We start from the raw sequence: 72,089 nt of genomic DNA, 5'->3' as shown, positions 1-72,089 counted from the left end.
GTATCTTAGCCTATAACCAATGATTATTTAGCTCATTATGCACGTTCTATTTGCTGAATTCGATGTCAAATGCGCATGAGCCCGTAATTACTTTTCGTATTCAGTTTTCGTTGATTGTGAGAGTTTTAATCATTAAACGTACAAATCGTATCGTGAAAACTGGGGTGTGCATGTACTTATACTTTCTTTTACCATATTTTAAAATGACACGTAACACAGCATTCATAAAAATCCATTTAAAAAAAAATACTAAAATACAAGTAAATGCAAAAAAATGATACAATAAATATAAAAAAAAAATTAAAAAAAAAACTCTTCGACTACAATCAACTACAAACGATTTCGCGTGCATAGGAACGTTAATATCCGATGAGCCTCAAAAAATAACAAATTTCAATTTTCCGAAAATTTACAAATTGCTGCAACTTTTTTTCGGTTCAACTACAAACGATAATTCTTCGACTACTATCAACTAAAACGATTCCGCGTTCATAGGAACGTTAATATCCGATGCACCTCAAAAAATAACTAATTCCAATTTTCCGAAAATTTACAAAGTGCTGCAACTTTTTTCCGGTTCAACTACAAACGAAAATGCTTCCAATACAATCAACTACAAACGATTCTGCGTCGAGATCCACCCTCAGGTCGAACGCACCTCAAAAAACGAAAGAGTTGGCATTTTCAAAAATTGATAAATGGCTGTAACTTTTTTTCGGTTCAACTACAAACGAAAATTCTTCCACTACAATCAACTACAAACGATTCTGCGTCGATATCAACACTCAGGTCAAACGCACCTCAAAAAACGAAAAAGTTAGTATTTTCAAAAATCAATTAATGGCTGTAACTTTTTTTCGGTTCAACTACAAACGAAAATTCTTCCACTACAATCAACTACAAACGATTCTGCGTCGATATCAACACTCAGGTCAAACGCACCTCAAAAAACGAAAAAGTTAGTATTTTCAAAAATCAATAAATGGCTGTAACTTTTTTTCGGTTCAACTACAAACGAAAATTCTTCCACTACAATCAACTACAAACGATTCTGCGTCGAGATCCACCCTCAGGTCGAACGCACCTCAAAAAACGAAACAGTTGGCATTTTCAAAAATTGTTAAATGGTTGTAACTTTTTTTCGCTCTAACTACAAACGAAAATTCTTTCACTACAATCAACTACAAACTATTCTACGTCGATAGGAACTTTAATATCCGATGCACCTCAAATATTACCAAATTTCAATTTTTTGAAAATTTAAAATAGCTGTAACTTTTTTTCGGGACTACTACAAACGAAAATTCTTTTACTACAAATAACTACAAACGATTCTACTCCTGCATCTTATCACGATTTTTGAAAATTTCAAAGTGGGGTGATCCCCATTTTTGGAAACGCTGTATCTTTTTTGGTTTTTTACTACAAACGAAAATTTTTCCGCTACAAACAACTACAAACGATTTAGAATCCATAGAAATTTTGAAAATTGATTTTTGAAAATGTCGGGTGCCAGGTTCAATAGGTATCCTTTGCAGCTTCCTCAACAGCCAAGCCGACAACTATTTCGTAACGCTTGTAAGCTTCATTGGAAAGACATGGAATGTCCATGCAGGCCAATATTTTTTGGAGCGCTGTATGACTAATGTCGCTATGTATAGAGCCTATAATACATACATACACATAATTATGCACATATACACAATATTATCTCTACATATTATTCTGTTTTATGATAAATCTTACCCAATACTGCCGTAACATTGCTTTCCGCATATTGTTCACCGTTCCCAGATTTGTTTATTTTTCCTGTGTGTACTGCATTTGTTACGTCACATTCTCTGCATACAATTGACAACACGGAATGAAGGCCTACATGTTTTTCAGCCACTATATTTTCCAAATCGAGCACATTCTTGCATTTTTTGCATTTTAGGTTTCTCCCTAACTCGCATAAATCGACGATACGTTGTCCTTTACACACACTGTTGTTTTGTACGTCGTTGTCCACACATTCTTCTTTTGCCTGTACCATAGCTTTGACACATATCGACTCTTTTCTCCATTTTTTTTTCCTCTCGAATCTACCATTTGACCTACGAACTCTGCTAGAGACGCTTGCTCCTACCACGTTGTTACTCGGCATGATGGCGTCTTCCTACTGACAAGCTGAAACACGAGGCAGGCAAGCACGAGGCAGGCAAACAGCGCTGCCAGCTCTCCGCGTCACTCTAGGGGTACTTGTGTTAGTGTATATGTATAGGGCGCGCCACAGCCTTATTTGTATTGGTGCGTAGAGTCCGTGCTAAGAGTTTTGGACTACGGGGAGAGCGGCGCGCTATACACAGCGCAGTTGAACCAAACCGAGCGCATGCCGAACTTTTGTCTCCGATTGTCACCTGTGAACGTCCTTGATAGACCGGGAGCCCACAACAAAAAGCACGTATGATCGGCTCATGGCTAAAACTTTTTGAGAAGCTAGCCAGTGTTATAAGTAACAGGGAAACGCAAGTATGGCGGCCTGTCAGTGTCATCGTTGCGGTGCGCAATTCTCTGAATATGTCGGAAAAAACCATGCCCTTGGTTCTTCACTTGCCCATGTATCTATGATATAGATATAGATCTAGATCTATGATATAGATACATGGGCAAGTGAAGAACTTGACATCTTTGAACCGGTATGGCGGGTACTTAATAACACCGGATCAGGCTGGCATGGTCATATTCGTTGATGAAACATCATTTTCTATCACTGTTCCAAAAATTAGCTCTGAGCAAGTATTTCCAAAAGGCCAAAAAAAACGACACGTTTAATGAGGTATGGTGGCTAGTTTATGACGCCGTATCGGTATGGCATACAACTCCTTCAGACTTTGGCTATCTAATGAACAATATAAAACAAGAATTGACTGTGACCTCATCACCCAAGAGCATGGTTTTTTCCGACATATTCAGAAAATTGCGCACCGCAACGATAACACTGACAGGTCGCCATACTTGCGTTTCCCTGTTACTTATAATACTGGCTAGCTTCTCAAAAAGTTTTAGCCATGAGCCGATCATACGTGCATTTTGTTGCGGGCTCCCGGTCTACAAGGTAAACTATACCGGGACCATCTCTAGAAACTAAACAGGAACCGCGCATGCGCCAAACGATTCAATTTCATTGGTCAGCAAAATTGCCCCGCGGAGTAATTTTCGTCAGCTAACCAAGGCGACCAACGTACACGAAATGTGACAATGCTCTGAATATCTCGCGCGTAAAGTAGCGTATTGAGGTTATGTTGATATTTATTCCTACTTATCGTGAATTTTCTAAGAAAAGTGTCATTCAGCAATACCGTAGTTGATATTAGCAGATATTTAATCGACACAATAAAGGCGTCAATGGAGAAACAAATATCAAAAGCTACAGAAATTGGATCAGTTATTTATTGAAAGAAGAAAACTGAAATTAAATGTGGAACGTCATCAACGAGTGGGGGTCTAGACAAACTGAGGCAGGTAAGTAAAAATATTGTTTATTTCAAACAGATTCTTTATTTACATAAAATTAAAAATAAATGGATTGTTGAAACCCAGTAGAAGGTTGCTCCAGAGTAGATTTGTTACAGTGCAGTGCTCCGGAAGCCAGTAATCAGTGCCAATGAACATGAAATATTAAAATAAAATCAGTAACAAGGAATAAAAGAAATAGTGTATCTTGAAACACAAAGCTTAGGAGTACAAAAAGTAGCAATTCGTTTTTCTGTCGCAATTCATTGAAAATTAGTGGTATTCAAAACAATTAGAAGCTCTTGTCTGATGATAATATCTTTTAATATTTTCAGGTGGGAAACAAACATCATCGAAGCGAGACTAAAGTTGTCAGGCGTTGAAGCGTGTAAGTAAATTTCTGATACTATGATATTTGCATATTACAATATTTTCACATGTATTCAATGATAAAATTCGTTTGTTCTGACAGACTTGAAGTTTCAAGTTTGGATAATAGGATGAAAATCATACCTTACCTGATGGTCAAAACGTTTTGGTGGCTAGGACCCTAGTTTCTCGATTGGTGCCACCGTTCCAACCATCGAACCTGGTTGTTCCGTTGTTCCATTAGACAACAGGTATCCGAAGAAATTTCTTCTGGTCATCGCCACCTTCTGAACATCAGTCGTGGCAAAATTGAAGAGCACGACACACTACAGATCATGGTGTTTGAATATTCCATCATTTTAGATCTATCGAGCCAATAGTAATAAGTTTGTTATTCAACAATTGCTGCTAACTAATTTTACAGAGCAATCATTCCGTGCACCATTGTAATCCAAGCAGTATTATTGGCCCGCATTATTTTTCAAATTTTATTTTCGGCAGTTTTGATATTTTATTTTTCACTCTCTTGGTATTCAATTCAGATGAATAGTGTTTCAAGTGTTGAATCAGATTCCAAGGATGAATTTTGATGTGTAAACTGAACCAATCTCAATCTAAAAATGTTGGATAACTTCAGTTGAAAATGTCTTTAAAATCAATATTAATCGACAGTATCATCTGACTAGCTAGTTGCAGCTATCATCCGTGCTTGAGCCTCTTTCAACCCCAGCAAGGTCTAAGGAATGCATTCACTTACTAGTACACGTTACAAATGATCACTTTGTCTACAATAGGACTTACTTGCTGGCTAACTTTTTTATGATGAATCTTTATCAGGGAGTCATCCGGTAACTTATTGAAAGCTTGAAACCAGATTCAATTTTATACTCTTACAATGGTCCTTCATTGAAACTGAGAGTTTGTGAATCTCCATTTATTACAATTAATTCTGCATCCCATGTTAACACTGTTCGAAACAAAAAATCTCATCCTAAGATTGGAAATGGAATCTGCAATGCAAAAGTTATCTAGTGGCACAAATTAAAAACAAAGAACCTTATAACGGTTTCTGCGACAGAGGGATTCCTTCCGGATATTCATGTTACTGGATGATGTTCGGAGCACTATGAACAAGATATTGTATTGGATTTAGGTTTAAGTAAATATTTTCATGAACTTCAGTGAAAATTAGATATTCATTTGTTTCAAAGGAACAAGGGGTACAATGTTGAATCCGATAAGTCAATATTTTCATATGAATGTTCTGAACATTACTCTAAAACATGATTATCCTTAAAGTTAATTACTGAGGCACATTTTGAAAATGTTGATTTTTAACTTGTGTCACAGAATGTTTCTGAGTTTTACTCTTCGGATTAGATTTCTTGAGATTAGATTTGAAATTGAAAGAAACCGTAAGATCTACAACTTCCTTTTCCAACCAACAAAAGTGGCCGATGATCTCTGCATGTGTCACGAATTGAATGGGAAGAGAAGACATCAGCTAACAGCAGAGATGCTATTATTTTGGCTGTATTTTCTGTTGAAAGAAAAAAATTTCATTGTTATTCTTAATGTATGAAGTAATGAAAATGATTGAATAAATTGTCCCCACCTACCTGCTTCGTTTCTTCCAAGCACCCAACATTTGAACAGATTTCTTGTTTCAATCGAATAGGACGAATTTTCAAAGAGCATCAGCATTAAATTCCGACCGTTCTTTGAACAATCAATTTTCAATAACAAATGCTTCCCAAGCCTTTCCGAGTGACTATCTCAATGACTTGAGATTCTAACCTCAAAAATGCATGTGAACTACACCGCCGACAGAAACAGAGTTTGACAGCAGGGTCTCGGGGTGGCCAGACTGCACGGACGGCGGATTTAAATTCGCGCATGCGCAGTTCCTGTTTAGTTTCTAGAGATGGTCCCGGTATATTTGGGTATAACACAGGTGTGTTCAAGACTACGCGTATACGGAGAGTGGTCGCCGTAGGCTCACAACTTGCGACGGACAGCCGCCTTACACATACACACTCACACGCTTCACACACTTCCTCACACATACTCACTCCCACTTATAACGCGCATACACGACATCTCCTCCCCTTTTTTTTAGCATGTTTTCTACATCGCTCCACATACCGACATTCATACATCGCTTGTTACATGTTATCGCTCAATTTATAACTTTGGCTGACGGTTTATTATTCGCGCTGAACGACGTACTTTAACAATTTGATCGGTATGGCGCTTCGTGACGTTAACCGATTCGGTTCTTACTCTGAACGTGGACGGTGACAAATCTTTAATAATTTTGGCCGGGATACGCTTCCCGCCGGATGTACCGTGATTGTCAACCATGACTGGGTCACCTACGTTCAGTTGCACATTGCGTGAATGCGGACTATTGTTGACCTGTGACTGCTGCTTCTCGTGTATCTTATTACGTACATTCGGTCTCAGTAAGTCAAACCGTGTTCTGAGCTCTCGCTTGTGGAATAACCACGCAGGTGACTTCCCGGTTATGCAGTGCGGCGTGCTGCGGTAGTCAAACATAAATTTATTTATCGCTTTATCTACCCTTTCTCCCCCTTTTTCGATTTTTATTACCTCATCTTTAAATATACCCACGAAATTTTCGGCAGCCCCGTTGGTCGCCGGGTGGTAAGGTGGAGAAAACTGTGCTGAACACCGTTACTATTAAAAAATTGCCCTAACTCATCGCTTCTAAACTGCGGGCCGTTGTCTGTAACCACCAGATTCGGTAGTCCGTATTTAGCGAATAACTCATCGAACACCTCGACTACTCCGTACGCCTTCGTGTTGTTTCGGAAATTAATAACCTCTGGCCACTTCGAATATGCATACACTACGACTAGATACATATCCCCGAACAATGGGCCCAAAAAATCTGCGTGTTTCCTATCCCACACCTTCTCTGGCGAAGGCCATGGCGTCAATGGTGCGTGTGGTGGTGCCTTCTGTTCTTTAATGCAAATTCCGCATGACTTTACTGTATTTTCGATGTCTTGATCAATATTAGGCCACCACACGTACGATCGCGCCAAGGCTTTGATCTTCACAATCCCTAGGTGCGATGCATGAAGGTCAGCTAATAGCCGGTCCCGTAACGATTCTGGTATAATTACCCTACATCCCCAAAACAAACAATTCCCTTCTATTGCGATTTCGTTCTTTTTAACAAAATATTTTTGCTCCTCGCTGGACAAGTCTTTGTTGTTGCTTGGCCATCCTGAGATGTAAAATTTTACAATTCTGCTCAAGACTTCATCGCGTTTTGTTTCAAGGACTACCTCCTACCAATCTACTATATTCATCTTCTCATTGACATAATAAACCGGTGTGAACTCTGCGTCGAAAATATTTGTTTCATCATCAACCGGTAAACGCGACAACGCGTCGCAGTTTCCATTGCACTCCGATTTGATGTACTCGATCTTGTACCGAAACCCTGACAAAAAGTATGCCCACCTTTGCAAACGGCTCGCCGCTGTGAGCGGTATACCTTTTGTTGGACCGAATATGTGCTCTAAACGAAATCATAAAACTTCATCTACCCGAATACAATCGCGCTCGCCTCCTTATTTATAATTGCTCTGTTTCATCTCCGGTATTTTCTTTGATGCATACGCGATCGGTCTTTCCGTTCCGTCTTTATACCTGTGCGATAAGATCGCCGACAGTCCGTACATTGACGCATCACAAGCCAAAACCAATGCTTCGTCTTGATCGTAATGGGCCAGTACCCTTGGAGAGATTAACTCCTTTTTTACCCAGCAAAAAGCCTCGTCACATTCCTTGGTCCATACAAAATTCCTTCTGTGCGCACCGTCAAAAAGAGGCTTTAATTTTTCAGATCTATCCATCAAAAATCTCGCGTAAAAATTAATTAGTCCCAGAAATGAGGCAAGCTGTTTGCTGTTTGTTGGTCTTGGTGCTTCGACCATTGCTTTCACCTTTGATCTCGCCTTGTGTAGACCGGCCGCATCAATCACATAACCTAAGACTTCAATACGCTCTTTCATGAAATCGCATTTTCCTCTATTCAATCTCAGCCTGCGCTCCTCCAATTGTTTACATACTTTGCGCAAATTTTCAAGGTGTTCTTTATCCGTGCGGCCGGTTACAAAAATATTGTCTAGGTGAGCAATGGTGTTTAGAATACCCTGCAAACACTCATCCATTATTTGCTGAAATTCGCCTGGGGCCGGCGCCGTGCCCTCTGTCATTTTCGTGTACCGGAATAAACCGACGTGGGTCGTAATCGTTAATAATTCTTGTGATTTTTCGTCAACCGGAATCTGCATGTAGGCGTGCGGTAGGTCAAGTTGCGAGAAAGATGACCCTTTTTGTAATACTTGGAAAATGTCGTGAATACGCGGAAACGGTCGTTTGGTCATGTGCAAATTCGGGTTTACCGTCATTTTAAAATCACCGCAGATTCTTACTTCGCCATTACTTTTTAGCACGGGGACTATTGGCGTGGCCCACTCGCTTGATTCCACTTTTTTTAAACGACCCAACCTTTCCAAACGTTCGATCTCGTTCTCTACTTTAATTTTGAGCGCGTATGGCACGTGTCGTACCCTCAACGTGACCGGTTTCGTATTTTCTTTTACGTGTAATTTAATTTCCCTTTTATTATACAGGCGTGCCTCCGAACAAAACATTAAATTTCGATAACATTTTTTCTCTTAAATCGTTCACATTCAGGTTGAACATTTTATTGGTATCGCTCAATGCAGCAATGTCTGACAAATTAGGCCATACACCGAACTCTGCCAGCCACTGTCCACCAATCAGTGGCAGGCCATTTCCTCTAAGCACTAGGCAACTCAATGTTTTTGTTTGATTATTTAAGTTTACTTTCAGATTCTTTAATTACCCAATCGGCGTCATCGCGTCTTGTACGTAACCGTATAAATTCGTGCAACATTTATCGATTTTCCAATTTCTGAAATTTTCAATTTTGAACCCTTCTGACATTACTGCATAGTACGTACCTCAGTCTACCTCCATTGACACTGTTTTACTATTTAGTTTGACCTTAATGTACTGTGACGAGGTTTTTCGCCGCTCTTGTTCACCCGGAGAAGTTCCCAAGAGTTAACCTGGTGCACAATGATTCGGCAACCCGCGATACACTCTGCAGCTTACCAAAGCTATCGCGAAATTTTGTTGGGCGCCTGGCGCGATAAACACGCCTCGAATCTTTACCTTCGCAATTCCTCGGCTATCCTTCTCTATGCCAGGTAGCTCAGTACCGCGGAGAGGGGGGTGGGTAGTTTTGCGGAGAGAAAGAACGGACACTCGACACGATACAGAATTTAACAAAATAGAATAAAATAATATATTCAAAAAAAATTCGAAGCGATACAAAACAAAAGGAAAAAGAAACAGATACTCAATTCGCCTCCCGCGATTCCACAAACAAAATAGAAAGAAAATCAAATCTTAACTAAACCTTAAATCTACGTGCGCTAGTCGCGTTCCTCGTCTCAACGGGATCAACAAAACAAAAATCAAAATACAGAAAATCGACAACGATACGAACACGCTACTCGTGATCGTCCTTCCCTTAATTATAAATATCGGCGCTATTCGCCAAACCCTAACAGAATTATCGCGCTAATCGCAAAACATACCCTACAAGTACTCGACAGTCATTCTTACTTAACAACTTAAATCGAAGCGATTAATCGCGACGCATCCGAAACTTCACTATCTTCCGAAACAAATCAAACAAGGAAACTAGAAATAATAACCCAGCCAAACAGAGCGCTCACACTTAGCGATACGCGACCTACACGAGAGGTGACACTTTCTGAACACGCAAACGCGACTTGACCCTGTGCAGCGGAATTTGGGCTGCTCGCAATTAACGAAACGAATGACTCTACTCAACATGTACAATAGCCAAAATTGACTCGATACGTTATCGCAAAAAAACAAAATCAAGCTCCGGCCACCAACCAAGGAAATCGGCAAACGAATTTCGAGTATTGTTTGACGCAACTCAACATGGCCAACCGTTACCCGGTGCGCCGACCTAAGCCGTTCTCGAAATTTGTCCGCAAAGAAGCGATAGCGCTTACCGCAATGAATCCAGACCAGAAAAATCTCCGTCACGATAATTGGACAATGGTTCCGTCTTCCGCGAATCCCAAAATTTTAACACCAATCGCTCAACTCTCTCAATAACCCAAAAAAACTATCTTTACAAAATTTTCGCAGCCTTCGCTAGATTCAGCACCAGGACGCAAGTGTCCTGCTCCGTCACACCGAGCCAAGAATTCAAACCGAGGCGTTGTCGTTTCCGAAATTTGACAAATCTTATTGGGTATCGATTTACGCGTCTCTTAAATTCTAGCTTATCGCTAACGTCGGTTTCCGCTGTCACGGCTCGCAGATTGGTCGTTGGACTCTCCGGTGTTCAGTCCTCGTCAGTGGCGTAGAGGCAGCACGATCGTTGGCATGATGGTGTATCGCGAGGAAGGCAGGCTACGGTTCGCTGGCCAACAGCGGGAATTTCGTCCGCCTTGGTTTCCCTCGCGGCAGAGCTCGGCGTTGGCGCTCCCTCCGTAGCCTCGTGTGAGACCCTTCGCTCGCGGTGTATCCTCCGTTGAGGTCTCTCTTTACGGCCGGTTCCACACTCTCGAATTCGTCGTCTATCTCCCTGGTTGGTGTCGCAAATACTCAAAACAAAATTAAACAAAAAGACCCTGTAATACTCTATTCGCTAGCCTGTAAAGGGTCCCCTCTCAGTGTTTCGGATGCGTGACCCTTGTCCTGGCGCTCTTTACGAATTAGATAATCATTCTTGTCGCGAAATCCCTTGTTAGAGTCCCTCCTAAGGTTCGGGGAGCCCCTTGTAACGAGCATCAAAAAAAATGCCACGTTACAGTACAGTGGATCCGCCTTTATATTATTTACAAAGTTACAAGCGTTTTCGTTATCTTTCGCCCGTAGTGAGTAAAAGTCGTAGATGTGTTCGTGCGTTGTACTGCTGCTGCCTTCCCCCGCGTCCTCCGATTCTTGCAAAAATATGTTTTTGGCTCTTTTCTTCTTCAAGCAGGCACTCTCCAGATGCCCCTTTAAGTGGAAGAAACTGCAAGTCGCTCCGTCTCGGTGTTTGCATGTCCGGGAAATGTGGCTCGGCTTGCCACAGCAGAAGCAGCTCCGCTCAGTGCTCGTACCTGGATTGTTGGGTTTTTTATATCAAGTTTGGGGTTGCCCTTTGTCAGTTTTTTCCGTATAACTCATAGCAAATACCTCCTCTCTTTGATTTTTGCTCGCCCACGTTTTCACTACTCCCGCAGCATTTTTCGTTGCACTTTCTCGAGCCGTTGCTTCTTTGAGCGCTTTGTCCAAGGTGAGATCCGTCAATTTCAATAACTCGACCCTTGAAGACTCGTCGTGCACGCCACACACTAATTGGTCACGCAGAGCTACCTTCAAGTCCAGAAAATTACAATTCAGTGATAATTTTTGTAGCCGTGCTGCAAATTCGGCGACTGACTCGTTCGTCCCTTGTTTGGCGCTGTTAAACGTGCATCTCTCCATTCCCTCCGAGGGTTTAGGGTTAAGGTGTTCTGTCATTATTTTTACTATGTCGACGAATTTCTTTGTAGCTGGCTTTTCAGGCGCACACAAACTTCTAGTGAGTATATACGCCTCTTCATCAAAATGCGTCAGTAACGTGGCCACTTGCATTTTATCATCGTGATACTGGGTGAGAGTGGGTATCAGTAGAGTGGGGGGGGGGGGGGGGGGGGAAGAAGCAAAGTATAGGGGGAGAAGAAGAAAAAAGGGAGTAGGGAAAAAGATTAGTGTAGACGATGTTGACGATAAGGAATGGGGATGATGATGACTCACGGTCGGGGAGGAGGAGGAGGACGGAGGTTCGGTAGGAGAGGACGGGGAATGATGGGTGTGGGGATGCGTGTCGGCCAGCGTGGCCCGATCTGGTGTGTCACCGGCCGTGGCGCCCCCACGTACTGGTCCCGGGGTATAGGTCGGGTGGCCACCCGGATGACGGCCGCTGAGTCCAGTGGCGCGTTCTCCTTGTCAGTGGAGGGTGTGGGGTCCGGGAAGGACCAATCCGAGAGGATGGGTTCGCGGAATCGGACCCGGAGGCAAGATCGGGGATCCTGTCGAGGCCAGGCCAGTGGTTCGTCTGGGAGGTCGATCCGGAAGAGCCTGGCCTGCCAAGTTACCTGGGCAGCGTACGCCCGTGCCCAGCAGAGGGCCTTCCTTTGTTCAGGGTGGAGGGGGCGAGGGCCTCGCGCCCCGTAGATGGTGATGGTGGTGGTGGTGAAATGGTGAAGGAATGAGTGTGAAGAGTGATAGAGAGAAAGGAAGAGAAGTAGAGAAAGAAAGAAAAAAAAGAGAGATGGAAATAAGTATATATATATGTAGGAAAAGATAGGGAGAAAGGATAGAGATAGGTGAATAGGTATAGAAGAAAGACGAAAACAAATCCTGAAAAGGACGGGTGGTTTGCTTTTACGGCTTGGTTTATTTTGGTGTGTAGTAGCTGGGCGAGGTATGAGCTGCGCTGTTGGTTGTAAAGTGTGGGTCGCTGACGGATGCCGAATGACGAGTGTGTCGATCCCGGCCGGCGGCCGGGATCTTGTAGGCAAGCGCGGACCATGGAGAGAGGCCGGCCGGCTGGATGATCGGCGCGGGCGGATGCGCGGGCGTTTACGCCGTGTATAAGGTTTTGCTGGTTTTACATAAGGAACCGTGTTAATTTGCCCGCGCGCGACCTTTTCCCAGCCGGCGCAGAGCCGGGCCGCTGCCGATTTCTTTGCAGGGCCGGCTCTTTAGCATGTGAGCGTCGGGCCAGGGGGTTGCGGGTAACAATCGTCAAGTCTTTTTACGACAAAATAAAGCTCCATTCTCTCTATTCATGCTTCCCAGTCATCTGTCTTTGAATGGACAAGTAATTTCGTGTTTTCCGTCATGATGTCGATCGTGTTCACCCCGTGTTATTATCCACCACGTGACTGGTTCTTGCCTTGTTTACTTCGTACTGCTTTGCCCATGTAGAAAGTCGCTCTGTTATTATTCTTTCCTCGTTCTCTGCACGTACTAGATCGACCAGTTGCTTTCGCAATATATCCCAGCTCGTATTCTCATCTACTTCGAAAGTGGATAATATATGAGAGTTTGGGAATCTGGTTCCAATTTCCGCCACCAGCCCCCCAATTCCTACAGGCCAGGGCGACTGCAGCGCCGCTGGGGGGGGGGGGGGGGGGGGGGAATTCCTGTCGGGTCTTGTTCGACGGCGAGAGGCTCTAGGTTAGATAACGCTAGACCACTTGAAAAAATTCCTGGAAATGCTGCCTCTCAGCTCATGCCGATAATAAACGCAGTGGGGTAGGGACACAAGGAGGAAATTAAAACCATGCCAGAATATTTGGTAATGTGCTTATGCATCATTATAAACCATCGCAAAAACCTTATGCAGAAATTTACCAAGCGGTTCACTCTTGGCTAATCGTCGCAGAGTCGGATTCTCACCACCTGGGTTCAATAATTACTGACTGCTGCTACGTTTTCTCGAAAGGCTTTTCCCGAACAAACCTTTTCGTCAGGTTCCATGAACATCAATCACCCGGTCAAGAGTATAGGGATGAGAATTCATCTCTATGCCGCTCGAAGCCACTCTTCGCCAGCCGATTCTCTCACTGTGTATCTTCAAAGTTTTTTTTCACTGACAGGGGAGGGATGGGCGTGTGCAGACTCAGACATGGTTGACCACAATTTTTATCTTGGAAGCTGTTGCTGCTGCAGAACGCGAAGATCCCCCCCCCCCTCTCTCTCCCTCCGTCCCACCCTCCCTCACGATCCTTTGACATAAGGGCAACACATCCATTGCAGACTCATCAGTCTTACACAACACGTAAAAAGAAAAGGTTCAGAATATCATCGTCACCAACGTCAAAGTCATGGCCGCCGAAGCATACATGGGACTCGTCGAGCAGATGGGGGAGGCGTACAATTTGCTGCGCGAGCAAACTCCCGGAGAAAGAAGTCACGATGTCTTTAATCATTGGATTGGTATTGGAGTGGCAAATACACAAGTTTTGCAAGATATTCTTCAACAGCCGAGAATGAGTGTGGGGGTGAAACAGCGAATCCAACATAAGATCTCCCTCATACAATCCCGGGTCGCAAAGATCCAGCAGCAACAGCGGCAGCACGGCCTCGTGATAGGCGGCAATATCAGCAGTCCAGCGGGTGTACAGTGGGACGATGTTGACAGCGCTTTTGCTGACCGGATTCGCACCGGCATTGTGACCAATCTTGGCCGTAAGGATTTGAAGGTCTTTCTGAGCGACGCGCGGCGGATCATCGTAGGAAAATTGAAACTGGCACAGCGTAATGAGGGGAATGTGAAGGTCAACATGATATTGACATGCAAATTTGAACACGTCAAGCATGACGAGGTCGCTGCGGAAGTTAAAAGCTTCAATACATCCAACGTGACGATCCTCCCATCGAGTGATATAGACGGCTGGTTCGCGGACGCAAAGAACAAACTGCTCGTAAAGGTCGAAGATTTCGAACAACGTGATTCCGGCTGGAGTATGATCGAGATTTTAAATATTGCCGTAAATGTCAACCGATACCAGCCTCTCGCTGCAGCAGCTTCAACATTCGTCACGCTACCCATGGACATTCAACGCAAGAAGGCTGTGGTCAACGTCAAAAACGAGGATAAAAGATGTCTTCTGTGGGCTCGTTACCGCAGCTCTCCACCCAGTCGACATCAGTATTAGCCAGATGCATAGCTATCGCCGATATATTCGAGAGTTGGACTGCACAGGCAACAAATTCCCCGCTACTCTGCATGATGTGGAAAAGTTTGAGAAATTAAATAATTTGCGAATCAATGTATATGCAATAGAATCCGAAACTTTTTCGCATCATGCAAAATCCGAGAAAAGCATCATCATGCCGATTTATTTGAGTAAAAATCAGCGTAGCGCAAACGTTGACACGATTCATCTTCTAATGGTTGAAAGTAACAATTGTCCCAAACATGATGTGAACCGCGAATTCACACCAAGATTCCACTTTGCTTGGATCAAAGATCTCTCGCGATTGGTTAGCAAACAATTGTCTCAACATAATGGCCAACTGTTTTTATGCGACAGATGCCTATGCCACTTCGCCGTAAAACACGCCTACGACCACCATCGGCAGGATTGTATTATGTTGAATAAAGTGCGCATGGAATTTCCAAGATCTGAAGATTCAAATTTAAAGTTTAAAAATTTCAAAAACTAAGGCACTGTCCCGTTTGTTGTTTACGCCGGTCTCGAATGTATATTAAAATCCGAACCTGTAGACGAATTTCAAAACCGTAAAACATATGAAATTCAAAAGCATATCCCGCACAGTGTAGCATACTACGTACATTGCGCGTACGATGAGACCTTATCGGAGTTTCATGGTAAACGCGGCACCGATTGCATCGATTGGTTCATGCAAGAGGTTAAAGATTTATCGGTTGAAGTAGAGTCACGAATCAAAAATATAATTCCGATGGAGTCTCTCACCCAAGTGCAACGCGATCTTCACATGCGCGCAAAAAATTTTTATATTTGTGAAAAGCCGTTTACTCCCGAGGAGAAAAAGTGCCACGATCATTGTCACTTCACGGGTAAATATCGCGGTCCTGCGCATAATCGGTGTAATTTGAATTTCAGAGAGTCGCATACAATTCCGATAGTTTTCCACAATTTGTCCGGTTACGATTCACATTTTTTGATTGAATCCCTGGCTTTGACTTTCCCGGAGCGGTTACACTGCTACCCATAAATGAGGAAAAATATATATCCTTCACGGAGCAGGTTGATGGAACGATGATGCATTTGAGATTCATCGATTCGTTTCGATTTATGGCTAGCAGTATTGATAAACTTTCTTCGTATTTAGGCGATGTCGATAAACGCATAACACGTGAATTTTACAATAATCCCGCGCATTTCAGCTTGATTACCCGCAAAGGCGTTTTCCCTTACGAATACGTCGATTGTTGGGAGAAACTTGACGAAACTGAATTACCTGCAAAGAATCATTTCTACTCACACCTCTGCAATTCGAATATCACAGACACCGATGTTGAGCACGCTAAAAATGTTTGGGAAGAATTCCGTTTAGAGTCTTTGGGGGTCTATTCCGATTTATATTTAAAGACGGATGTTTTGTTACTTGCTAATATTTTCCAAAAATTCCGGGCTAGCTGTTTTAAAACATACGATTTAGATCCGTTGCACTACTACACGGCGCCGGGGCTTGCTTTTGACGCGATGCTTAAACACACAAAGGTGAATTTACAACTTTTCGATGATCCCGAAACGGTTTTATTCATTGAAAGAGGCATTCGAGGTGGCGTAGCGCAGTGCTCTAATCGACACGCTCACGCCAATAACAGATTTATGGGCAAAGATTTTGATCCGGATAATGTGGAATCGTATCTTATGTATTTCGATGTGAACAATCTTTACGGTGCGGCTATGAGTGCACATTTACCAACCGACTCGTTCGAGTGGGAGCATGATCCTATCGATATAACAACCCATCCGGACGATTCACCGATCGGCTACATCCTGGAGGTGGATTTGGACTATCCTACAGAGCTCCACGAGGAACACAAAGACCTACCTCTCTGTCCGGAGCATTTCACACCGCCAGGTAGTGAAATCCCTAAACTCGCCACCACCCTTCACCCCAAAACGAAGTATATACTACACTATAGAAATTTGAAGCAATGTTTGAGTTTAGGTTTAAAATTAGTCAAGGTGTATAGAGTTTTAAAATTCGCACAATCTCCATGGCTCGAGCCTTACATCACGCTCAACACCAACATGCGCAAGCAGTCCAGAAACGAATTTGAGAAAAACTTTTACAAATTGATGAATAACGCTGTGTTTGGTGAGACTATGGAGAATGTACGAAATCACACAAATGTCAAATTAGTTACAAAATGGGAGGGAAGAGGTGGTGCGCGAGCGCTTATCGCTAGGGCAAACTTTCATAGCTGCACCGGATCCGAGAGTGATATGGTTATTATAGAAATACTTGGCAAATACTTGGGATGAAAAACTTAGTTTTACGTCCTTGTTATAAGCGATGATATAAAAATAAATGATATCATTCGGCTATCACGTTAGCTATGCGGCTCGGGAAACGTGCTTGAGTCTGAACGCTCCTATCAATCGCTTCAGCAGATGACGTCATGGATGCTGGTTTGGATCTTCCCGCTTCCATTGTTTGAATATGCATCAATTGTTCGATGCATAGAATTTGAAATCGTATATTTGAAACTTCGATCCATTCAATACGACCTTGGAGGGGCGGCGTCTGGGTCTGAAGAAGGACTTTCCGAGGCGCCAAACGGGTATATCTACACATTTTATAGCAGGTCGGCCACCTGACTCGGAGTTAGATCTTTCAGCCTAGCGAACCCCCTAATATTGTGGGTTAAAATAAACGGCTTAGCTGATTGTCTTGGTTGATCTGCATTTTGAATTTTTTTCTATTTTCCAGCATTTTCTTATTTAACTAGTACGCAGAATGATTTTTTTCGAGCCCTTTTCAATGTTCTTGCTTATTTATTTAGATATTTATATTTTTTCACGTACTCAAAATTTCACCGCAGACCGACTGGTTGAGATGATAAAGCGGAAGTAACAAGGCAGGGAAGGAGGAAGGGTGAAGGGAAGGAGGATGGGGAGAGGGGGGGGCGAGGACGAGGCGGCTGGATATGATAAGCGTTGGCGAGGGTTTGTACTTTAAGTAGCATCGCATTAAGTGAAATGATTCGATGTCATGCAATTAATGTATACGCCCACGTGGATAACGGAAATATTCACCGTAAACGACTTGAAAAATACCAATCGACTGACGTACAAACTTACCGATTATCAAGATCATCCTATCGAAGGAGGCTTCTATAAGGAGGAACTCAGTAACGTTAAATACCCCCATGGCTACCTAGTGGGAAAAGTATTACGCAAGCGTAGAGATCAGCTCCATGTGACGTGGTTGGGATTTGACAGTTCACACAACAGTTGGATAAATAAAACAGACGTGTAGCATAATTTGTATTTATTCTCCAGAATAACAATAAAACATACAGTTATACAAAATATTCCGTCAATTCTTTTTCATGTATACATATAGATCATATCCGTGATAACAGTAATAATAATGATGCAAGGAATTTTTTTCCATCCGGCACATGTTTATTTTTGGAAACTTTTTTTTTCATTTCTGGAAAACCTTTTTTTATAGTGGGAAAACTTTTCTTTTACGTGTTAATCAAATGGGGATATTGTTTTCTGAAAACTTTTTTTCATATTTGGAAATGTAACAGATTTTTTTTGTTTCTATTACAACACTAATGAAATATGATAAAAGAAATAAGAAAAGTATAAATAACATGTATACCATATATAATTTTATTTTAATTTTTCCATTTATGATTACTCTTTCTTTATTTTTTTTATGTTTGGTTTCAAGATGAAAAAAGCTCAATAAATCAGAAAAGAAAACACAGTATTAATAATATTAATAAATAAGTCGGTTTTATATTGTGTTAAATATGGTGTAAATTGGCGAAAATATGTATAGAGATATGTGTATATGAGTGTAAATAAGACAGGTTTATGTATATAGATGTGTGTATAAGTGTAAATTAACAAGGTTGTATATAGAAACGTGTATATGAATGTATATAAGCTAGGTTTGTATGTAGATTGGTGTATGTGGGTGTAAATGTTTTGAAAATGTATAATAAAGAATAAATGTCGGTGAAAATATAGTATATAAATGTAGAAATAAAACTTATCGTTAATATGCCTAGCAGATTTGCGCCTCGTTATCGTCCATTAACATTCGTTTAATTTCCATTATGTTCTCTCGTTTTCGTTTTCGTAAATCGTTCAATTTTGCGTCGTTTTATTATCCTCGTTCGTTTTGATATATTTATATAGCACTTTTATAAAAGGTTTTGAATATTTTTCGTTAACTTTCAAATAAATTATTAAGATATGTTATGTACTTTTCGTTTTCGACGAGCTCACTTAATATCGATGGTTTCACATGTTATTATATCAGGCGTCGACGAGAGAGTGGGGGCGAGGAACGGTCACGACGGAACTCGTGAACACCTGACGACAGTGATCAAATTTGGCTTAAAATCTACTATACTAGTCATTTATATTAGGCGGGCTTATTCAAACCGTTACAGAAAACTTTTTTTACTTGTTAATCAAATGGGGATTTTGTTTTCTGAAAACTTTTCCTCGTTTCCGGAAAACTTTTTTTCATTATCTGAAAACTTTTTTTCATTTTTGAATAAATGATTTGACAAAGGATCGTCCAAGGTGTCGAACGTAAGTATTCGTGGCAGTTTCATACATACAGCTAATCCTATAATTACTTTTATGGGGCAGCGGCAAACCCCCAAGGTAAGGTGTCGGTCTGCCCAGGTATCAATTGCCGCTTGTCATCTTGCCGACTCAGAGCCAATTTCTTCTGTACGATAGTGTTTAGTTGATGTTTTTTGCTACGAATTAGACATTGCGATCGAGCCGATTCCTTGTAAGCCAACAGGTAGCGCTTATAATCGTCAAACGTGATGGTGTTCAGCGTTGAATTCTTGACACCCTTTGCGCGTTTGCTTACTTTCGTACCATTGACGTGTTTTTTCTCATCTCCGCCCATCGTTGTGAATGTGTACAGCTTCGCTCGCAACCCAATGAACTCTGTCATAATTTTCCCGTTGTTCTCGTCCTTCATTATGCCCAGACGTTTCTTGTTCTTGAGCGGAATACCGTACACATCGTCGGGAGGGTAGTCCGAGGTGTCACACATTGGATCAACATCATGTTTGACGATATCGTAGATGTTAAGTACATTAAATTGGTAAATAAGGCTGTCCGTGGCTTTTTTGTCGGGAAAATTCGGTTTTATATAATTGTGATGAAAATCGTACAGAATAATTTTCAAAAGGTCTAACATCGCCGCACCGATATAAATTGGTTTCTTAGAGTAAACTTTGACACGATTCATTTCTATAATAACCATATCAGTCTCGGATCCGGTGCAGCTATGAAAGTTTGCCCTAGCGATAAGCGCTCGCGCACCACCTCTTCCCTCCCATTTTGTAACTAATTTGACATTTGTGTGATTTCGTACATTCTCCATAGTCTCACCAAACACAGCGTTATTCATCAATTTGTAAAAGTTTTTCTCAAATTCGTTTCTGGACTGCTTGCGCATGTTGGTGTTGAGCGTGATGTAAGGCTCGAGCCATGGAGATTGTGCGAATTTTAAAACTCTATACACCTTGACTAATTTTAAACCTAAACTCAAACATTGCTTCAAATTTCTATAGTGTAGTATATACTTCGTTTTGGGGTGAAGGGTGGTGGCGAGTTTAGGGATTTCACTACCTGGCGGTGTGAAATGCTCCGGACAGAGAGGTAGGTCTTTGTGTTCCTCGTGGAGCTCTGTAGGATAGTCCAAATCCACCTCCAGGATGTAGCCGATCGGTGAATCGTCCGGATGGGTTGTTATATCGATAGGATCATGCTCCCACTCGAACGAGTCGGTTGGTAAATGTGCACTCATAGCCGCACCGTAAAGATTGTTCACATCGAAATACATAAGATACGATTCCACATTATCCGGATCAAAATCTTTGCCCATAAATCTGTTATTGGCGTGAGCGTGTCGATTAGAGCACTGCGCTACGCCACCTCGAATGCCTCTTTCAATGAATAAAACCGTTTCGGGATCATCGAAAAGTTGTAAATTCACCTTTGTGTGTTTAAGCATCGCGTCAAAAGCAAGCCCCGGCGCCGTGTAGTAGTGCAACGGATCTAAATCGTATGTTTTAAAACAGCTAGCCCGGAATTTTTGGAAAATATTAGCAAGTAACAAAACATCCGTCTTTAAATATAAATCGGAATAGACCCCCAAAGACTCTAAACGGAATTCTTCCCAAACATTTTTAGCGTGCTCAACATCGGTGTCTGTGATATTCGAATTGCAGAGGTGTGAGTAGAAATGATTCTTTGCAGGTAATTCAGTTTCGTCAAGTTTCTCCCAACAATCGACGTATTCGTAAGGGAAAACGCCTTTGCGGGTAATCAAGCTGAAATGCGCGGGATTATTGTAAAATTCACGTGTTATGCGTTTATCGACATCGCCTAAATACGAAGAAAGTTTATCAATACTGCTAGCCATAAATCGAAACGAATCGATGAATCTCAAATGCATCATCGTTCCATCAACCTGCTCCGTGAAGGATATATATTTTTCCTCATTTATGGGTAGCAGTGTAACCGCTCCGGGAAAGTCAAAGCCAGGGATTCAATCAAAAAATGTGAATCGTAACCGGACAAATTGTGGAAAACTATCGGAATTGTATGCGACTCTCTGAAATTCAAATTACACCGATTATGCGCAGGACCGCGATATTTACCCGTGAAGTGACAATGATCGTGGCACTTTTTCTCCTCGGGAGTAAACGGCTTTTCACAAATATAAAAATTTTTTGCGCGCATGTGAAGATCGCGTTGCACTTGGGTGAGAGACTCCATCGGAATTATATTTTTGATTCGTGACTCTACTTCAACCGATAAATCTTTAACCTCTTGCATGAACCAATCGATGCAATCGGTGCCGCGTTTACCATGAAACTCCGATAAGGTCTCATCGTACGCGCAATGTACGTAGTATGCTACACTGTGCGGGATATGCTTTTGAATTTCATATGTTTTACGGTTTTGAAATTCGTCTACAGGTTCGGATTTTAATATACATTCGAGACCGGCGTAAACAACAAACGGGACAGTGCCTTAGTTTTTGAAATTTTTAAACTTTAAATTTGAATCTTCAGATCTTGGAAATTCCATGCGCACTTTATTCAACATAATACAATCCTGCCGATGGTGGTCGTAGGCGTGTTTTACGGCGAAGTGGCATAGGCATCTGTCGCATAAAAACAGTTGGCCATTATGTTGAGACAATTGTTTGCTAACCAATCGCGAGAGATCTTTGATCCAAGCAAAGTGGAATCTTGGTGTGAATTCGCGGTTCACATCATGTTTGGGACAATTGTTACTTTCAACCATTAGAAGATGAATCGTGTCAACGTTTGCGCTACGCTGATTTTTACTCAAATAAATCGGCATGATGATGCTTTTCTCGGATTTTGCATGATGCGAAAAAGTTTCGGATTCTATTGCATATACATTGATTCGCAAATTATTTAATTTCTCAAACTTTTCCACATCATGCAGAGTAGCGGGGAATTTGTTGCCTGTGCAGTCCAACTCTCGAATATATCGGCGATAGCTATGCATCTGGCTAATACTGATGTCGACTGGGTGGAGAGCTGCGGTAACGAGCCCACAGAAGACATCTTTTATCCTCGTTTTTGACGTTGACCACAGCCTTCTTGCGTTGAATGTCCATGGGTAGCGTGACGAATGTTGAAGCTGCTGCAGCGAGAGGCTGGTATCGGTTGACATTTACGGCAATATTTAAAATCTCGATCATACTCCAGCCGGAATCACGTTGTTCGAAATCTTCGACCTTTACGAGCAGTTTGTTCTTTGCGTCCGCGAACCAGCCGTCTATATCACTCGATGGGAGGATCGTCACGTTGGATGTATTGAAGCTTTTAACTTCCGCAGCGACCTCGTCATGCTTGACGTGTTCAAATTTGCATGTCAATATCATGTTGACCTTCACATTCCCCTCATTACGCTGTGCCAGTTTCAATTTTCCTACGATGATCCGCCGCGCGTCGCTCAGAAAGACCTTCAAATCCTTACGGCCAAGATTGGTCACAATGCCGGTGCGAATCCGGTCAGCAAAAGCGCTGTCAACATCGTCCCACTGTACACCCGCTGGACTGCTGATATTGCCGCCTATCACGAGGCCGTGCTGCCGCTGTTGCTGCTGGATCTTTGCGACCCGGGATTGTATGAGGGAGATCTTATGTTGGATTCGCTGTTTCACCCCCACACTCATTCTCGGCTGTTGAAGAATATCTTGCAAAACTTGTGTATTTGCCACTCCAATACCAATCCAATGATTAAAGACATCGTGACTTCTTTCTCCGGGAGTTTGCTCGCGCAGCAAATTGTACGCCTCCCCCATCTGCTCGACGAGTCCCATGTATGCTTCGGCGGCCATGACTTTGACGTTGGTGACGATGATATTCTGAACCTTTTCTTTTTACGTGTTGTGTAAGACTGATGAGTCTGCAATGGATGTGTTGCCCTTATGTCAAAGGATCGTGAGGGAGGGTGGGACGGAGGGAGAGAGAGGGGGGGGGGGATCTTCGCGTTCTGCAGCAGCAACAGCTTCCAAGATAAAAATTGTGGTCAACCATGTCTGAGTCTGCACACGCCCATCCCTCCCCTGTCAGTGAAAAAAAACTTTGAAGATACACAGTGAGAGAATCGGCTGGCGAAGAGTGGCTTCGAGCGGCATAGAGATGAATTCTCATCCCTATACTCTTGACCGGGTGATTGATGTTCATGGAACCTGACGAAAAGGTTTGTTCGGGAAAAGCCTTTCGAGAAAACGTAGCAGCAGTCAGTAATTATTGAACCCAGGTGGTGAGAATCCGACTCTGCGACGATTAGCCAAGAGTGAACCGCTTGGTAAATTTCTGCATAAGGTTTTTGCGATGGTTTATAATGATGCATAAGCACATTACCAAATATTCTGGCATGGTTTTAATTTCCTCCTTGTGTCCCTACCCCACTGCGTTTATTATCGGCATGAGCTGAGAGGCAGCATTTCCAGGAATTTTTTCAAGTGGTCTAGCGTTATCTAACCTAGAGCCTCTCGCCGTCGAACAAGACCCGACAGGAATTCCCCCCCCCCCCCCCCCCCCCCCCAGCGGCGCTGCAGTCGCCCCGGCCTGTAGGAATTGGGGGGCTGGTGGCGGAAATTGGAACTAGATTCCAGAACTCTCAAATATTATCTACTTCCGAAGCCTCTTTTCTTTAGCTTGGAAGTGATATCCCGTTTCAATAATTGATGTGCTTTGCTAAGCGTCAATTGCTCTTTACAATCAGCGTATTCGTTTTCGGAGTCTGACTCGGACATTGGCGTACCTCACACTTTCCCAACTTATCGCCCCGGGCTTATCACTACGTTCTCAATTCACTTCATATCAAACCACGCACGAAGTATTTCTCGCGCACGTACACTGTATGTATGTATGAGTGTTTCTGATGACTCTCCCGTTCACGCACTATTTCGAATTATCAAGTCACGCACGAATTACTTCTCGCGCCCGTACAAAATGTATGTGAGCGTTAGTCATGTGTCTGCATCCTCGTCGCCAATTGCTATGTATGCTAGGACCGTGGGTATAGGTATAATGATAACACAGGGATACACTTAAGCTAAACTATATATTTGGGTATATCACAGGTGTGTTCAAGACTACGCGTATACGGAGAGTAGTCGCCGTAGGCTCACAACTTGCGACGGACAGCCTCCTGTTGTGAGATTCAAATATTAGCGCGCTAGGCGATGACGGTTGAAGCACGGTGTCAGTGGGTGGGCGGAAATATAGATAACTAGTTTTGACCAGACATTTTGCGAGAAGACGCCCAATGTGAAACATGTACTCCTCGTAGTAGTGTGGTGTAGACATTTTGTTCTTACAATTTTACTAATTTATTCATTCTACATGTAAGAGTTTCGGTTAATTTGCAGTGTCATATTTCAATAACTATATCTACGAAAACGAATGGTATTATTGAGAGTTATATTTATGCAAGGAACCTGTGTGATCGAATCTTAAGATAAGTGCCAAGCTGTTGATTTTATTTGTTATTTTATTGTTTGAATGGCTAGGAACTTCGTCATAGTATTTCTCAAAATTTTACTTTTACAAATTTATTAATTTATTTATTCTACATGCAATACTTCTGGTTAATCGGCATTGTCAGATTTTGATAACTCATCCACGAAAACGAATGGAATTATTGTCATTTGTATCAATCCAAGGAACCTGCGGTTTAATTTTAACAGAAGTTGCAAGTTGTCAATTTTATTTGTTATTTATTGTTAAATGGCGAGAAATTTCGTCACACCGTCTCTGCTATCTTCTATTGTTTGGCTGAATACAGACAGTTCCTTCTCTATCGATGTCGACGTATCACTGTTACCTAATATTTCTTCACAAACACGAATTTCAGATACGTTATTTTTGCTTATAAGTCGTTGATACACTTCTTTTCCGTCTGTCGTTTCATCTACTCGTTGTCTCTTGCTGTCCAGTTCAATTCCTTCTGTGTTTACTTTTCTTTTGTTCATCAATCTAAGCTTCTGTTTGTTGCTTGAAAATTGGTGTTCCTTCTCCATTGATATGGATCTATCTCCTTGGCTTCATTTTTCTTCACTCTCCTCGAGTTCTGTTTTATTACTTATGCTGACATGTTTGCTAGTATGATTGGTTGGTCGTTCTCTTGATTTATTTTCCAAATCAGTAATCACAATCGATTCTTCTAATTCTTCTGCACCCTTCGCTGAATTATTTTGGCTACCACTCACCATTGCTGAATTATTTTTGCTACCGCTCTGCCTGTTATTCTCCAAAATCACCTTCTTTATACTATTTTTTTCTCTATATTTGCGTTGCTGTTCACTCCGCGACACACGTCTTTCTCTTGTGGTCAACATAGATCCTGGTCGTCCTCTTGCCTGGTTATACGAATATTTGTTTGATATTATTCTATGGCTTATTTGTTTATTCGCACTTACAATTTTATTTTCCTTTTTCTTTTGTGATACGTCCGACCATCCACTATCTCCACCGCCTTGTCTGCTGATTGAAACTCCTCCTTTCTTCATTGCCAACGTAAATCCTGGCTGTCGTTTTGACTGTTTGGTGATATATTTTGATTTATACTATCATTTGCTTGTTACTTCTGATACTTATTACTCACTATCTGAATTTTATTTTTGTTCTGCAAGACATCAAAATTACTCACTATCTGAATTTTATTTTCGTTCTGCAAGACATCAAAGTGTCCACTGTCTCCATCGCCGGTGAAGAGTAGCGAAAATTGTCTTTCATCTTGGGATCCGATTTGGTGTGGATAAATTTGTTCTCCGCGATACACGATTAAACATATCTTTGAAATTTCCGCAGCTGCAGCTAATTCTGCTTCTCCCCCGTAAATTGCATTTTTATTCATGTGTGATTTGGAATCACCAGGTGACCGAATCACGGCACCGTTTGAATCATTACCTGTAATGAAACCTGCAAATGTAGACCAATTATCAACTGTATTTGAAACGATACTCAGTCTTACCTCTGCATGTCGATCTTGAGTGCCGTGTACACAATACGCCAGCGCGCGAAAAAGATGATTCCCGTCTGGAATCATCTTTATAATTCTCGTTTGCATATTTATCTTTTTTGTGTCAGAAACAGATAACTGTGAAGATATTTGTCAAAGACTGTCATAAACTTCCGATGACAGCTGTCAATCACTTTACACTAACTTCATAGCATCAGCAATTTTATTATTAAATAAGTTTATTTAAAAATACTCCACGGTCGACTTCTCAGCGCACATCTTGTTATGAACATCGTAAGTTTTGTTTGCTAGATGCTTTTTGTTTTGTTTTTGGCATCTCACCCCACCGCCAACTTCATGCGTCTACTATTGTTATTATAATCTTTTTCACCTGTTGCTATGCGGTACAGGACTTTTTTGGGAGATAGAGAGAGAGAGATATGTAAAGGATGGCTTGAGGACTTTTTAGTATGTGCGTTAGCTATTTCGAGGACATTCGGCTGTTTTGAGGCCGGTCCTTGGAAAAATGTACACCTTACGTACACTTTGAGGGTTGTCCTCAAAAAATACATCATATGTCATTCGATTAGTTCGAGGACATCTGGAAACCGTAGTACTTCGAGGACTGTCCTCGAAAAAACATATTTCATCACAGGTTCGTATTATTCGGGGACGCCGATGGATCGTATGTTTTGCGGACACGATTTAAGAAATGTGTACTGTAAGGACGCAATCAGGGTTCATTGCTTTCGATAAACTAATACAGCTGATTCATATTTTCTCACATTTCTTGATCTTTGGACATTGGTTCCGCTTTGTAAAAATTCGTAAAATCAATTTGAAATAAATCACAAAATCGCACAACTTCGTTATTCATTCACAATTGATTGCTTTTGTTGAATCGCATTTCTGAATAACCTTATATCCACGTGATTTACAGGCATTCCACGTACCAATCACCTAGCGTTCAGAAGTAATGACAAAGATCAAAATCCAAGGCTGGATGAACTGCCAATAAATACTGTAATATTAACCAATGCGTGTGATGCATAGTATACCGCCCTTGAACGAGCATGTCCTCAAAGCATACTGTCCTTCAAATGTCAAATTTCATATAGTGTATACTCCAATGACGTGGACGGAGGTGTACGTTATACTTCGAGAATATGATTTCACGAATCCAGTATACGTTGAGTACAGGATATTAGGAGTTTGGTATAGTTTGAAAACACGGTTGAAAATGATCTTTTTCGTTCCATGATATGCCAGCGGTTTATTATTATTTATTTTTTTTCTTTACATCTTTTGATTCCGACGCATCCCTCGTTACTCGAGAAGAATTTATCCCGTCAAATTTGAAGGTATCACAAGATTGCACAACTTCGTTATTTATCCCAAATTAACTGTTTTTGAATAATCCTGATGGTTCTGAATACCCTGGTATCCGCACTATTTACAGGCACTCGACATGCGTATTACGTCACGGTCGAAAGTGACGGAAGAAAGTGAGATTTACCAGGCTTCATTAACGGCTGATGAATGCTGTTACAGCAACCAATGCATGTGATACAGTTAAGGATAATCTTTTTCTGTTTCATGATATATGCATGTGTCATTTTTTCCTCCCATTTCTTGATTCCGAAACATTCTTTATGACTTCTAGAAAAATCGGTTACGTCAAATTTCAATGAATCACGTCATTAAACAACTCCGTAATTCGTCCCAAATTGGTTATTACAGGTAAATTGTAATTCGGAACACCCTGGGATCGGCATAATTAACAGGCACTCCACAATGTCAACTACGTCACATTCGAAAGTGACGAAAAAAAGTAATGCCACGCTTCATCAACGGCTGATTGCTACTGTTACAACAATCAATGTGTGTAATACATGGAGTATCGCCCTTGAACAACCATGTCCTTAAAGTATACTATACTCCGAATGTCCGATTTCATCTATAACGTCTTGAATGATCAACATATTAAAGATGAAGACTACATTCATGCACAGAACGTCCGGGACAGTTTTAATATCATGACATTGGGCGAGTATAGTGATTTGTATCTGAAAGTTGACGTAATGCTCCTCGCAGGCGTTTTTAAAATTTTTCGCGATAATTGCCTCCGAATATATAAGCTCGATCCGGCACACTACTGTATCTTACCCGGTTTTACGTGGGATTGCATGCTATTCCACACAAAAATTCAACTGGAATTGCTCACGGACGTTGATATGCTGCTGTTTATCGAAGGAGGCTTGCGTGGAAGATTGAGTCAATGCTCGAACCGATACAGCAGAGCGAATAATGAATACATGACAGATTGCAATCCACAGTTAAAAACCAAATCCTTGCTCTACTTAGACGTGAATAATTTGTATGGTTGGGCGATGTCTCAGTACTTACCTTGCGGAAATTCTGAATGGGTGCATCGAGTACATGATATTCATTTTATGCGCGTTGGCGAAGAGTCTGACGATGGATACATATTGGAGGTGGATTTAGAATACCCTGTCAATGTTCACAATTTACATCAAGATTTACCCTTTTGTCCAAATCATCAAAAGGCCCTTAGTGGAAAAACTTCAAAATTTTTAGCTACGTTGCAGAATAAGTCACGCTATGTTAAACATCATCGTAATTTGCAGTGTGCGGAAAACGGTTTGATATTGCGTGAAATTCATAGAATATAGAAATTCAAACAACCTGAACGGCTGAAGAGTTATATTGATTTGAACACTGCATTGAGGGCCAAAAGTTCCAACAAAATCTATACAAACTGATGAACAACGCGGTATTTGGTAAAACGATGGAAAATGTTCGCAAATATTCTGATGTTACGTTGGCACAAAAATGGCATGGGCGTGACGGTGCCAAAGCATTGATATCGCGACCAAATTTCCACAGTCAAAGTATATCCAGTGAAAATTTCGTTGCGATACAATTGAATAGGCTTGAAGTGATATTTAACAAACCAATCTACGCCGGAATGGCAATTCTAGATTTATCCAAAATTTGCGTCTACGACTTTCACTATTCTTTTATGTGACCAAGGTTGAAATCAAATTGTAAGTTAATGTATACCGATACGGTATAGGTATAGGTATAATAGTCTTATTTATGAAATAAAATCTTGTGACGTTTATGAATTCATTCCAGACAATATTGACAGATTCGACACCAGCGATTATCCTGCTGATAATATTTATAACATCCCTCAGGTTAACAAAAAAGTCGTAGGACTAATGAAGGATGAGAGAAATGGCAAAATAATGACTGAATTTGTTGGACTGCGTTCCAAAATGTATGCTACACGAATGGATGATAATAAGATTGTGAAGAAAGCAAAAGATGTCAAAAATAATATATTGAACAATCAAATAACTTTCGAAAATTATCTCGACTGCCTTCACCAGCACGAGAGTATTTCAAAAACGCAGCAAACCATTCCTTCTAATCTGCATAAAGTGCATTTAGTTCGATAATTGAAACTTGCTTCAAGGGAAGACCCCACTCAAAATAAAAACTTTGGCACTTTTCTCATAATTGAAATTTCTTTTAGATCATGTAAAAGTGTACTCAAAAACTAAGAAAATGCCCTCTTGAGCTTAAGGATTGCTTTAGAAATACAGAAGTTATGCATCGTTAAGTAGTAAAAACATACCAACTTCAAAATGCTCCTTGCGCATTAGAAAAAATCCTTTGATCTTCATCTTCGCAGAGAGTGTTCAGGGCACCCAGGCAAAGAAATTTAAGGATCGAATTTCAAATTGATCTACTCATCCCTACATAATAACAAGAAACATATTTTTTCCACGAAACTTTAGCATTTTTCATGTAATCTGGGTCTAAAAAACTATGTTCCTTATACAGTATAATGATATCGATCCCTCATTTTGTGTATAGCATATGTGTGAATCTTCACTGCGAAGGACAAGTGAATCCGAGCAGAACTCATGCGCAAGGAGCAATTTGAGTAACTAAAAATACAGTTTTGAGTAAATCGCATTTTAGTGAAATCCAACACAAACAATTATATTCTCTTTAATAAATAGTCCAAGATGATTCAGTAACGCATGTAATCGAATGTTTTGAATAAATCATCTGACATTTTCTATTTGCTCGTCTCCTGCATCGCGTAGCACCTAAGCATCTTATCATGTCTCTGCCCTTCGCAGCATTAAATATGACCTTGTGAAATTGATCTTCTTCGCCTCTCATGTACAGATTCACCGTCAGATGAAATAAAATTTCATGAAAATAACTACTCGAATATTGTTATATATAAGGCCACACGAATACCAAATTTGAATTTTTTCACTAGATAGCTACAAGTACTCACAATAGCTAAACAGCTGATAATTTTTTGGTTGAATGTTGAATGGATCCATCTTACCTTCGTTGTTTGATGTTGAATTTCGGTTTGTAAAGCAATGAACAAAGATCAAATTTGATAATTGCAAAATTTACACTTGCTGTTAGTTGTAGCCAAGATGTCAGTTTGTAGTACCAATTGAAAATATTGGAGCCACAGTTGGGCTATTAGATCATTATTTTTCAAAGTCTCCAAACGAGCTACGAATTTACCCACAATGGGAGTAAATACGTTAACGTGTGTTAATTGATTAAAATTTGCGTCTGCGACTTTGCTCAAAATATTATCTAACAGCTCAACTTCGGTTTCATCGAAAGTTAAAGATGATATCACACGGTCTGCTAGAGCTAATTGAACTAAAGAACGTCCTCGAATCCCTCTCAATAAGCATGCCCCAGTAGAGCCTTTTCAGCCGACGCTTCGGAATAAATTACCGAAAAAACCTCCTTCAGGCCAGTGTGTTCCATAATGAAGCTGTTGTATCTCTACTTAGTTGTAGGGATAGGAGAGTGCGGGTAGTTCCCAGAGGGGAGAAAGATGAATTTCTCTCACTTAGCCACGAATTGGTGAAACAAAGTATAAAAGGTGTTTATTAGATCAGTTTCCACGTTCCTGGCACTTGCCGTAGTTCAGGGCTCGGCCCCGATCTGAACAGTCCTTTGTCTTTGTTATTCAGTTAATTTATTAATTCTATAATGCTGAGTCAGGCGCTTGGGCGATGCATTGGTTCAGCGGTTCGACACATTCCAGGTCATGCATCGCTCAGCCGTCTTGACTGCAACAATCTAACCTACTTACGCAATTTGACGAGTCATACTACTTTTGGGTTACAACATCCCTCCCTCTACAGGAGAATAGGCCTCCGGACTATTATTTTCTGGCTACGTTAAATTACGTTGGATTTCGCTTACACATGTTTTTTTTTTTTTTTTTCTTTATCATATTGCTGCTGTCTGCGTGTTTTCATGCTTGCCGACTACCGTAACTGTGTTATACTTTATTGAGGTAGGTCTGCTCGGCTTACAATTGTGTTATATTCCTATTGCTACCCCTCGTTATTGCTCTATTCTATTATTACCATTCTACTTAAGCTTACTTTAGGGTTTTTCTGTTTTGCTTTAATTTATTTTATTTTACTTTATTTTACATAGTACCCGTGATTTGTGAGTTTCTTTTGAGACAAGCTCCACCAAAAGGCAGTTTGCGTTCTCGTGGACGTGGTGGTTCCACAACGCCCGTCTGGTCTTTAACTGCATTACTTCTTCGTTTGATGATATGCTATGTACCCTAGGAATACAATTACTATGAAACTACTTATCAAGTACGTAATTGAGGCATGTGTCCAATGCGCTGCATAGTTAGCTTGATCGCTGTACAACTTATTGCGTAAATTATTTGAACTAGAGCCTAAAGAGTTCATCTCCGCCCCGCGAAGTACTCCATTTAATACGATTTTGCCGCTTATATTTTTCGCAAGAGGGATCGCTTTGAGATCGTCTTCGTGTAGACTCAGGTTAAATGTAGGTAAGAAGCTGAATTCTTGCGTCTGTTGATAACGTCGCAGAGTCTCCGTCGGAAATTTTTTGCAGTTACAACACACTTCCCGTTGAAAGTTATCGTGCCAGATCCTACTAACGTTTCGCGTCAGACGGGATTTTTGTTACAAGTAATCGCGATAGTCTCGGGTTTCGGTGCAACAAATGCCTAGTTCTATTGCTCTTTTCGGGCACTCTCCGAGTTGAACGTCAGTTTTCGCAAATATCGAAATTTCACAAGGGACCTGGTCGCGAATCACGTTTGTCGGGTGTCGATGGTCGCACAAATAGTGTACTCCCAAGTGCTTGCAGCTTTCTAGATCGGATTGGCGCATCCGCACATAATTTTGATACTCGTGATCTACTACGGCGAGTTCCTCTGTGATTTCCAAATAATAAGACGTATTGTTCCACGCACGTACCGGAAGGGGGTGTATTTTATTGACGCTGTACTCCTCGTTTCCAACTAGCGGTATTTTTATGACTTAGGCTTAGGCTCGTTTCTCATTGTCTCGTCGCCTCCCTGAGGGCCTTTTCGTTGCTCTCAATGTTGCTCATGGAGCCGTTAAAGACTTCTAAGGTGGAGGAGATGATCTGTATCTGCTTCTGCACAACTAACTTCAGGTTTGTCTGGTCGTTACGAAGAGCTTCTATTTCCTCGTCGATTCGGGCTGCGTCCTCCGCGTCCATGGGGCCGAATAAAGATTTGGCGAGCGACCCTAAAGCGTTAACTAAACCTCGTCGTTTCCGTTTTTCAGCGCCTACTACGTCATGTGATACATCTAGGTTTTTTTCGACTTTGTTTAACATGCCGCTTACGTCTCTATCGAGAGACTCGCATAGCGTTGATTCCGTATTTTCTTGCCTGCTACATATCCTACTCATTTTCCCTCAGTGTGACCTGATACTTCTATCGCGTTGAAAGATACTATCCAAATCCATGTCGACCACCAGGCTCCACTCATCCTTGTAGATCTGTAGAGTCGCTATCATTTCAAAGTAAATCCCGGGGTTATGCGTGAACTGAACTATTTCGTATGGTAAGTAGATAATATAGAAGAGTTCTGGAACACAATGGCGGCGTTTCGAGGGGCGGTTCCCCCTATTCCTACGGGCCGGCTGCAGCGGCTGGGGGGGGGGGGGGGGGGGGGGCGAAGGGTGCGCGAGGTGTCCGCGGGAAGTGGGGGGGAGGCCCGCGAAGGGCGCGCGGTGAATCCCCGGCGGTGGCCGGGGGGGGGGGGGGGGGGGGGCGACGGTAAAATCCTGTCGGGTCTTGTTCGACGGCGGGAAGCTCTAAGTTAGATAACGCTAGACCACTTGAGAAAAATTCCTGGAAATGCAGCCTTTCAGCTCATGCTGATAATGAATGCAGTGGATGGTAATGTAAATAAATTTGTACATACTGAATCTTATCATAAATGCCGGATGCAGCTGTTGAAATAAATCTGTCACACATTAAAGATTCTTCAAAAATTATTAAATAATGCCAGATGTCGGTTACGGGACGATGGAGAGCGGGGGCGGTGCATAAAAATTTTCCCCACGATATGCAGGTCGAGTCTTGTTTGATGGGAGAATCGTGCTGGGGATGGATGGTATATAAAATACCGATTCATTTCGATAGTCACTCTGTTCTCATCGTCTTCTCGTCGTGAACTGTTCGTACTTGTGAAAAAAGAAACTCTCATCGAAAACGCTATGGATTTCGGCAAAATCAACCACGCCAGCCGCCTGGAAAATCTGCCGACCAAGAAGATGACGGAACTCGAAATTGGAGAGGTGTATAACGTCACCGGATTACGACTGGTGAAAACCAAATTCGGGGTACGTGTTCTGGCCGAGATTGAGGGGGAATACAACGTCTTTCTACCACCAAGAATCAAGGAAGTTCTGCAAGAAGATTGAATTGATGCGAATCAGCTGACCGAAATGAGTGATATGGCTGGGGCAAATCGTCTACAGTTGAAATACTTCGGGGGAGAGTTCAACAAGTTTGAATTTTCGTGCAGTTAGGTGTCACAGATAATTTACATCGTATCCCCTCCACTTCCATCAAATTCGAGGGGATAACAGCTGGTATGCGGGGGAACGAATAGTCAGTCTTCTACAGATATTTGAGAAAAATCGAGCTCGGCATCCCTCTGTAACATGGAGATGATGCTGGACGTGCAATGTTTCATCGGTCAAGGCAACCAGCTTGTGCCCGAAGAAGTCGCAGCCATCTACATAAACGGTTCAGGTTTGGAGCACATCCTCATTGAACCACCCGGTGATTTGACCAGCCTACCAATCGAATATAGAGCTACTAACGCCTGGTTAACGCGCGATCATCACGGAATACCATGGAATGCCGGCAACAAATCTCACGGTGAAGTACCGAAGATTCTGAGAAAAATTGTGAGAAATGCGTGTTACGTATACGTCAAAGGAGCGGAGAAGAAAGCATGGTTGACGGAGATCCTCGGTGGCACTACGCCGGTTCTCAATATGGAAGATTTGCACATCGAACCCCCTACAATGGAAAGATTGAAATATATGGAAGTGGCACCCTTGCAGGACCTAAACCACGGATACTTCCCATCGGACGATATTTATAAATACGCGGAAAAAGGAACGATTTGGTATGATGACAACCCTGAATACATCCCGGGATACAACTGTGCCTTTGAGAACGTGCAGCGGCTGAGAAGTTGGCATTTGAAGGAGTGTACCGCCTCTCTCGAGAAATCACTCCACCTGTGCAAGGAATTGGCTGGTTTGAGAGCAATGAGGTCTGAGGATATCGCTTTTTTGCCGAAAGAATTCGTCTACACGTTCGCATCAAATTCCATCAATGATGCGTGGGATAAGCTGCCTGAGAATATGAAAATGGATGTCAGCATCTACAGTTACCGCGGATGTACCCTGCATTATATACCCGGACCCGATGGCGATATAGTGGATGGTCCAAACCCTCTAGTTAAAGACTGTTTGGAATGCAATAGTCTGCCTAAAAAATGTAGGCAATATGTTTGAGAATACCAATAGAATTTACAACAATTACATCCTCGCTGATACATATAATTAGAATGCAGTATTCAATGAAATTATTTAGATTATTATTCTTTTCGTCAGATCCCATAAACATAAATCACCCGGTCAAGAGTCTAGGGATCAGAATTCATCTTTTTGCCGCTCGAAGCCGCTTTTCGCCAGCCGATTCTCCCGCTGGGTATTTCCAACGTGTTCATTTTTTTTCACTGATAGGGGAGGGATGGGCATGTGCAGTCTCGGACCTGGTCGACCACAATTGCGAGCAAACTCCGGGAGAAACCGTGAATTCATGCCAAGATTCCACATTGCATGGATCAAAGATCTTTCAGAAAACTGCGTTGTTCATTAATTTATAAAAGTTTTTTTCAAATTCACTGTTCGATTTTTTTCCGTAAATCAGTATTGAAATCTTTTTAGAGTAATATGTTCAATATAAGGATGTAACAAAATTTGATCATAAATGTCGGATGCAGCTGTTGAAATTATGCGATAGATGTCTATGCCACTTTGCTGTAAAACACGCCTACGACCACCACCGGCAGGATTGTATTATGCCGAATAAAGTGTGCATACAATTTCCAAGATCTGAAGATTTAAATTTAAAGGTGAAAAATTTTAATAACAAAGGCACTGCCCCGTTTGTTGTTAACGCCGATCTCACTAACATCTTCGATTGTTTTACCGAAAACTGCGTTGTTCATTAATTTATAAAAGTTTTTTTCAAATTCACTGTTCGATTTTCTCCGTAAATCTGAATTGAAATCTTTTTAGAGTAATATGTTCAATGTAAGGGTGTAACAAAATTTTATCATAAATGTCGGATGCAGCTGTTGCAACAGATACCACGAATACTTCCCATCGGACAATATTTGGAAACACGCGGGACAAGGATCGATTCGGTATTTAATGAGATTATTATAGAATTTATTACAATTATACATATATCTTTATAAATTTCATCCGTTCTTGTGAAATAAATGTAAATATTATGAACTTCATTTGTGGAAAAATATAATTTTGTGTAATACATAGTTTTACTCCTCGAAATAATCCATAAAATCATCCTTATTATCATGATCACTATCATCATCATCATCATCATCTTTATCATCAGCATCATTTTCTATATCTATCATTATGGTGACAGTCTCATTTTCCCATTTTTCTATAATAATTTGTATAGGCGTTCGATTATAATAATTAATGTAATATCGGCTGTTTGGCCGCGCTCGAACCTCCCGCGCATCTTCAACGAGTCCCCGAAGTTCCTCCAGCGAGAACTCTGACGTTGCTTCAGAAAATCCGATGGTTATTTCGTCCCCAACCTCTGCAACCCCCTCAACCTCCTCCTCATCTTCAGTCCATTCATCAGTCGACCAACCATTTTCCGAGTCTGTGACGTATCCAAGGTCTCGGAGAAAGTGGGACGGCATGACATATATACTTGATAAATCTGTAGCCCAAGAAAAGTTTTCACTTATTAAAATGATGGACATAGAAAAAAGGGGTAGAAGAAGCTAGAATTTTATTTTAATGTGATGCTACACACCAATCCTCTGAGAAATATCCCTCATCGTCAACCCTGCCCAAGCACCCATGAGGATGATTTTATGGATTATTTCGAGGAGTAAAACTATGTATTACACAAAATTATATTTTTCTACAAATGAAATTCATAATATTTACATTTATTTCACAAGAACGGATGAAAGTTATAAGTATAGACATGTGGCCAGAGACTGGCCACATCTGAGTTGTTCTTGAATTTTTATTGTGGTTTGGGTAACTTGGCGGATTTTTTGACATTTAAGATGTTTTTGCTTAGATTCGTGTAAACGCGTGGTGCTATCTTTATGTTACTTGAAAATCACATTCAAGTTATGCCCTCCACAGACACAGTTATCTCATAATTTCATAATCTTCTAGAACGTCTCACCAGATGTAGTCGTAGTATTTCACAACCCGGAGTTCACAATTTTCATTACAGCATGTATGATGACTTTCATTAAAACTTTCACGATTTACCTAATTTGCAATACATTGCTACCAAAAAAAAACTTTCGTATGAATGCAATGGATTTTCCTAAAACATTGTCGTAATAACGAAATTGTAAGTTATACTACTGTGCGTATCCACACGACTCTTACTATTCAGATTTATTATGGGTATTAGATTGCGGCAGCTTCTTATTCTACGTATGATAAATGTTGAAAAAACACCAAAAACAAGGTTGTTTCAAGAACGATAAATCGAAAGAGAATATACTTAACGAATTTTCAACGTACGTCACTACGGTTTATAATTTGAATTCCAATTAGCATTATCACACGCTTGTGCTTTACGCATATATAACGTTGACACTAGAGCTGACTAATCTAGTGGGTACAGCTAGGATATTTGACGGAAAGTATCGTGCCGGTTTGTCAAGGTATACGTATTTCGTTGACTAAACGATCTCAAATGTATGTTGAAAAAACGTTGAAATGATAAAAACCGTTGTAAATACGGATAAAATAACGTTTCTATGGCGGCTATTCTAAACGAACTTACCTGTGACTCATGGGGTTTGTACCGTTCTCAACGTTTCGTATTTTATTGGGTAGTATGCTCAATGGGCTTTAAACGTATATTGCCTATGGTTTGTAAGTCGAAGTCCCATGTCCATTATTACACGTTCGTGCTATACGCGTATACCGCAGCAACAGTAAACTTGCTTCTCTTTGTGAGTGATTTGGGAAGAATTTTTCAACGCATTTTTAACGTACACATATTATTATATACCAACTCTTACGGTTCATACTTTATCTCAACGTCGAATATACCACCAGTCGTTTATTGGATATATGTATGCAGCAGATGCACGACTAAATATTACTTGATATTCGGCAGATTCTGGATCATGTTCAATAACATTGGAACCATTTATTTGGGAGGTATTACGTTTTCGGTGCTATCAATTTGGTTCGATACATGATAATAAATTAACATTTATGAAAAAGCAGCATAAGATATATATATATATATATATTTTTCTCAATTTTTCAACAACTCTTGAAGTCAGGTTCCGCTTACGGCAGAAAAAAAGCAAAATATGAGCTCAATTATTACCTGTCTGGGGGTGCGATAACTTTTTTTTCTGTTTTTTTATTATAAACAAGCGTGACCAAAGAAAAAGTTTCACGACTTATTTGCGGCTTGTATACGGCAATTATCAGCCAAATTAGAATTACGCATGATGCTCGCTTTGTGCTTTTTTGGTATATGGCGCGCTAAATTTCTGAAAAGTTAACACGCCACCCCCCTTTTTTTGAATAAAGTGCGATAAAAAAAAGTTTCACGACTAATTTACGGCTTATTTACGGAAAATTATGCAATAGTCCGAATTCACATTCTTGACGATTGGCGTGTCAACTTCATATACGTAAGTAAACGTGACCGCCAAATATGTAGCTCTTGGAATTATGTTTCGATATCATTATATAAAATAGCGACGTTTGATTTCACGACATATACCTACTTGCTGAGCGGTCCTAGGGCTTGGGGTTTTTCCTAATTTCACGACAGAAACTGCCAAAAATTAAGTTGTTCTTGTCTGTTTATTGCAATATGGTTTTGTTGACTTGGCCGAATTTTTTACATTTCAGATGTTTTTCCTTGGATTGTAAAGTGATCACGCGGAAAAAAGTGGTTGACCGGTTTTTGAAGAAATTTAATTTCGACAGATATGGCTTTCCCAAATTTAGAACTGATTTGATTTTTTCCTTGATCGGTTCCGTAGTTATCGAATCATTTGAGTAGCAAAATTCCAAAAAATGAAATAAAAATGGCATCTTGAGAACAGATGAGCGGAATTAACCCTTAGTGCTCCGCACGTTTTTGTACCACTGCCTACCAGCAACTCTGGCGCATTTTCGCAGTAGAACGAGTGTAAAGAAAGAGTCCTAATTTAAGTGAGAAGAAATACACGTGCTTGTGAATGTTTTTGATTTCATTTATTTTACATGTGCACCTTCTTCTTATAAATGAAAAGTAAATTTTAAATTTTGTAATTCACCATGGTGTGATATCTTTGGAAACAATCTCCCATGTGCACTTTGGGTTTACTTGGGCAAGTGTTACAGTATTCACTTGTTTGACGTCTGCCATCCCTTTGTTTCCTTGTAGAGCACACAACACAGTCCCTCTTTGGACCTTTCCTCATTATGTGCAGTTTTCCATTTAGTCTTATTTCAGAAGTTGATGTAGAAACTCTTGTTCTCTTCTGACGAAAACCTCCTACGAGTTGATCGACTACAATTTTCCTGTACTTTGAATGCGTCAATGCTTTCTCATTTTTACTATGCTGTACAGTTTTATACAAGATGTATGAATTAATTATTGACATCTCCATTGCCTAAAAGAATAGTTTTCGCCACCACTTAAGTGAGATCCTCAAAAAGCAATAACTGGAGGCGTATTGATCAGCCCGATCAACACCACCCATGGACTTTGTGTACCCGACAACTACACTTGGCTTTTCAATCACTTCGTTTGTACCACCTCGAATAAATATATTAGTGGTTATCATTCCAGCATTATGCCAGTTACTCAATAACGTTACTATTCTCTTATCCCTCCAAGCTAAGAGCATTGTATTGCCTTGTTTGTATGCGACAGTTTTTTTTTCTTTTAATTTTGGTTTATTCAAACTTGTTGGAACACCTTCTCTGTTTATTTGTATGGTACCGGTCAAGTGGCATTTCATTTTTCTTAATTCTTGAGATAAGGGTATACTAGTGTAATACCTGTCGGTATGCATATGATATCATTCTGCGGTAGGTACTCGATCTGATAATTATTGGTACAGATGCAGGGTAATTCTGGTGCTGGCCAGTGAATCTGGCCTTGAAAGATTCTCAGAAGTGATGCTTCCATAATACGGAAGAATGCTGTACACATATCCAGTTTCGGAATCTGCTAGAACGTATATTCGAATGCCCCACTTGATAGGCTTATTGGGATGGTATGTGATGAAGCTTATCTTTCCTTTGAATTTAACTACAGATTCGTCAACGCATATGTTTTCTCCAGGTATGAAATAGTCTGAAAATCTTGAGTTCATATATTCCAAAACATTAGATGCTTGTTGAATGCGTGTTCTAATGTCATTTTTCGCAGGATCCGGTGTTTTTAAATGCAGCATCCAGAATATCTGCATAAATCTCTTTCTTGTAAATATTTTACAAAAGTAAGGGATGTGACTATTCTCCTTGATTGACCAATAATCCTGCATATTCGCCAAGGGTATCATACCCATATTGATAATAACTCCAATAAAAGCCCAAAACTCACCCTCTTCCACCGCACGCCACGTTTTCCAAATAGAATGACTAGATATTTCTTTATTCTTTATAAAATTTTCTGCGTAATTATTGGTTTCTTTTATAATTTCATTTACCAGTTCGTTGGTGAAAAATAATTTGAAATATTGTGCCGGCTGTACAATATTTGTAGGAATTTGTGGTCCACTGACCTTTGGCGATACACTTAAATGTATTCTATCCGGAATATCTAATTCTTCTGTGACATCGCGCCATTCATCTAAGTCTTCCGACGACTCTTCACTGTCACTTTCAATAACGACCATTCGTCGTCTCTTTGGTTGTATAATTTCGGAACCACAACTTGAAGAGTCAGAATTATCATCGACATAGTCTTCCACAATATCTTCTGATAATGAAAAATCAAACGCATCTTCACTATCACTCAACTCTACATTCCCATCACAATAGTTATTATTATCCATGTTGTTAACCATTAAATGAGTCAAATAATGTTATAATCGTAACAATAGCGAGACTGATCACTTTTTAACTACAGATAACAATTGCCAACGCTGATGATTCTCTAACATCTTAAGCCTAATCGTGCTAAAAAAATTGGGCTCTGCAGCGGAGCCTACGGAGTTACGGAACAAATGACGGACGGCTCCGTAGCGGGGCCAACGGAGCGCTAAGGGTTAAATGATAATTGATACTATACTAAGGGCTTTTGTCATTGTTCACGAACCTGATTACGAATGCACAAAATTCAGAACGGTGGATCCGAATTGGTACCCGAAAATTGGTACACGAAAATTGTTTGGGTTCTGAGGTCAGCATTGCCGAATTCAAATTGGCGAATGCAATATGCTGGGTGAAGAATCTCAAAATATTCGAGATTTAATTGAATTTGGTGCTGAAGGGTTTTTTGATTCGTTGACAATAAGTTTGTCGTTGGAATCTAAAAATTTGAAATCAGATAATAAATAGTATTCTTCGAGCACGAAAAATGGAAATTTCAGAGGTTGGCGCATATCAGTAGCCCCAATCAGCTTATCTCTTACTGAATCACACTACAAATTTTTTAAATTTATGGATTAGAATTTCCGGGTAAGAAATTCCAGTTAATCTTCTAGCAAAACATTAGACAGTTTCAAAGTTGTAACGGATTTTTCTAGTCACTTCGATTTCATTTATTAATAATAAAAAAAAAAGAAATAATAAATACTAAGGGAATCAAGTCTCAATTAGCAACGTTTTTTTTCTTGTGTAAATGGTGTAAAAATAAAAGATATAGAGTAAAATCAATATAGATGTAAAAATAAAAGATATATAGTAAAATAAATATAGATGTAAAAATAAAACTTATCAGTAATATGCCCAGTAGAATTGTGCCTCGTGGTTGTCCTTATTCAACAGTTTGACCTCCGTCATTGTACCTCGCTCTTCCCTTTTGAAACAGATAACTTGTGCGTTTTCGTAGTTTTATATATATATATCGATTTTATGCGTAAAGGGTCTTCGCCAATTTTGATCAATTTCCAAAATAAAAATTATAACTCTATATTATATTCGATAAGAGTATGACAAACTCAATCAAACTCAATAGTTCCAGGTCTGATTAACATCAATTACAGCATTTAGCCGGTGTTGATGGTCGGTATCTACACTGGATTTAACAAACCTCGACACTAGACTAATGTCTCCCGAAAAGTACATCGGGTGTGGCGTTGTTTCGCCAAAGGATTGTGTAATCTGTTGAAAACACTGCGCTTAGTGTCAAACTCAGACAATTTTCGATGGAATATTGCTCAATAGCGGCTTACAGGGTACGTGATCAATTATGATATCAAAATGATGTGGCCGAAAACGCCACATTTTTTAACCACTAACACCGGTTTAATTTCACATTGCTCGTTTTTATAGTGTATTTTACCGTTTAGTTCTGCAAATGCTGGTTCCCAGTCAAATTTCAGGGCCCTTTTAGTTTATCGATAAACTGGTAGTTTGAGAAAGCTGTGTGTCAAGTTCCATCAAAATCTTTCGTGCAGATTTGACAAATCCTGCAAATAATTCAGAAAAATGCAATCCTGAGAAAAACGTGATTAAAATTCAAAAAGCAAAAACTGTATGATTTTGACGCCTCGAAACTTATAATCTGTACTTCTGATGGCTGTTGATGAATATTTGCCCTGCCTAGTATAGTGGTACAAAGCATGATAGATCCGAGTAAAACGCAAAATAGAAGATGGAATGCCCTACCCTCGACACGAACACTTGTAACGCATAGTTACAATTAAAAATAAAATACTTGGAATTTCATTCGGAAAATAAAATCCCGCTTTCTCACCATGTTAATTCATTTTAGGAAAACAAGTTTTGTGATTTTCTGATGTTGATAAAGCGTGTTCTCTCCTTAATAGTGCCACGCAGTTGAAAAGCGGTGTTTCATCACCAAAATAAGACATCACTTTACAATTTGTTTCACATCCACTCACTGCCAGTCACGCAGATCCACCCACATGGCCCGAATTCATCTAGATTAATTAAAGATGAACACAAATTTTTCAATTTGAGATTGAAATTTACTTCACTTCCGTATAAATTGGAAAGCCTAAACTCTTTTAAAAGGGGATTTTCCGTTCTCGGCCTAGAGTACGTCACGTAAGAGAATCACCTACGATATGATGTTCGAATATGTTACAAGTTGATTAAGAAATAAATGTAACCTGCAAACTCAGTTTGTGTGAAATGTCTCTCATAAGGGCCCTTTTCGAGTAACACGGCCATGGACTGCTCTAACTTAAATTTTGTGCCTTCTCAAAAGACATTTACAGCATGACGCAATACAGTAAAAAATGAATTTGCAGTAAAAAATATTGAGGGTCATTTATTGAGATCAAAACTATCCTATCTCTCAAGTTAGACCAAGCAATAGACATTTAAGAAATTTCATTAAAATCGATTGAGCGGTTTCAGAGATTAGTGTAAACGAACTTCGTGATACGGGATTTTTATATACAAAAATTTTTCATCTGCAAGAAAACTATTTTTCTGATCTTTATTCAGATACGTTTTTTTTTTAACCAAGAGGGTTTTTGGAGGCATAGATATTTTTTGCCGTAAAGGAATTTCGTGGCTAGCTATTGTCATGGCTTTTTCCATAAAAAAAGCGATTATTTTAAGTGCTTACAGCTTCAGTATGCCTGGTACGAGGTTTTTTCACCAGAGGTACTATTGGACGATACGAATACAGCGTATGGCTTGTAGGGGTGCAGCTGTAGCATTAGTGTAGTAGCATCAGAACAGCGCATCCTCCTGCTGATTCTTACCGTCGAAGACGATCTTGGAGTGCAGCGAGATATCCTCGTAACCAGGCGCCTGCGCTCATCCCTCATATAGTCGAAGGCGCGGCCAGGACTCTCGATGTTCAGTTGGGCTTCGTGCGTTACGTAGCTCTGTCGGCGGTTTCTGTGTCGCGTAGGGACAACTCGACAGGATTTGCAAAAATCCAATAGTGGGTTTAAACCCGTTGGTAAAAAAACAAATCGTCCAGTGTACTCATTCACTAAAAACGTGTCACAGTTTCAGTTGTTTCGCTATAGGCGAAAAATTTCTGTGTTGTTATTTTGCTAATGATTGCATGATAATTGTTATTATGGTTATTACTGTCATTGTCGGTGCTCTTATGAACAACGATGTTACCATTTTCAAATGCAACAGACTAATTGGACGACTATAATTTACGGAAATACTGAATACGTTTATATTGATTTTGTCTCGTGTTGGTATCAGAACGTGAGAACAGTTATTATAACGTGCAGTGAAAAGTTTTAAATACTGTCAACGGCCGAGTTGAAGATATTCAAGGACGTAACGGTGCGTACATTCACTATTTAAACCGTACATCAGTATTTGTTGTAAGCAATGATCATGACGGTAATATAAGTGTCCTACTTTATTGCTGATCACGAGTTGAATATCTGGTAATTGTTTGCGTATAAGTGTCCTTGGAAAAGCTTAAAAACCTCATTTGAATCACAAGAGTTCTTCAATGATCGAATACTTCCAATCTCAAACGGCAGCTCTGTGGAAAATTATAGTACCAGGTGAGGTTATACAATTCAATCGGCGTAACCGGCCAAGACAGTTGATTGAATTGATTAGCTAATTGTTCGACTGGTTGACTGGTTCAGATCGGTTGACTGTTTATGATGGTTGAAAGTTACCTGGTTAACCGTTTGATCGATTCTCATAGAATTCAGTCATTGACCGATTCAACCGTCAACCGGTTGAACCGTTCTACCATTTCGGTTAAACTTCTTGGAACCTAGCCAGAGTTTCTTACAGTGTATTATATCACTTAGGATGTAATATCGTTCGATAACACCATGCTGACACACATTCATCCATTGTCATGCTGGTTAGTTACACTTTCCCATACAGCCCATTCGTATGAACAAAGATTTATGAGTGGGTTATAAAAATGTAAAAGACCAAAACTTCGACGGGACGAAGTCCCGAAAGTCAAATTACCGACAGTTGAAAACGTAGAAGGACTACAAACATGGAAAGTTGTCTTGCAGAAAAATGAAAATTTGGAACGCAAAAGTGTATAAATGTATGTTTTTTGAAAATGGATAAGATCAAGGAGGGCAAAATATTGAATTGCGAAAATACAAAAAAGTTCAAAAATCGACTTTTCAAATCTCAGATTCGTGCCTTTTTCGAAGAACGAATTTATCAATAACAATTGACCAAAGACTCCAAAGGTCAAAATCATGAAATCCACTAGCAATGATGCAGAGTGAACAAAATACCGAAAGGTTTCAAGGCATTGGAAACACATCGTCTTTTCAACGTTACCAGATACAGCTACAGATGGCCTCATGCTTGTAAAGTGACACGAGAACGCATACGTGAATGTGGAACATGATTTTATGGAATAATATCTTCAATATATTTAACGTACGGGAAAAAAGATGTACTGTCTGAATGTAACTAAAAATATGTTGCTTATTCCTTTGCGTACTTTATTCCTTTTATGGCACAGACGATGGTCTAATACAATGATTTAATCTTGATAAAAATAGCCATAAGTTGACGAATTATGAAAATTCCGAATTCTCAGGATATTCAATAACGACGTCATTCCGGGAATCTGGTCCTGCATTTTGTGGTTCAAGATTTCGCTCCTTCTGAATTTCGATTTTCGGTGAATTATTATTTTTTTTTTTTGGCTGTTCAAAGTATTAGCCGTACTCAATTTTTAATTTTGGAACTTTCATGTTTCTATAGCTTCACATTCTGTGCTTTGCTCATTTGGAATGCCGACTGTTCTGATAATACTTTTTCGGGTAAAAGACCGTTTGGTTAAATGAACTTTCGGGAAAATAGTTATTCTACTGGATGATTTATCGAAAATTCCAATTTCGGCACACTGATCATTCGTTATTTTAAAATTAGTATCTGGAAAGTCTCGGATTTTTGACCAATCGACTTGTTGATCTTTCGGGATTTTTATCCCCATCCAACTTTATAGGAATATTACAGTCACACGAGTAATACTTTCATGTTTCTACGAGTGTTCTAATCAGGTGTTGTAACATAATAAAAACATCATTACTTTCACATAGAAGATTACCATTTTCGATGATTTTGTAATATTTTTTAATAAGCTTTGGTGTAATGCGTTTATAATATTACTTTACTGTCTTCCAGATAAGATTAATGAATACTCAGAAAAATGGTAGAAGACTCAAACCTTTTATTCTATGGCTCCTTTGTTTCGGAATCCCGGACGCTATCCACTTAACAGAGAAGCGTTTGGTAACCATCGAAGAAATGTAAACCCGAAAAGCTGTGGCTAGTGATTTGGTATTATAATAACGTATCGGTATCAGGATTGAGTGGAATTTTTATAAATTTTTCATGATTGATATATAAGTTTTTGATATATTCAGGAATAATAATCGAGGCGCGTGAGGCTGGAAATGTCGGTGCTTGGCGCACGTGTCATCATTATATTGATTAGTCTATCACTTAAGAGACGATTCTGAATTCAGAGCTGCCAAGTGCATGTGCTTGGTGATCATGTATAACTGAAATATTGGAATACGAAAGTAATATTGGGTGTTGAATATTTCTATTATTAATAGTTAAGAATTAAATATTTCGAATAACAACCAAACAAAAATTTGAATCAAATTATGAAAACATTTCACATGAAACATGGTAGAAGTATGATTGTAGAGACGAAGTATCTATGGACACTTGAATATGATACTTGGATATTGTGCACCAAGGAGACTGACGATAAGTAGGTCTGTGTTCACGCCTGGCGTTACTTTTACACTCAACGAAGGTATCCAAGGTCGATGTCTCTGATTAAATTTCTTTTGTAGCATATGTTATAGTAGAACAAAAACTAAGCGACCAGTTTATTTTTTTCTTTTTTTTTCGCCTTTTATCCGCCATTGAAACACTTTAATGGGGTGAAACTACCCTCCAAAGTAAAGCATATCAAGAGGCAAATCGGTAGAATTTTTTTTCCTCTCATAGAGAAAATTACATTTTTTCATTTTGCGTTATGAAAAAACTATTCCTGTTGGATCGGTTAGAATATATTATAGTCTTGTGGGTAAAACTTCCAAATCACTTCTTTTAACCCGCCGTGTAGCTTCAGTTGTATTTACGAAGGACCCTCTATGATGGCAAAAAAAAAAAATCTATCTATAATATATATGTATCATTTCACAAATTCATCTCTTGACTCAATGAAGATATTATCAAACCCATGCGTAATTTTTTAGATTATTGGTTCTCACATGCATGAAAAAATCACCAGCGCTAAACAATAATCACCGGCCACGGCGTTCCGATTTACGGTGCAAAATTTCGTTTTTGGTGGTAAAGAAAATATTTTTCGTGGTCGCACTGAGTTGTAAATCTTTTTTCATAAAAAATTTTGCATTTACGTTTCTTCTAAGTTAATAATAAAGGGAAAAATACGTTTTTATCAAAGTTTGCTTTTGTAGAAACCAGACCAATTTTTCCAATTTTAAGATGAATAACTGAATTTCTCATAATTTTATTTCAAATTACAATCAGAAAAACTTTTTCTGAACAGCGGGTGGTTTTTAATTCAATAATAATGATTAGCAATAGCATACAAATGAAAAATAATAAAAAATCAAGTTCAAAAATGAATATTTTAGTGATGTTCTTATGTTTTTTCAGACTTTTTCGTATTATACCTCAAATGTAATCTCCCATTATATTCTCGTATGAGAATTGAGATCAATTAGGGTCAATTCTAATGATTTTTCGGTATAGTAATAACAGTTATTGAGTATTTAAGTTACAAAAATATAAATATGTTCGAAACATTTGTAGATTTTAATTTTAGATATAATCTTAAATTAACATAGGCGAAGTAAGGTATCCATTATTTATCTTGATTCCGAATTTGCCGGTTGAAGTTGGCTTCATAAACTTCACAAAACTTAAAATTTGTTGCCAAAGAAAATTCTTTGCTTCTTACTTTGATAAATTCACCGCCAATAAAACAGAACAAATCAACATCTTGTTTACACTGTCTTGACGCCATTTTCTAACTCACAAGAACGGTTGTTACAGCTTTGATAGACATGTAAACACGCGCTCCTGTGCCTTACGCGAGTAATGTACAATTTACTACCGTTTCGATCAAAGTACTAAACCCTGCTGCTCGTAAAATCAATTAAAATTTTTAAGACTTACTTATCGACGTAAAACAGACAAAAGCAAACTTTCAAACCTAAAAATGGATATTCTGTTGTTTTTCGCCGCCTAGCATCATAATTTAAAATAGAAATCCAGAAAAAAAGGTTTTTTTGCCGACCTCTGTTATTTGTAATTTGTTTAATTTATACATATAGGGCATTCAAGGTCAATTCGACAAAGGTCTTACCCTCACCCACCCACCCTCACTCCAATCTGAGTCTTTATGACTGGAGGTGTTTCGTTAGCCTAAAATAACATCTCCAAATTTTTCTCAGATTTTTACCAAGCCCCTTGACGCCCCCCCGACCCCATAAGATGATATTTTCGAAAACGGTCAATCGGACATTTTTGAAAATTATAAAAAAAATTTCATAAATTCTGTAGGCAAAAAGAAAAATATCCCAACAAAAATCGAAGTGGCCAGGCAAAACGGTAATTTTTTATCAATTTTTTTACGGAATAATTTTTTTTTTTCAGTAATTCCGATTTTTTTCGCATTTTTCAGGATTCAATATATTTTCCTATATAATCTATATGATCAATAAAATATATTGAATCCTGAAAAATGCGAAAAAAATCGAAATTACTGAAAAAAAAAAATTTTTCAGTAAAAAAATTGATAAAAAATTACCGTCTTGCCTGCCCACTTCGATTTTGGTTGGGATATTTTTCTTTTTGCCTACAGAATTTATGTAATTTTTTTCATAATTTTAAAAAATGTCTGATTGACCGTTTTCGAAAATATCATCTTAAGGGGTCGAGGGGGGGGGGGCGCCAGGGGGCTTGGTAAAAATCTGAGAAAAATTTGGAGATGTTATTTTAGGCTAAGGAAACACCTCCGGTCATTAAGACTCAGATTGGAGAGGGTGAGGGTCAGACCCTTGTCGAATTGACCTGGAATGCCCCATATATTTTATCGAAAAACCACTCTTTAAGGGACAGCAAAAATTATCGGATTTCTCGTCTATTAAAAAAAAAACGAAATTCACAAAAGATATTAGGATAGGTATTCTATCGAATAAATACCTACAGGTATTTGATCAAATACCCATCCCAACATCTTTTGTGAATCTCATTTTTTTTTTCAATTTACGAGAAATCCGATAATTTTTGTTTTCCCTTGAAGAGTGGTTTTCGATGAAACATGTATAAAGTAAACGAATTATAAATAATTCACCAATAATGTCGCATATTTTTTTCATCCCTGGAGTACTTTTTTTATGCAAAGATGTTTATGAAAAAAGATTTCCAACTCGGTGCGACCACGAAATAGATTTTTTTACCACCAAAAACGAAATTTTTCATCGTAACATCGGAACGCCGTGGCCGGTGATTATTATTTAACCCTCGTAATTTTTTTATGCATATGAGAACTTATAATCTGAAAAATTACGCATGGGTTTGATAATATCTTCATTGAGTCAAAAGACAGAATTTGTGAAATGGTCATAGATTTCTTTTTCGCCATCATAGCGGGTCTTTCACGAATGCAACTGAAACTACACAAGAAACTATGAACCCTTTAAGACCAGCATTTCTCGTAACTAACAATTGCACCGAACCTTCCCCTTACTGGCAGATAAAAAAAATACGTGTCGCTTAGTTTTTAGTCTACTATAATACATTACAAGAGAAATGAAATGGGAGAGATTGGCCGGGGATACCTTCCTCTTCAGAGACTTTCACGCTATGAAGACTTTGATATTATGGTACACACGATAATTTCTGGGACAGTAATATGAGTAATTACATTTTTTTTTACCAATTATTTCAAATACGGAACGCAGGATGACGAAAAGCATGAACCATACTTGCGTTGTATCGCCAATATTGAAATTGTAATATTGTTACAATATGAAAGTATTATATGATACTGGTGATATTAATATTAAAACGGAGCACGTTTCTCGGTGCCAAAAATCAATCAAGAACAACTTAAAAGTATGCTTTGACGTTTAACCCTTATGTGCGCACCCGGGTGTGCACTACTTCACATTTTTATTATCATTTTTTCTGAATGTTTTTTTTTCCGATCTGAGCTTCATGATCCTCACAATTCAACTTATATAGAATCTATTCCTGCATTTAAATATCAAATAATTATTTTCGTAGTAAATGCGCATAAAATAGGGATTTCCTGACGAGTGTAAAGTGCCGCACGAGCCGAGGGCGAATAATTATTTAAACATTTAGAAAATTAAAACAATAGTACTATCAATTATCTAATTATTGAATAATTAAAGATACAAAAGTTACTAATTATTCGAATATTCAATAGTCAATATGAGGTATTTTTAATTAGTTCGATTTTCACTAATTGATAGCCAATATATTATTAATTTGTGAAATATTTGATAACTCATAATACAATGTTATTAATTATAAATATGTTCAATAATCATCAGCCAATACATTAGTAATCATAGTACATTGTTGTGTGTATACTAGGGTGCTTTAAAAAAAAAATGTAATTTTTTTTTTCAACTCTTACCCTCTGAAATGTTTCTATTTGATGTAAAAAGAATCCTCACCAAACGTGAGCCCTATGGCTCAATTCTAAGGGATCGCTATTTTTATGTTAGTTTTTCATTTAAATAACATGGAAAAAATTCTTTTTTCATTAAAATTGAATTTACACATAATTAACGCATTTTTTTACCAGAAAAAAACAATTTATATTCTTGAAGTTGAGTCTTTGAGCTTTACAAAACTCTAAGACAAAGTATGATTATCTTTACAAGAAGACTAGTTACAGCAATTTAAAAATTACCAAATTTCAAATAATTGGTAACTTTTCTGTCTTTAATTATTCAATATTCAGATAATTGATAGTACCATTGTTTTAATTCTTAAATATTCAAATGATAAGTGACAATGATTGGAATGAATATTTTATTTCGAAAAAATGTATATTTGAATTGCTTTTATTCAATAATTTAAAAAAAATAATAAATACTAAAAATTTTGAATTTTTCCGCTCGGAACCCCTGCTCCGATTTTCCAAGCTCAAATACTTTTCATTCATGTTTATTCGATAAAATTAATCGATTTTGGATATTTTCGTTTACATCCGCATTCAAAAAATATTCAAAACTAGAGATGGGTACCCAGGTACCCTGGGTGCGCATTATTGTGTAAATTAAAAGCTAGGCGCACACATGAGGGTTAATAAAGTACAGAAAAATTGAATACGGTTAGGGAAATTAGGACAGAGTAATAACAATTCAGCTAGACACATATTTGTATTATAAACGACAAATAGAAATTATTGTGATGTGCGGATATATTACCCAAATATCATAACAATCAGCATGGCTTGAAGTAATCGTTCATAAATATGCTAGCCTGCAAGAAAAATCTACAGTTGATCAGAGTGGATGAAAATAATTAAAGTGAGGGCAGGATGAAATATCAAGAGAATAGCAATATTACAAGCTGTAAAATTCATCTAGATGAATTGTAGGCAAAATTCCAACGATAGTATCAGCAATACAAGGACGTAAGAAATATTATAAGTCAGTTACGTAATATCACAATTGAAATAGAGAATCAAAGAAGCGGTTGATTCAGAGAAATAGCCATGAAATAGATACGAGTGTCACGGATTGGCTTTGAATATTGCCTGGTCGAAAAAGAACCAACTCGCCTCTCTTGGAAGCCTCCAAATTTTTGTTTATTTGGGAGAAAATTAGAGTTTGGAATAAAAGTTGTAATTTACCTGTTACGATTTGAAAAGAACGTTCCGAATTGCTTCCAATTCGCTGCATAATTGAGTTGTACTCATGACTTACGTATTACGATGCACATAGATGTCGGAAATTTACTAATCAGCTCCTCAGGTCTTCTTATTCAGCTTTCGTATTGCTACGAATTTGTTAGATTTGTGTGGTACCCACTATCGCTGTATACTGTTTTCAAGCTTTTTCCGAAAAAAACATTAAAAAGTTGGAAGCAGGAGTCATTGTACAATGGATGGTTGCTGAAACATTTTCATATGCCACACCCGATTTGTGAATTTTTTTTCACATTTGTTGCAAGACTTGTTTTTTTCTCTTTTCTTTATTTTGCTAAAAAAAGGATTTTTTAATCACGATCAGTTGATAAAAACGAAAACTAATTTGGTATAATAAAAAAAATTCTCAGAAATCCGGTGTGACACATGAAAATTTGTCAGCAACAATCTATAGTAAAATGACTCCGGCTTCTAATTTTCTGAACGTTTTTTCCTCGGAAAAAGCTTGAAACAGAAAGAAGGAAAATTCCCCCAACTTCGGTGTTAGACTTAATAATTTTTATATCTGACGCCCGATTTATTGGAATTTTTTCGGATTCTTCAATTGTGTCGATCATTAAAATCATTTTGAAAAATTGCAGAAAATTCAAATCACGTTGGAAACACTGAGAAAAACAAAAATTAGTGTCTTTCAATGTAAAAACAATCATATAAGAAATCGTGGACCAAATCCGAGAGGTCAAAAGCCGGACGCAGGTCGAAATAGGATGGAGTGCCCCATATGCACACCACAGTTCTTTGAACATGGATCTTTATGAATATCTTAATAATCTTAATGAACGGGGTTAATACACAAAAATTTACCGAACACTAAAATTTTCAATAGTACTTCTTCAATGCTCATTTTATTCAATTAATAAGCTTGAAATAATAATATTTCGCTTACTGAAAAAATTCATTCATCTCAAATTTATTTCTGTATGGTTGTAGGTAAATGAATTTTTACTTGGCCGAATCTCTCGATTGGTGGTCATTCCGGAACTCTGGGTGCAACACATGTATGTGGTGTGGCCGCGCTCACTTTTGAAATGTGTTAAAACTTTAAATTATCGTTTCAGATTTTGCTACTAACGTTTTTCCGTTGGCCTGTAGCGATAGTTGGTAGTGGTAGGTATTATATCTATTTCAATTTCAAAAAATGTTTCCACGCTCCTATCTTGATCGATTTTTATTTACATTCATTGTCAGACAGGCTTGGGTATGCGGGGCCCTTCAATGCGCGGGGCCCGTAGCATTTGCTACTCTTGTTGCTTGGCTAATCTGGCACGAATGATGTCTAAATCTATTTAGAAGAATAAAAATTCGTCGAATAAAGGTTAAACGTTTAATTTTTTCACAACATATAAAATCGACGTTTCGCCCGGGCCCCGCTGACTATCTTCAGGCTAGAAAGATATCGAAATATTTTTTTTTAAGTATTCGTTTCTTTAATTACGACGACCAAATTTGTGATTACCAAAATTGTCTAGAAAATTCTGTTGGTACATTCACGAAATATATACTATCAATTTATTGAGGACAGCTTGTTCTCAAAGGTTAGGTTGCATAAAACTATGATAGTTTGCGTAGATATTCATTAAATGCTATTATGGAAGGAAGTGACAAAAGGATTGATTGCGATTTATCACCAATATCGAATTCAAAACGATAGTCAAACATCTGAGGTAAATCTTACGAACATATGTTATTGGGCGCGAAATTTAAATTACAATATATCAAAATATAGACGAGTCAGAATTTGTATGTCAGTACGTTTATTGACAGTGTTGGTATTTTTATTAATATGGATCATCTCTCTCACATTGCGTTTATACTAGTTTGGTTCTGATGTTATAACCTTCGCATTGTCAAAATAAAAATGATGTCCAAATGGTAACGCATACGCTGCTAAAGCACAAGTGCCCCGATCATAGCATTTAATATTCGATTCATGACGAGGAATTGGTTTTTTCAAATATTGCGACGACTGACCAATATAGGTTTTGTTAAATTCTAAACACTCGATTTTATAAACGGTGTTGATTTCATTTTGAACAGGCGTTTTGGTTATAAGAGAAGTGGAAAGACTATTAGCGGTATTCAAAGTTTTTAATAAAATATCAACACCTTCTGGCTTGAGAATTTTCTTGGTATCAGGAGATAAGCCTTGTACATAAGGGATAGAGCAGATAATTTTTCATCATTATTATTAATATCCTCCAATTTAATTGTGTTGTAGAGTTTGTGGATTCAGCATTTCTTTATATCCCAAATGAATTCAGGAGGCCAACTATTGTTCAATGAGGTTTTATCTACTAATTTCAAACTTGTTGATCTAAATTGTGGATGTGAGATTCGGAGACAGCGGTCATATAGAGCTATGGCAACTATTTTTTTTATGTTGTATCGGATGTTTTGAATCAAAGAGTAAATATCTTCCTGACCACGTTTCTTTGTGGTATCGATCCAGAATAATTTTGTTATTTTAATTAATAATCCAAATGTCCAAAAAACTGATTTTGTTATTAGTTTCAAATTCACAGGTAAATTGTAACCAAGGATGAAAATCATTGAACTTATCGAGCAAACATTGTAACCTTTAAGAACATGCTGTCCTCGATAAATTGACGGTATATATTTCGTCAATGTACTAATAGAATTTACTAGACAATTTTGTTAATTAATACATTGTCATGGCTAAAGAAACGAATGTGTAAAAAAACATTTCGGTATCTTTCTAACCTGAAGATGGTCGGCGGGGCCCGGCCAGAATGTCGATTTTACATATTGTGAATAAATTAAGTGTTTGACCTCCATTGCGAGACTTTTTATTCTACAAAACTACCTATCCACGAATTCTCTTCAGATAAATCTTTTTTATTCAACATCTCAATTTCCTCTGCTTTTTTTTGTCTGAATCAGGGTTAAATTGATGAAAAAGTAGGAGGGGTTAAAAAAGAGTTGCATTTTCTCATAGATCTAAGATGGTCAGCTAAGCCTGTTTGATACTTACGGGAAGGTTTCTAATTAGTAAGCAGTTTTGTGGTGCAGTGTTAGCGCGAAACGATTGGCTCACGATAAGAAAAGCAAACGGTGAAGTGTTGATTTGTTGCGTCGGCGTTAAAATAAAAGTGATTTCCTTAGTTCTAGTAATAAACGCTTCTCTGTTTGTGAACTTTCCAAGATTTCTTTTCCCACGTCTGTGTGTTTGGTCTACGAAGTTATCGTTATGAAGTAATGAGTTAAAAATCTATTAGGGGTGTCTACTACTTTGAGTCGCTACAACCACGATCGTAAATTAGGGGTTTTATTTAGGGGCTATGGTTGAAAGGTATAATTAGCTGGGTGACACTCAGTGCCTTAGGATAGGACTCTTATTCGACACAGCATCGCAAAGCATTACCACTTGAATCGAGCTAGGCGAACAGCGATAAAGTAAACAAAAGTTAATAGAACTTTTGAGTTTTTCTCGACGTTTTCTGGTAACACAATTTTATGGCAGCGCATTCTCGAGATAGAAAAGCAAACAAATTTACATTGGTTGTTATCATTATATCAGTGCTACCATTCTTATCAGTCCATTTCCTTGGCAACATTTCTTTTTCTTGCTGTGGTAAAAGAATGCTATCCGAGTTCTCAAACAAGAAAGTGGAAGGAGAAAGTTGTGTCACCCCGCTGGGTGTAACCATAGACATACAGTGCAACCTCCGAATAAGCCCTCTCCAAATAAGTCCGCTTCCCCTAATCTTCGCTCGAGAGTTGCCCCCACTACTTCACGCATCGACGCACATCGCAAAATCGGGGGCGAACCTCTAAATAAGTCCGCCCGTGGAAATTGTGTTTTGGTCTCAATTTATGCTTTGAATAATACTATAGTAATGAATTAATCTATTGTTAACACCATTAGTATTTATACTTTTTTAAAATTTAAATATATAATAAAAAAAATGTAATTATCTTGAAAAAGTTAACACAAAAATATTCAGCAATTCTTGTCGAAAAAATAATATCATTCTTTAATATCAAATGATATAGTTCTTCGTACGTACTTGAGCATTTAAACTTAAATTTTGTGTTTATTCTTCTGGCTTTGGTACTTGTTGCTTCATCGATTGTTCGTTTTATTATCTTAATCAGGGCTCCGGTAGCTTCATTAACATCATCTTGTATCATCATGACTTCCCATGTTTTTCTTACCAAGGATTCCCTGGTTTTGTTGTAGTCAATTTTTTTGACTTCCATTCTATTGGATTAAAAAGCTTTGGTGTCTTTTATTTGTAACATAGTGGAAAAGTGGTCCGTTATGTTTGTTTGAATGACACTGACCTTAACGTTTTTGTAATGTTTTTGTTTGATGAAGATGTGGTCAATGCATGTGACAGTGTTATGTGTTACCCGAGTTAGGACATTTATACAGGATATAAATTCGTGGTTGTACATTATGTCCAGGTAATCTTCTTTTTTTTTGGATCTGGTCCTATCTAGGATGTCAATATTAATGTCTCCCGCTAATATTATATTCTTTGATGCTTCTATTTTCATTTCCTCATCTATACTTTCCAGAAATTCGTATACTTTAGCTGTTGGTGATCTGTTTATCGCATACATCACCAAATTTTCATTTTGTGTGTGAATTAGGAGTTTAATTACGTTAGCTGCTCCAATATTGCACTCACATTCCTTAGCTTGTAGCTCTTTTTTCACTAGAATTACAATGCCGTCTTTGTCGAAAATTTTGTTTTCTGTCCAAAACGTTGTGTAGTCTTTGTCGTTGATGTGTTCTTCATATTTGTCCATCCAAGTTTCGGAAAGTATTAGAATGTCCATTTTTTAATGTATTTGTTGCATAAGTATAATGAGTTTGCCCAAGTTTCGTCTGATGCTTCTGATATTCATTTGAAATATCGTAAGACCGTTTCTCTCTCTGAGCTGTTATTTTAAGTTATCGGTGTCGTCGTATACATTTATGAAGTCAGGATTGTACGTTTGCGTTACAATTTCTTCGTGATTTTCTATATGTGTGATACAGTTGCCCATGTCTTTTTTCTTACATTTTTATGTTACAGTTTTTTTTATTTATTTTCAGAATCTATATGTTTGATGACGCTGTATACCGTGGGAAAAAACGAAAAAATCGCTTTCTCGGTGACTTTACGCAAGTAACTACTCTTCAAGCATAGGTATATCTTTGAGGGTCTAGGTTAATTGGGAAAATCCGCGTTTCTGCGTTTTGTTGTTTGTATAGCTATACTTTGTTGGTATAGCTCTGTGAGACTCTGCCGCAGCCCTGTTACTTATTATTCATGCCATCTAGTGGGTACACTTAATAATAATTTGGCTACCAAGTGTACGTACAGACTAGTTGGGTGGCTCTGCAATAGCTCGTACACCAGTTTCACCTTTATCCCATACTTTTCGGTAAGAAGGGGATGACACTCTGCCCTAATAGTATATTGTGTATCACGTGCGGGTAGATGGCTATTCCGCATGAGTGTGAAGTATGCCGCAGGAGCCGAAGATGAGTGCCAGCATTTGCACGAGTCAAGAATCGCCAACCCGCACAAGTTATACATTCTATTTTTTGTAAAACCTTGTGACGTAGCGAGTCTACCAGCCCGTCACCGACCCGCACCTCCACTCCCAGGCGGCCGCGTCAAGCGCTCTTAAAAAGCAAGGGAGAGTCCTGCCGTGCCACCAATGAACAACCAGAGTTAGCTTTAAGATTTATGTATTGTTGCTAATGCTTTTTGTTACTCCCCCAACCCATTCTCTGAGGTAACCGCCACTGCCGCCGCCAATGCCGACGCCATCCAACGACCACCCTGCGCTGCCGTCGCGGGAAACTCGGAGGGACCACAGGACGACCGGCGTGGAGTTCGAAGCCCCGGACCCAGTAGTCGCGCTGTTGCTTGCTCGAACCTCGATGCCGCCCAGGACATACCGCTGCCGCCGCCCAGGGGTCGAGTTGCCGGCACCTGAGTCTCTGATAAGTCCGGCCTTGCCACCCAGCGCCCACAAACACCTGGACTCAGTCTCCCCCTGGGCACGCCGATGCCGTACGAACGATTCCGCCTTAGCCAGACCACCCTGGCAACCCGCAGCACAGCGCGGTGAACAGACCGGCTGCCTAGGCTCCAGCCGGTTTATCGCCAAAATCCACCTATCATCCCCCCCCCCCCCCCCCCCCCCCGTAGCGCCACCGCGGAATCGCGATCGCCGAGGGCCGGCGGCCACCTCACTCTCCCTTGCGCTTAGCTACGAGTAGCGGTGTAACGTAGAGAAACCCAGTGTGATTTGTTCTAAGTATTCTCGCCGAGAAATTGCGTCGTACTGAGTATTAGCTTGTGCCGATTCCAACTGGAAGAACTGTACCGAGTAGCTGCCGTTTTTTTTCTTGTGAAAAAAAAACCGGAACTTCTTGCCGTAAAAAGGTAGGCTGTCGCTATCCCGAATCTCGCTGGCTATAGATTCTCAACGGCCTCAGGCCATTTTCGCTTGTAACAGGTTGCCGGCCGGCTTTGGTCGGCCATTTTGGATGAAAGCCCGCGAGCCTTGTGGTAGCTAAGCTTTGCTATTTGATTCTGTTGTTGATTTTACTTGCTATTCTTAATTTATATTTGATATTACATGCTCTGGTTGTTCATTCGGTAATTTTCTGCCGTGTTATCATAACATGTAACTTGTCATAGATCGTGTACCGTGCCGCTTCCCGGCCGCGTACCAAGTACGTGAGTGTGAGAGAGAGAGAGAATCTGTGAGTGAGTGTGTGCGCCCGTGCCGTTGTTGCCGAGCGTAACTACCACCGTCAAGCAGCGACAGGCGACCGTGCCGATATTATAAAAAAGAAGCGAAGGATTATCTTGTATTTGTGGAACTGTTACATTGTTGGTGAATTTGTTTTTGGAATTGTTCTGCCTTGTTCTGAGTTTTGAAATTGTTAACGAATTTGCTTCACAACGATTCTGTACTTGCATGAGTTATCAAACTGTTAATGATTTTACGTCGCTTATTATTCGCCTAGTCGGTCGCTTGCCGCTCGTCGCTTCTAGGTAATACTGCTTGATTTTTGCCGTGTTATATTAAATTGTTTGATTTTGTGGCTGTGTTATATTTGATTTTATTTTTATTTGTTTTTGAATTGTATCGAAGCGTACCGCCGCCGATAAGACCGCTTGCCGTGTATATATTTTATTCTCTGAGCCTTTTGCCTTGCCGTAACAGTAGCAATACAAGGCCGGTTCTGGATACAAACACCTACTTTACCGGCCAAGCTCCCCTCCCGGCATTCCAGACGCAAACCCTTGAAGGTTACCCCCCCACCGCTCGTAAGGTAAGATGTGCTCTGTCTATCGCTCGTCGGCAAAGAAATCCGCCAAATTATACCCTCGTAAGGTAAGATGTGCTCTGTCGATCGATCGTCGGTAAAGAATGACGTAGTGTTAACCCTCGAGCGTTCTTCGTCGGTAAGAAGTGCTCTGTCAGTTACCGTAGATCTTACCCTTACCATGCTTATCAAGCGTGATCGAGCAGAATCGAGAATCTGCCTTACCGAGCGCAATCGCGAACCCTCAACCGTTTAACGCCGAACCCTCGCATGTTGAGCTTCTGAAAGGTTCCATGAGTCAGCTTCGAGAAGGTTCTCCGACGATCGAGAGGTTTCGAGGCGAAAGTCCGACGTTAGAAGGCTCACGCAATGACACCGACAAGTTACGACTTGACGTCGAGCGGCCCGAGGTCAAAGAATTTCGGTGCGACGTTGAACTCAGGCTAACAAACACTTCTTGGAATCGGTGGACAAGTTTCGACTTAACGTCGAGCGGCCCGAGGTCAAAGGATTTCGGTGCGACGTTGAACGTGACGACCCTGAACGAATTCTCGGAATTTCAGGCTGACAAACAGTTCTCGGAATCGGTCGACGAGTTTCGACTTGACGTCAAAAGGCCTGCGTCCATCGGTTTTCGGTGCAACGTTGAATTCTGGAAGGTTCCGTAACCGTGAGAAAGATAACCTGCGACCCTGAACCGATTCTCGGAATCTTAGGCAGACAAACAATTCTCGGAATCGTCCGACGAGTCGCGACTTGACGTCGAGAGGCCTGCGTCCATCGATTTCGGCGCGTCGTTGAATTCTCGAAGGTTCTGAAATTCGTTGACGCTAACTCTTAACTAGCAGGAAAGAGGTTTCAAATCCATGGTTGATATTGGTAAAAACTTTTTTTTATTGATAATAAAGAGTACAGTTTTACATGTTTGCTCTTATTCAACGGTATCCTGACCATCAAGCTCCGGACATTAAGAATTAAGAACTGGTCGAGTAGATGCCAACAGGCTTTTGTATTTCAACAGAAAATTTCGCAGTAACAATGCGTTTTGAGCTTATAGTGAATATTTCAGTCGTCCAATTGGGAGTATAACTTTGTCGAAGACGTTTTTGAATTTGCTGATTCAGACTTTGTCGCCAGTTCTGAACTTTGTCGGTTTGGTAGGTATCGCTCGAAGCCCTCCGTACGCCTGACGTAATAATTGCCTCTCGTTCACAACCCTGACGTCCGATGGTTTCATTCGTATGGTTCGGTGTTTGGTGTTGTTGTAAGCCAATACCAAATCAGATAAGATGTCGAGCCACTTGTAGCTTCCTTGCATGCTGAACTGTGTCCACATTTAGCTTTTCAGCGTACGATTGAAACGTTCACAAATCGCAGCCTTTGAATTACTGTACGTGGAGTAAAGTTTGACTCCATAGCGTGTCATAAGAGATCTAAATTTTCAAGTTGTAAAATTTCGTTCCTCTGTTGACGTGTAATTTTTTCGGTACACGTCCTTGAACAAGCACAGATTCCATCGCCTTTGTAACATAATCCCCGGACTTGCTCTTTATCGGTACAGCCCACGCGTACTTCGAAAAAGTATCAATGACTGTGAGCATGTACTTGTAGCCTTTGTTTTGTCCAGCGTACGAAATCATATCAACAAGATCCGCCTGCCAGGTCTCGTCAATGCCACGCACATCTACACGACGACGTGGGTAATTCCAGCGTGCAGGCTTATGCAGTTCTGTCACCAGCGCTAGCTTTTCCCCGTTCATCTTTCAATGCTCTCAGTCTGGTATCCAATTTGGAAATAATTTCAGCGTTTCGAATCGACAGGTCTCTGCCTGTTCTAAAATCTGTGTAGAAGGTGTCCAAGGCTTTCCCTGAGGTGGTATCCAATGCTTTGATCATTTGATCAAGATTGTCGAGTTGTTTTTGCAACAAGTGGAATTTACGACGAAAGATTTTCAAAGTTACAGCATTGTTTGGCTTCACGGGGTCAGCTATATTGCATAGTCTTTTGTTGCGTATATCGTAGTGCCCGTCCGCTGTTACGTGAAATCCGACACTCGGAGGACCTCCAGTGCTCGCAGCTGTGTTTTTGTTCAGCTGACATCCAAACACGTCGACGCTCATCTCGTAAATGATTGCAGAAACGGCGTGAGTTGATCAATAGATGATTCCGGCTTCCCGCAATTCTTGGAGAATCGACATAATTTCGTTGTTGTGACTTGTATTCCCAGCCGCTTGAGATGCCGTCAGCAAACGAAGACGTTCCACCAACTCGTTTGCGTCGTCCCAGAAAATATAATCTGTTCTAACACCCTGTCGTGTAACCCAAGCCTGAGGTAGCAAAACACCTTCGCCCGTACGCTTCGATGACGATGGTGATGATGTATTGATGTCAAGCAGCTCTGCAATTAGGTGCTTGAATTTGGCGCAGGGGGTGTTTCGGATAGGCTCGGTGGCGCTGTAATACTTTCTGTGAGCATTTGTTGCGAGAAGGATGTTCTTGTAATTCTTCTTGTCGTTGGGGGCGACGTGAACGCTGTTCGGCATCTTCTTGAACAACAACTCCAGCAGACCTTGAGTTTTCGGGTACACTGTACTCCCTATGCGAATGAAATTGCGCTCGAAGCTTATCGGTGAGTTACCAATCATCAGCCCGGCGGTAGAAAGGTTCCGTACCCCGTATAAAGTATCCAGCTCGTTCTGTCTGTTTTTATCCTCGAGCGTTCTAAGATATTCATCTTCTCATCCTGCGGATGACTCTGTGATTGTTTGATCCTCTTCCTCTGCAGTTGCAAAAGAATCTTCAGCTTCAGATTCCATTTCGTTCTTCGGTTTATTCATCGTTTCAGTTTTGATTTTTTCCTTCACGTCCTGCTTTACAGGTTTCGCGTCTCGAGAGACGTTGACTAATGCCTGCAGCGGGGTTACCACAGGTTTGAAGACTTCCTCTATTGTTTCCTGCAGCGACTCTTTTCCCGTCTTGAGGATTTTATGCTTCCGTCGAATTGCATTACTGGCTTGAGCAATACGGCGCAAGACTTCATTTTCCTTCCGAATTTCCTGCATGTTGACACAACTAGCTCAGCAACGCTACTGTTTCGTTCCCCTCGATGACCGTGTACTTTATTTCATTGTCATGTTCATAAAATTGTCGAATCCCTTCCTATATCGACCGTTGTCGAGCTCTCGATCCTTATCGATCACAAGGAACCCATATTTGTCACCGTTCCAGCATGCCACACACAAGTCTTTAAACTCTGTGTACGTCATATCGTTGTTTACGTGATCGTTGTATACGTGTCTCAGGTTCATTTCGTCTTGTTTGAATAAGACCAGCAGGTTAGTGTTATCGCGTACGAGATGCTTGGGGATCCGCGCGTACGTCTGACAAAGATAGAAACAGTCTACGTCATGATGTCTACCTATACAAAAGTATGCGCGTACGTTGTCCTGCTTCTCGCACGCTACGTCATCGAATATCATGATTGAGTTAGGTTGCGTCTCGTTCGGTGCGATGACGTGCTCATGCTCGTTTAAGGGGAAGTATTCAACACCGTCGACGCTTTCAAGCACTTGACTGAGAAACTTGTATTTCTGTTGATTTGAGAGATTTTAAGTGAACGTACAGGTTTTCAAACCTCAAACCGTTCGGATGCGTTATAAGTGAGAACAATGCGTTGGTTTTGCCACAGTTAGAAGGTTCACAAAATACCGCACGTACACTACTCGGTAACAGTTCACCGTGGCGATTGTTCGGTTTTTCATTTTGCTGCGTATATTTGTCAAAGTTCACCACAGGTAGCTTGATCGATTGTGTCTCAAACTTCATCTCGAACGTGACTGCTCGATTTTCTATAGATGCATCGTTTATAAGGACTTTCCCTCAGTCGAAGAGCGAACATGATTGTGCACACACGCGATCGTAAGCGATCCTCGAAAAAACGCTCACGTGGGAGAGGATTGGTGAATAGCATTATCAACAAACTCCCGATCGAGCTGCATGTTCCCGGTTACCAATACTGTGGTCCTGGTACAAAGTTGGCGAAAAGACTCGCGAGAGATGATCCCGGTATCAATCCTCTCGACGCAGCGTGTAAGGAACACGATATAGCATATTCGAAAAATCGTGAAAATCTCGAGGCTAGAAACGTCGCGGATAAAAAATTAGCCGAGAAAACCTGGAAACGGGTTTTAGCAAAAGACGCAAATTTAGGTGAAAAAGCAACCGCTTGGGCTGTAGCGAACACGATGAAGGTAAAAACAAAGTTAGGCATGGGTTGTCGAAAACCCAAGAGCGTTCCCTTGAACAAAATCATACGCGCGGCAAAGCAATCCATGATACCAAGCCACAACGCAAAAACAGGTATCAAATCTGCACCGAAAGGTGCTCGTGAAGCTGTGAAAAAAGAAGGCGGTAAACATAACGTGCGATCACCGCGCATTCTACCGGTCCCCTCAAAAGTTGGTGGATTTCTACCTTTTCTCATACCTATTTTTGCTGGTGTAAGCGCTACGGGTGCATTAGCGGGAGGTGCTGCGGGTATAGCAAAAGCTGTTAACGATGCGAGCGCGGCTAAACGAGAATTAGAGGAAAGTCAACGGCAAAACAAAACAATGGAAGCGATCGCATTAGGTAAAGGTCTCCATCTTAAACCGTACAAGGAAGGTTTTGGTCCTCATCTTTCAAGAAACTCAATGTGACCCTACCACGCCGAGCATTAACCAATTGGGATTTGTTGAAATATGCGAAACTTATGAAAATTCCATATTTCCGAGGTGTCTTCATGCGAAACGAAATGTCCAAAAACGGGCCGCGTAAAAACGAGGAAGCCGTCGTCAATCTTGACGGCAAAGACGGCCCTGGGACACACTGGGTTGCGTATAAAGAACGTGGCAACGATTTCATCTATTTCGACAGTTTTGGTCATCTTCAACCTCTGTTGGACCTCGTGCAATATCTCAGTGTACGTAGCGTAAAGTATAACGAGGAAAGATATCAAGATTACGGTACGTTCGATTGCGGACACTTGTGTATGAAATTTCTGAGCGATGAGCTATATAAACGTCGTACATAATTGAGTGAAGGCAGTCTAACACTTGCAGCCATGGATGATTCGTTTACGTTAACGATATCGGGAACATCTTCGATTCTCGAAGCGCAATATTTCACCCCGATCAAACTTGCTTCAGACAAAAATTACACTTTCGGTCTCGTTCGATTGTTAACCTTCAATTCCATTCCCAACGTTGACGCTGGCCACAATAAATTGTACATAGGCGATAAGGTAGTCACCATATCTACTGGCAGCTATGAAATGAAGGATATCGAAAAGTATGTTCAAGACGCTGTGAAGAATACAGACATTGAAATCAGCATCAAGCCTAACAATAATACGTTGCGCAGCGAAATCAAATGTAACCGCGTCGTGAATTTTGAGCCTAGTAATTCTATTGGTCAGCTTCTTGGATTCACACCGCGTGTATTGACGGCTAACCAAACTCACCAATCGGATATGCATGTAGCTATGCTCAAGGTCAACGCGTTTCGAGTCGAATGTAGCATCACAACGGGTGCCTACGTCAATGAGCGCAAAGTTCATACTATTCACAAATTTTTCCCCATCGTTCCACCGGAATATAAGATCATGGAAGTGCCGTCGCACGTAATTTATCTTCCGATCACCGTAAAGACCATAGATCACATACAGCTTCGGTTAGTAGATCAAGACGGAGACTTGGTTAATTTTCGCGGAGAAGTTATAACTGTGAGACTGCACATCAAATCGCAATGAAATATGGGTATTGTATATAACAGATTACCCAACAAGAGTTATATTATTAAGGCGGCATGTCCCGATCAAGTCAGTCATCGATCGATTCCCAAACCGTTAACACGTCAAAACGTGGAGTTCCTGATAGCTCTGGTTCTAAAAGTGACACCTCTTGGAAGAGGAATTTCCAACTAATAAAACTACGGTTCTGCTGTTTCGTTGTCTGCTACGTACCATGGAGGAGGAAATCTTGAGCATTCAAACACACGTCGCCTTCGATGAGTCGATCGCTTACCAAGAAATACATGCACACAAGCCGTATTCGTCATCAACTTTTAACAACAGCGACGAGATTCGCATCACCGTTCAGCATCAGGATTTATACATATTACCAAGCAAGAGTTCACTGCATATCTCGGGAAAATTGGTAAAATCAGATGGTTGTCCAGCAGCGGTTACAACCCTGGTCAACAATGCCATATGCCATCTGTTCAAAGACGTACGGTACGAGCTAAACGCTGTAGAGATTGACAAATGCAAAAACGTTGGTCTAACCAGTCTGCTGAAGGCAGACCCTGGTCAGAGTTGGCTTATGGAAAACGTTGGGTGGCTCGATGTTCGAGAAACGAAAAAATTAACTGACGCCGATGGTAACTTCGATGTGGTTATTCTCTTGAGCATGATATTGGGCTTTGCCGAAGACTGTCGCAAGATCATCGTCAACGCGAAGCATGAGCTGATTCTCACAAGATCAAAGAGCGATTCAAATGCCATTGTTCAAAATCAAGACGAAGACTTTCGAGTCGTGATCGATCAAGTGGAATGGTTAGTACCGTACGTGAAGCTTTCGGAACAACGAAAAATTGCTCTGTTGAATTTCATCGAGAAAGATACACCTGTCTCCATGAGCTTCCACAGTTGGGAGATGTACGAATATCCTCTGCTACCGGCAACCACGAAACACGTGTGGACTGTAAAAACGTCCACTCATTTGGAGAAACCGCGATTCGTTATTCTCGGTTTTCAAACGAATCGAAAAAACGAAGCCGACAAAAATGCCAGCCATCTTGATCACTGTAACATCACCGACGTCAAGCTCTTCTTGAATTCCGATTATTATCCGTACGGTAACCTGAACCTGGACATGAGTCATAATCGCTTCACACTGCTGTACGAGATGTATGCCAACCTCCAGGCTACGTACTACGGCAAGGAACCCGAACCTTTGTTGACAAAGAGCGAATCTCTACAGTACGAACCTCTGATATTCATCGACTGTTCGAAACAAAACGAGGCTCTGAAATCTGGACCGGTTGACATTCGTATCGAATTTGAGGCTATAAATAACTTTCCCGCCGGTACATCTGCCTATTGCTTAATTTTACACGATCGTATAATCGAGTATAATCAGCTGAGTGGTGGGGTGAGAAAATTGGTATAAAAACCTTGAAGGCTGCGATTTTCGATTCAGTCTTATTCACGATGGAGTTCATAGTTGACGTGCAAGGATTCAACAGACCAGGCCCTGGTTTTACGCCAAAAGAGTTGGCAGTTATATTAGTCAACGAAGAAACTAACCCGTCAATTTTTCTCTTCCAACCGCCGTACGATTGGAATTCTTTACTCGCTCCGTTTAAGAGCGAAAATTTGTGGCTGTCACGGAATTATCACGGGTTATCTTGGGAAGGTGATGATGTACCTCTCGAGAAGCTTAATTTCACCGTCGAATGCGTGTCGCTGCGTGACGCGTCAACGGTTTACGTAACAGGATTGGAGAAGAAGATTTGGCTGCAGAAAGTTCTAGGCAAAAACGTTGAAGTTGTCGATCAAAAATTGAACAAAATGTCACATACTAAATTGAACTGTACACATCACTCTATATCACATCCAAACTGTGCTGCTCAAAACGTATTGTTACTGCGAAATTTTCTATTGAAATACAAAAGCCTGTTGGCATCTACTCGACCAGTTCTTAATTCTTAATGTCCGGAGCTTGATGGTCAGGATACCGTTGAATAAGAGCAAACATGTAAAACTGTACTCTTTATTATCAATAAAAAAAAGTTTTTACCAATATCAACCATGGATTTGAAACCTCTTTCCTGCTAGTTAAGAGTTAGCGTCAACGAATTTCAGAACCTTCGAGAATTCAACGACGCGCCGAAATCGATGGACGCAGGCCTCTCGACGTCAAGTCGCGACTCGTCGGACGATTCCGAGAATTGTTTGTCTGCCTAAGATTCCGAGAATCGGTTCAGGGTCGCAGGTTATCTTTCTCACGGTTACGGAACCTTCCAGAATTCAACGTTGCACCGAAAACCGATGGACGCAGGCCTTTTGACGTCAAGTCGAAACTCGTCGACCGATTCCGAGAACTGTTTGTCAGCCTGAAATTCCGAGAATTCGTTCAGGGTCGTCACGTTCAACGTCGCACCGAAATCCTTTGACCTCGGGCCGCTCGACGTTAAGTCGAAACTTGTCCACCGATTCCAAGAAGTGTTTGTTAGCCTGAGTTCAACGTCGCACCGAAATTCTTTGACCTCGGGCCGCTCGACGTCAAGTCGTAACTTGTCGGTGTCATTGCGTTAGCCTCCCAACGTTGGACTTCCGCTTTGAAACCTCTCGATCGTCGGAGGAAGAATCTTCCAGAAGCTGACTCATGGAACCTTCCAGAAGCGAGGGTTCGGCGTTGAACGGTCGAGTGTCGCGGTTGCGCTCGGTAATGCAGTCGCTCGATCACGCTGGATAAGCATGGTAAGGGTAAGACCTCTATGATAACTGACAGCACTTCTTACCGACCGGCATGATTTCTCACCGACCGGCACGTCAATCTAGGGAATTTCTCACCAACCGGCACGCCAATCTAGGGGACTTCTTACCGACAAGGATCAAAACGATGATAACCCCTTACCGACAAAACTCAAAGTGATGGTAACGCAGAACGCTGACGGCTCGCCGGAGTGGGGATAACCTTGATGGGTTTGCGTCCGGACTGGGCGGCTTCGGGGGGAGGGTGCTTCGCCGGTAAAGTAGGATGCGTGGCGCAGAACCCCCCTTGTATTGTTACTCGTAACGGCTCTTTTGTCAATAAATGCTGGTCATTACATCTATAATCATTTGATTATCAACTACACTATTTTACTTTCGCGCCCACGTTTCCGTCACCGCTAGCTAGTCGGCTGTTGTTTTTTGTGCTTGCCATTGCAACATCAGTCCTGCAGTGCCGTCAATTATCACTTTTCCATCTTTCTACTGCCGTGTTGGTCAACGCCATTTTTGTAAACGAGCCTCTGTGCCGACCCCGCTTTCCCCCGGGTGAAGTAAAAAGCCCGTTACAACCTTTAATGGAAAGTTCGACTACAGAAAATATATTAGTTCAAGGTCACCATTAAACGTTGCTTCTAGGCACCCGACACGGTCGTAGTCACCACTTAACTCGTCCGATGGTGCTAGTTACACCCATTTTGCTCGACCTGGCATTAGGTAATGAATATCACCTAACACTGACATAAATTAACGCACGCTCTGTGCCCAGCGCAGGAAAATTGAACTTTCCAGGCGGGTGTTACAAAAAAATTGTTACAGCTTCAAGGTGAGGTAAGAAGAATTGTATGAATGCAATTTATGGGGCCTTACCAGCGTGACACTTTCAAAAAATCAACTTTTCTATTTTGGCTTATTCGATAGTTCATATCTTCAAAAATATCCTGTGAACGCGGCAAGGTCGTACCTTGAATAGTTTTTGAATGACAGCGTTCTAAAGAGCGACCGCTCGCAGGTATAAGTCGCTCCACTTGCCCATTTTGAACGCGTTTTTCTCGAAACAACATTTTTCAAAATTGCTGACATCATAACTCAAAGAGAAATTGACCGATCGATTTCAAAATGAAACTGAGTATTTTTGAGTATATTTACTATACAATGACGTACGATATTTTTGATTGATTGAAAATTGTCAATTTGGCATCAAAAAAATTACTTTTTTCTTACTCTAAAACACGACACTTTTTTCAGAACTACGCCATTTTGTTAATTTTTGATATTTTTCAAAAATCTTAGGTCATTGTAAAGGAAATACCTTCAACTTCAATGACCTTTTTGAATTTTTTTTGTTTCGGCTACTCATTCGGCCGGAATCATGTCAGCAGTTAAGGAACTTTTTTTTTGGCACCTCCGAAGACAGCACACAACTCTGTTATTTTTCAATATTAAAAAAAAAAAAAACCTTAAAATATACCTGAACATATACTTAATTATTTCCAAAAAAATTCAAAACATTCTATCGAGTACTTTCTTTTATAAAAATTCCTGAAAATCGCCTAATTTCTCATGAGTTACACTGGTAAGGCCCCTTAAGCGCCTCTGACGGCAAAAGTAAAATCTTCGCTTTGAAATTTATGAAAAGAAGTCCGGCAATTGTAATTTATAAGCCTCTTATGATACCTGGATAGATGAGCGCGCAAGTACGTGTGAGAGTCAAGTGGTAAGTGTAATATGAGTATAAGCTAAGCCATTGTATGTAAGCGGTTGCGGCGGGTGGTCACTGCTGTCCTGGCTGGTCTGCTAGCAAGATGCTCACCTGTATTTCGAATACGAGTTAATAAACCTATATATATATGTAAGTTTGATACTGTATTACAAACTTATTCCCCCAGTCGTGTACACATCACCGATATGTGACGTATACACGACTGAAGGAAACTTGGAGTAGGGACAGCGCACAGGGAGCGAGACAGAGACTCGCCCGTGAGCCGTCACACGGCATAGGCATAATCAGGATACCGAGATACCGACGTTTGTGTGGATTCAGGTGTGTAGTATTAGTCCGTAGTATTAACTAGTGTAAGAGTATTTATTGTAACCGGCGTTGTATATTTTTGTGACGTTTAATTACAGTTATTTACTGCAACTTCACATATGTCGTGATTTCTCCGCCTTTCCCCAAAACGTCATCTAGTCTCTGATCTCGAGACTTATATATATATATATATATATATATATATATATATATTTGCCTGTTGTACAGTACCTGTGCGTTCATTTACAAACCGCTGCCTTTATGAAACATCACAAATGGCGACGAGGATGGTATGCAAGACTGGACACGCGGACAAATTTATAAAACTTAAGAAAGTGGCACTTCATTGTATTTTTGGAAATATTAATATTGCAACGAGAGATCAGTTGGTATGCGACATACGGGGCAAGGAAATAAGAGTAAAATTATTTGAAGTTGATGATTTGGACAAAGCATTTAAAATCTAAACTACGCACGAATCCGCTGTTGTAGATGCAGTAGCATCGTCAAAAGCGCTAGACGATAAATCACATAAGACAGATATGTTTCAATTTCGCCGGGAACAGCAAATGAACGGTCATCTAGGTGGCACGAACACAACAGGGCAAGACGTTTCCAATCAAAGTAACACCAAACATCAACCACAACAGCAAGAGCCAATCACAAATCCAGAAACCAGCAAAGGAGTATCTCATGCTCGGAAAAGAGCATCACCGCAACATGGATTGCCGTTTTCGTAATTACATCTGCAGCAACTGCGGCAAGACAAGGCATTTAGCAACGGCATGTATGAAAACAGGAGCAGATGCGCAGAACAGACGAGCAGTCAACCTTGTGGATGGAGAAGGCAGCGCCAACGACTACGTTAAGGTTGTTTAGAAGCAAATTACGTGCAATGAAAAAAATTTGAAATTTACACAGTGGGTAGACGAACATTTGAACTATGTCTCTGTAAAATTTGAAGTCAGTTTGGAGCTTATTTACGAAGCAAAAAAATGTCAAAGTTTCGTACTTCTGACGCCCGATTACATAGCCTGTAATGCACAGTGCTATGCACCATCTCAATAATTCCGCGATACATCTGATCGTACCATTGAACTTTCCTTAAAAAATTGACTAAGTACTCTCTGAAATATTCCGCGTCGATCAATACTAAAATTGTTATCCTTTGGAGAATTTCCTTGAAGATATTGTAACTTAAATGTTAAAAATCGCATCAAAATTCACTCCGAGGTGGTAAGTGGCAGACAGATACGGCAACGTCGGACTTTCGAGGTAGACGGACGAGGAGGATATAGGACTGCCGATCCATCGCGCTGGTATGAAATACACGCGCGAAATTTGAAACCTAAATAGCGTGCGTGGCGCTTCAGTACAGTATAATTATTAAAATTTACGAAAACAAAAACAAAAAAATTAATTTTCTCGTGTTTCTATGATTCTATGGCGGGATATGAAGGTTGGAAAACACAATAAAAACAAATTGATTTTATAAAATATATATACTTTTTTCTTTCATTCTTTGGGTTTGTTCTTTAGTGTTATTTAATATATATGTATATATTTACATATACACTTACACACTCACTCACTCACACACTCACACACACACACACACACGCACGTATTCCTTCCTCTTTTGACTTCTTATTCCTTGTTATTGATATCAATATTTTCTGTACTCTCGGAACCTATAAAACTAACAATACTCTCCAAAAAATGAATTATATTATTTATCGTTCTCATATCTTTTGTTACTTGAGGTTTTCCATCGACTAATTTGGATAAAAGCATAACAACACCTGGTTCCCCTCCATCCATAAATACATCAATCAGCTTATCATATGTGATAGAAGCCTGTATAAATTTATCACACATAATCTTTGAAATAACATTCTGTAGTGGTCATAACGTTGTTGCTACTAGCATAGCATTCCGTTTTTTTTTCTTTGTCAAGGAAAAAAGCTTGATTGCTATGAGTTTTCTCAATGAAAGTATTATCAGCTATGTTAAAATATTTGACTAGTTTTTCTAATATTTGCACATCTGTAATTGCATTGTGCGCTTCGTTTGTCGACACATTCAAAAATTCGTTAGCTAAATCCACTTGACTCGTTCTGTTGTGCCTGTTGAATAAACCGCGAAAAATGGGAAGCGTGTCGCTGAA

General features: G+C 40.0%; 4 protein-coding genes across 4 annotated transcripts; all 4 read right to left on the bottom strand.

The window, feature by feature from the left end:
- Positions 1–5,824: 5,824 nt before the first annotated feature.
- Positions 5,825–8,117, bottom strand: LOC124406255 (uncharacterized protein K02A2.6-like). Its single transcript, XM_046881608.1, has 5 exons — positions 7,549–8,117; positions 7,269–7,417; positions 6,478–7,120; positions 6,148–6,406; positions 5,825–5,830 (listed from the first exon to the last, which is right to left on the bottom strand). The coding sequence occupies exons 1-5, from the start codon at positions 8,115–8,117 to the stop codon at positions 5,825–5,827; spliced, it is 1,626 nt and encodes a 541-aa protein (XP_046737564.1).
- Positions 8,118–25,335: 17,218 nt separating this feature from the next.
- On the bottom strand, positions 25,336–26,611 carry LOC124406254. The gene is made up of 4 exons (XM_046881607.1): positions 26,600–26,611; positions 25,941–26,390; positions 25,711–25,830; positions 25,336–25,650 (listed from the first exon to the last, which is right to left on the bottom strand). The coding sequence occupies exons 1-4, from the start codon at positions 26,609–26,611 to the stop codon at positions 25,336–25,338; spliced, it is 897 nt and encodes a 298-aa protein (XP_046737563.1).
- Positions 26,612–39,589: 12,978 nt separating this feature from the next.
- Positions 39,590–40,981, bottom strand: LOC124406253 (piggyBac transposable element-derived protein 4-like). Its single transcript, XM_046881606.1, has 3 exons — positions 40,709–40,981; positions 40,041–40,582; positions 39,590–39,980 (listed from the first exon to the last, which is right to left on the bottom strand). The coding sequence occupies exons 1-3, from the start codon at positions 40,979–40,981 to the stop codon at positions 39,590–39,592; spliced, it is 1,206 nt and encodes a 401-aa protein (XP_046737562.1).
- Positions 40,982–61,510: 20,529 nt separating this feature from the next.
- LOC124406252 lies at positions 61,511–62,419 on the bottom strand. Its single transcript, XM_046881605.1, has 2 exons — positions 62,112–62,419; positions 61,511–62,057 (listed from the first exon to the last, which is right to left on the bottom strand). The coding sequence occupies exons 1-2, from the start codon at positions 62,417–62,419 to the stop codon at positions 61,511–61,513; spliced, it is 855 nt and encodes a 284-aa protein (XP_046737561.1).
- Between the last annotated feature and the right edge of the window lie 9,670 nt (positions 62,420–72,089).

The sequence above is a fragment of the Diprion similis genome, chromosome 5 (genome assembly GCF_021155765.1).
Source record: "Diprion similis isolate iyDipSimi1 chromosome 5, iyDipSimi1.1, whole genome shotgun sequence".
NCBI lineage: Eukaryota > Metazoa > Arthropoda > Insecta > Hymenoptera > Diprionidae > Diprion > Diprion similis.
The sequence above is the reverse complement of the archived record's forward strand: the minus strand, read 5'-3'. Positions and strand labels throughout refer to the sequence as shown.

Excerpts from the sequence above, each read along its gene's own strand:
- LOC124406255 (XM_046881608.1), bottom strand. The coding sequence starts at position 8,117 with ATGACAGAGGGCACGGCGCCGGCCCCAGGCGAATTTCAGCAAATAATG. Across the intron at positions 7,418-7,548 it reads TCGGCGATCTTATCGCACAG|AGCACATATTCGGTCCAACA; the intron begins GTATAAAGACGG and ends GATTTCGTTTAG. Across the intron at positions 7,121-7,268 it reads ACGCGTTGTCGCGTTTACCG|GATGGCCAAGCAACAACAAA; the intron begins GTTGATGATGAA and ends TTTACATCTCAG.
- LOC124406254 (XM_046881607.1), bottom strand. Across the intron at positions 25,831-25,940 it reads ACGAAAATAAAATTCAGATA|TCAAAACGACAGCCAGGATT; the intron begins GTGAGTAATTTT and ends ATCACCAAACAG. Across the intron at positions 25,651-25,710 it reads AGAAAAAGGAAAATAAAATT|GCAAGAGGACGACCAGGATC; the intron begins GTAAGTGCGAAT and ends TCGTATAACCAG.
- LOC124406253 (XM_046881606.1), bottom strand. The coding sequence starts at position 40,981 with ATGGATAATAATAACTATTGTGATGGGAATGTAGAGTTGAGTGATAGT. Across the intron at positions 40,583-40,708 it reads ATTTAAGTGTATCGCCAAAG|AATAAAGAAATATCTAGTCA; the intron begins GTCAGTGGACCA and ends AATTTTATAAAG. Across the intron at positions 39,981-40,040 it reads ACCAGAATTACCCTGCATCT|GTATTACACTAGTATACCCT; the intron begins GTACCAATAATT and ends GCATACCGACAG.
- LOC124406252 (XM_046881605.1), bottom strand. The coding sequence starts at position 62,419 with ATGCAGGAAATTCGGAAGGAAAATGAAGTCTTGCGCCGTATTGCTCAA. Across the intron at positions 62,058-62,111 it reads GAGGATCAAACAATCACAGA|ACAGAACGAGCTGGATACTT; the intron begins GTCATCCGCAGG and ends GGATAAAAACAG.